The sequence below is a fragment of the Equus przewalskii genome, chromosome 21, assembly GCF_037783145.1.
Source record: "Equus przewalskii isolate Varuska chromosome 21, EquPr2, whole genome shotgun sequence".
Classification (NCBI taxonomy): Eukaryota; Metazoa; Chordata; class Mammalia; order Perissodactyla; family Equidae; genus Equus; species Equus przewalskii.
In genome coordinates, this window is record NC_091851.1 from 2,142,360 (window position 1) to 2,213,196 (window position 70,837).

The 70,837-nt window shown below is 50.5% G+C and overlaps 3 long non-coding RNA genes across 6 annotated transcripts; all 3 read left to right on the plus strand.

Annotated features, from left to right (window-relative positions):
* The first annotated feature begins 3,317 nt into the window (after positions 1 to 3,317).
* On the plus strand, positions 3,318 to 36,115 carry LOC139078099 (uncharacterized). 4 transcript variants are annotated; one of them, XR_011530858.1, is made up of 5 exons: positions 3,326 to 3,456; positions 16,204 to 17,267; positions 19,365 to 19,513; positions 25,269 to 26,386; positions 35,648 to 36,115. It is a non-coding gene; the product is annotated as an uncharacterized lncRNA (long non-coding RNA). The 4 variants fall into 4 exon arrangements; XR_011530856.1 differs by lacking the exon at positions 35,648 to 36,115 and having other exon boundaries at positions 3,318 to 3,456; positions 19,362 to 19,513; positions 25,272 to 25,525; XR_011530857.1 differs by lacking the exon at positions 35,648 to 36,115 and having other exon boundaries at positions 3,318 to 3,456; positions 25,272 to 25,525.
* A 21,328-nt stretch (positions 36,116 to 57,443) lies between these two features.
* LOC139078039 (uncharacterized) lies at positions 57,444 to 61,244 on the plus strand. Its single transcript, XR_011530755.1, has 2 exons — positions 57,444 to 58,685; positions 60,187 to 61,244. It is a non-coding gene; the product is annotated as an uncharacterized lncRNA (long non-coding RNA).
* A 3,082-nt stretch (positions 61,245 to 64,326) lies between these two features.
* Positions 64,327 to 69,960, plus strand: LOC139078101 (uncharacterized). The gene is made up of 2 exons (XR_011530860.1): positions 64,327 to 65,262; positions 68,349 to 69,960. It is a non-coding gene; the product is annotated as an uncharacterized lncRNA (long non-coding RNA).
* The last annotated feature ends 877 nt before the right edge of the window (positions 69,961 to 70,837 follow it).

Sequence of the window (70,837 nt, forward strand, 5' to 3'; positions counted from 1 at the left end):
AGCCACTCTACAAATTAATCGAATCCAAGGAGCGGGTCGTGGGAACCTTCGACCTATAGCCAGTTAGTGAGAAGCTCACATGACAATGTGGACTTGTGATTGGCATCTAAAGTGGGGGCAGTCTTGTGTTACTGAGCCCTTAACCTGTGGTGTCTGACACTATCTCCTGGTTGATGGTGTCAGAGTTGAGTTGAATTCTAGGACACCCCGCTGGAATCAGAGAATTGATTGGATGTGTTCGAAATAACCCACACATTGGAACTGGGCACAGGATATTAGTCCCCCTCCACCAGGGACTCCAGGGGCTGCTGGTCTAAGGCTTCTGAACAAAGGAAAGGAGTCTGGGAAGGAAGAGTGTGGAGGGGCCAGGGAGATCATGGAAGGCTCCATGTTAACCTCAGGAACCTGTGCTTAAGCCTGAAAATTTTTCAGAGGCCTTTAAAAGTGCTTCCAAGGAATATAGGAATGGTCCATAAGCACATAAAGAGGTGCCCCCAAATTAAGCTCTTCTAAGAGATTAGGAAAAGGTGTTCATCAACCACAGACATTGTGAGTCAGCATGCTGTGCTCTAGTGACACGTGTCCCTTCTCCTTGGAATCCTCTCATCTCGTGGGCCTTTCATCCTTTTGAGAGTTTTCCTCTGGGATTCTCTGTCATTAGATTAGCAAACATGTCATTAATGCTCAGCCAAATCAAACAGAAGCGAAACACAAATGATGTTGCAGGATGGAACAAGGAGCGATGGTCTCTCGGGAGCAGTGGTCTCTCAGGGCTGGTGGTCTCTCAGGGGCGGTGGTCTCTCGGGAGCCGTGGTCTGTCAGGAGCAGTGGTCTGTCAGGAGCCGTGGTCTCTTGGGAGCCGTGGTCTGTCAGGAACCATGGTCTCTTGGGAGCAGTGGTCTGTCAGGAGCTGTGGTCTCTTGGGAGCCATGGTCTGTCAGGAACCATGGTCTCTCGGGAGCCGTGGTCTGTCAGGAACCATGGTCTCTCGGGAGCCGTGGTCTCTGGAAGCAGGTCCTCGGACGGTTTGCTAGATGAGGCTTCCTCCTTGAGTGGCGGCATGTTCTGTTCCCCTGGGCCAGGCCTCCGCAGCCTCTCCTGCCCCAGCTGCTCTAGTTCTGTGACCACTGAGGATGCATTGTCTCCTCCTGGACGGAAGTTTTCTGCTCTGATGTTTTGCACATCCTTGGGCAAGGTCAGCCTCTAAACAGGAGCATGGGCATGGGGGAGACCCTCAGCAAAGACCACCCACCTTTCTCCTGGGGGTTGAGGAGGAGCTGAGGCTCCATGTTGTTACGGAGATAGTTGTGTTATGAAGCAAATAATGCAGCTGGAGAAACTCCATGGCGGGATGAGGTCCAGTGCCCCAGCATCCAGCGGTCACTCTGCCTGACCAGCCAGGAGCCTGGGAGGAAGTTCTTACCGAAATCCAGCTCATGGGAAGCACATGCTGGCACCAAGTGTGAAGGAACTCTCCACATTCGTTGTGACTTTATCTAAAGTTGTATACGTGGTAGGCTGGTCTGACGCCAGCCTCAGCCTTGTGAGAAATCTAGGAAGGCAATAACCCTGGTTCACCAGGAGGTGGCTCTGCTGTGCACGCTTGGTGCCAATGGCACAGCACACATGTGGGCCATTTTGTATTTTGAATCAAGTGTCACCAACACACAACAATTCCCTAGAGCATAGAATAAAAGCCTCCAGTGTGCCCTGGGGAGAACACTGAGTTGGCCGTGGCTCAGCTTGGGAGGAGCGATGGGAGACCCGGGAGGAAGCAACTGCACGTGTGGCCCAGGCCTGGTCCGTGGAGGACATTCAAGGCACTCCAGATGGGGCAGCTGGCTCCCGGTCAGGAGAAATCCAGCCTTCTGCCAGCTGTGAGCATCCTAGGGTGTTGTCTGCATGTGGGGTGGCCTGGGAGGTGGGTCCGGAGGGTGTTTGTTAGTTGATTTAACATTCTTTGAGCACCCCCTGTGCTGACACATATCAAGTGCTGTCACTGCTGTGGTGGGCTCTCATCCCCGCCCACGAAGCTCTCAGGGTCTGGGCACAGAGGTAGGAGTGGCTCAAGATAGACACTCGAGATGGCACTTCAGGACAGGAGGACAGGTGCTGGGGTAGAGGCAAGCCACGGCTGCAACAGGCACAGAAGATGCCACCCAATGCAGCCTAGGGCATCAGTGAAGGCCGCCTGGAGGAAGGGAGGTCTAAACAGCCCCAAAGATAAATGGGAGTTATCGGGAAAGGATGGGACAAGAGCGTTCCCACGTAGGGAGCAGCAGAGCCTCCTCTCCAGAGGAGAGTGAGAGCAGAATGCATCTGAGCTCTGAGGGTGGTCAAGTAGTAAGAAATGATGCTTTCATTGCTGGTTGACCACTCCCAAGGTATGGACAACTGTGTGTGTGGTACATGGGCTATGTACGGAGTTACTATTTCCGAGAAAAAGCTAGCCACTTGTAATCATGTTTACATTTTGTCTTTGAATTTTGGGAAATTCATGTTTCTCTCCATTCTGCTGGTTAATTATGCTGGAAGATGGCAGTGGGAAGCGACGGCTCTTGGCCATCGCATTTCTTGAGAGAAGCTGTGGGGGTGAAAGTGAAGGATCAGCAGATCAGGGGTCACCCTGTGGGTGCAGGTTTGCTGCATTTAAGGCACTCTCTGGGCCTCTGCCTATGCGACCTCTCTGATCTTACCTTGTCAAAGGAGACGAAGCGCGGTCTGAGGCTGGCACTCTGCCTCTTCACCTGTCAGGACTGAGGAGCAGCTGGTGCCTGGCTGACACGGGTGAGCCTGAAGCGTGAGCACCGTACAGGCTCCCTATGAAGAGGCTTAACTGTGTGTTTTCATTTTTACTGATTAAATACCTTGGTTACAGCTGACTGTGTACATTCCCTGGGTTCCTACAGTCATCCTATCCACCCTGGCACACACACACACACACACACACATTCATGCACATGTGTCACTTCAGCAAAAGGTCTGGTTTGCTTTAAATGCCCAAGTATCTACAAAGAAATCCCAAGAGTGTGGGAAAGTCACATCTGTGCCTAAATCCATCATGAAGGGAAAGGAGAGCTATTTGCAGAGGTAGTCTTTCCTTCTCGGAAGGCAGTAAGGCCAGAAGCTGGGGTGCGGTCGGGTGTGACGGGGAGTGGCTGTCTCGGGACAGTGGTTCTCAGACTCCGTGCCCATTGGAACCACCCTGAAGCTTGAAAAGCGCTGCTGCCCAGGCCACACCCCAAACCAGTAAAATCGCACTCTTCCGAGGGTGGGGCCCAGGCCTTTTCAAGTCCTCCGGGTGAGTCTGGTATCCCGTCAGCACAGAGAACTAGTGTCTTAGGAGGAGCAAAGAGGCAGAAGTGTGGCGGGCCTTCGAGCCCCACTGGCCCCGTGGCCTGGCACTGCGACTGTCCTCCATGACAACCCCATGACTTTCTGGTGTGTGGGCTCCAGGTAGGTGTTTCCCTCTGATGTGGGCAGTTGCTGCCATGGCTCATGTCCCACCTATTGCTGCTCAGAATGTCTGCATTTTCCCTGAAAGTCGTCTGACCTTCTCCTGCTGGGTCTAAACCCCTCAGGAGAGCACTTTCCTGCTCCTGTCACTGCACACAAACACAGGTTCTTCTGCTTGCTGCACAGGAGGTCCGATAAAGGAAAACCCTGAAACACCAGGCTTGTGGCAAGGAAAGGGGTTTGCTATCGAACAGCAGCCAGATGAGGAGGTGGGAGTTAGAACTCGGATTCACATCTTTGAAGGGAGAAAGGTAGGGGTTTTTATCTGGGGTTTTAGGTAGGGGAGTGGGAGCATGTGGCCGTGTTGTTGGTGCCTTCCCACCAGCCAGTATTTGGCCTTGACGACTGAATTTCTTTTCCCTTGACTGTCTGGACTTTTCTGGTTAGTTCTCATCTTCAGCCCACGTTTGGCCTCATGAGGCTGAATCTTGACGTCTGGACCTGACTCCCTGGGAAAGAAGCTCACTCATATACTAGCGAGGGACGGAAGGACCTGGTTAGTTTTGAACAACAGTTGATTATGCTGAGGATGCACAGCCGCAGGTTAGCAAAGCTCATCTCAGAGTTTTTCTCTTCTTCTAGCCCGGGGGAGATTGTTTAACTTCTTCATGCTCAGGTTCACTCCCAGAGCCTCCTTTTCTGTGCTAGGATTACAGAACTGGGCCAGGTTACTGCACCTAGACAAACGCTGAGTTGACATACCAGAGAGACCAGCTTATGGTGGGAGACACAAGAAAATGTATTTGTTCTTCATCAAGTCACTTTCAGCTAGGCACGAGGCTTTGGTTAAAGCCAAGACTCAGGAGAGGAGACGCCGGCCAGCTTGCACCACATCCTACTGTGCTCGCCACCATCCAGAGATGCCGGCCAGCTTGCACCACGTCCTGCTGTGCTCCAAGCTCTTACAGGGAAAGTTGGTTCTGCTTCTGACATGGAGCATCTTTGTCTGGGCCACGTCAGCTCTGGCTCATGGAGGAAATACGGACACAAGGAGAGTTAATAAGGGGGGGAGGTGGGGACCCCTTCCACCTGCCGACCTGCTGGGGCTCACCTGAGGTTGGGAGTGAGGGGCTCTCTTGGCTCAGGTCTCGGTCTTGTGCTCATCTGAAATCCTAGCGGAGCTGGGATTGTACAGACAGGGAAATGGGCTGTGGCACTGCCTTCATTTTCCGCTTAAGCCGAGAAACACTCCAGAAGTGGGCTTGGGGGCTGGATCAGCATCACACCTGCTTCTTGCTTGCTTGGACAGCCCGGATGTCACATTCTCTGTGCTAGGTTGACGTCTGCCAGCCTCACGGTACGAAGACCCTAGAAGACAGCAGTGCGGACAGGGCAGCTAGTTCACATGCGCATTGATTTCTGTCTCCTCTCCCTGGTACTGCCCCTCCCAGTGCCAGTGGAAGGCCAGGTTCTGTGCCCCTCTACAGCAGGGGAGTTCACGTGGGGCTTGAAGACAACCTCCTTCCTGGCCTGAGTTCCTGGCAGGGCTTCTGCCAGGGGGGAGACAGGTAGAGGTAGCAGTGGCCAGAAAAAAGGGAATTATTACCTCTACCTGTCTGAGGATGGAGCTTGGGGGTGCTAAAGGCAGGTCTTGTAACAATCAAGGGTCTCAGAAGGGGAGGGGCTTATTCCCAGCTTTGGCTTGCCAAAGGCAGGCAGCTCCATCCCTGTCTACCACAGTAATCAGGGCAGCACTGGGGTGAGGCAAGAGGCACAGAACATTTAAGGAGGTGCCTACTCTCTGGGTCATGCAAATGCCAGCCCTGCACTTGCACTGCCTGGAGAGGGGGCGCCTCCTTAGCTTTTGTACCCTAGGCACTTTCTTGCCTCAGCCTAGTCCTGACCCAGACAGTAATTATGAATCTCACCCTTATCACTCAAAACTCTCCCAACTGGGAAGACAAATTTTATGGGCACCCTACTCAGAGAGGAATGGTGGCTCTGGTGTTCCTGGAGAGGGTAATCCTAGGCATCTGTGTGCCAGGACTGGGAAAGATGGCCGTGTTCTAAGCTGAGACAAGAGGTACATGCGTTCAAGCACCCTTGGGAGTGCGGGTGATGAGGACGTCTGGCTGTGCTGGGCTGAAGGTCAGAGGTCTTTCACGTTTCCTGGGCCACAGCGTGAGCCTCTAGGCTCTGCTGTGATCCCGGGGTGGTGGGCGAGCCCAGTACCAATGGAGGGGGCTTTGTTGCCAGCTGAGTGAGATGGAGGATTGGAGTCAGACTTACAAATATCCAAGAAAATAAAGAATATGTATTGGCTTGTATCTGAATCTGAATAGAAATACCTAGAAGGACAGACAGGAAACAGGTTACCCTGATGGCCTCTAAGGAAGGCAACCAGGTGGTTGGGGAGCTGAAGGGAGACTTAATTTGCACTATGTACCTTTTTGAATGTTCTACCATTGAAAGGCATCACCTACGAAAAGATAAAGGAAATTCAACTTAAAAAGAAAAGTTAAAAATATGGCTTTTTTTCACACCCACGTTTATGGGCCTAAGATGCAAACCAGTCCTATAAAGGCTGGTCCCTTCAGATGCCTCGCACGCTGCCGAGAGGGGCCGCCAGACACACTGGGAGCTCCTGCTTCCTGATTCGTATTTGCAGACACGACACCATGCCTCAAACACAGCAAGCAGTATTCAGTCAATAGTTTAGGATGTGCTTAAATTCTATATTTAAGCTTAGATTGGGAGCTCCAATCTAAGATGAGGCAACTTTTTGTTTGTTTGAAAGAAATAACATTTAAAAAGGCAAATCATGCTACCTTTGTGGAGTCTGTGCATAAAATCTGAGTGTCTCTGCTCCTCGGTGCAGAATTCCTTAGGAGAGGGGTTGTACCTGTGGAAATCAACAAGGTGGAAACGCCTTGTTGAAAGATTCTCTCGACATCCATTCCCCAGCCCTCTGTCTGCCAGGTGCTGCCCTAGGCAGAAGGGATGCAGCGGTGAGAGAACTCAGAGGCCCTCCCCTTGGGAGCTCATGTTAGAGTGAGGCAGGGAGCAGCGGCAGACAGTAAAGATGTAAATATATTCCATGCCTTCCAAGGATTAGGGCGGGGGAGAAAGGACCGGCAGCTGGGGAAGGGTGGAGGTTCGCAGGTTTGGGCGATTACTCTTTCACATCAGGTGGTCAGAAAAGGCCTCCCGGAGGAGGAGATATTTGAGCAGGGATCTGAAGGAAGTGTTTGAGCCCGCCATGTAAATATCCGGAGAGAGCATTCCAGGTGGAGGGAAAACCCTGGGCAACGTGGTGGGATTGGTGTGGGGCACAGGGACAGGAACGGGGATGAGGATCAGATGGAACAGTCAATGGGGCCAAATTACCTACTAAGAACCATGGATTTTCCTCAGAAGGACAGCTAGCACTATTGCAAGGCTCTGAGCTAGGGAGGTTTAGGAGGAGCGTCCAGGCTGCTGGGAGGAGTCTAGGCTTCTTGGAGGCGACCAGTTTTGGGGCATTGCAGGAACCCAGGCAGATGAGGATGAGGCTGGGGCCGGGTGGTCACCATGGGTGTGGTGGGAGGTGCTCAGACATCAAGAAAGAGTGGACTGGGATAGTGCCAAGCTGCAGCAGTGATGGAGTTACTGTCAAGTGAGGTGGGGAGAGATGAGGGGAGACCAGGCCAGCGGGATGGGGAGGAGTGAGGAGTGAGTCTGAGCTGCTCAGGGCACCTATGTGAGGTTGCTGAGCAAGCAGGTAGATGCTTGTGCAGAGCTTGGGGGAGACGTGGACGGAAGTACAATTTGGGAGTTGTTTCTTACAGATGGCACTTGAAGCCATGGGCTGGAGAGCTCTCCAGGGGCGGGAAAGTGGACAGAAGAGGCCTGTGAATGGAGCCTGGGGCCCCCCAATGCTGATCCTCAGACGAGACACTGGGAGTACAGGAGGGCCACCGTGCCCAGGCTCCTGGAGGTCAGATACCAGCCAGACAATGCACGTGTTCCCACCCCTCAGCTTTTCCACCTTCGGATTGTTCTGAACTGAAGGGAAATGAGAGCAAGTCTCATGACGGGCTTGTTACGGAGCCATGTGAATCTTCTGGCCAGGACGCAGAACTGTGTCACTCTTGACCATTTCCTAGGAAAAAGAGTAGTTTTCCTAGGACAAGGGGCATTTCCATTACTTTTCAGTTTCTTTTTCTTCTGAAAGTCAGGTCATTTGTTTGTGGTTTGGAAAGCGCCCGGGTTTCCAACATGCTCAGTCATGGAGCCCCAAACTGTCATGGCCCTGGTCCCAGAGACGTAATTGGACATTAAAAACCAGCAGGGGTGCACTTCTGGGTGGGAAGTGCACTGTGCTGCCGCCAGTGCAGCAGCTCTGCCAGGGGGCCAGCGGGGGGCCAGCTGGGAGGAGGCCCCTGGGAAGCCATGGGCAAAAGGAGCTTCTAATGTCTGCCTCAAGCACAGTGTTGGGTGTCCATGGATAGACGCTTAGGCACACTGCCCAGGCTGCTTTCCTCCCGGGCCACCAGTGTGTTCCTCCTACCCCACACTCCCTGCGCATTGGCCAGAGAACATTCTCTTACTAGCTTTTTTTTTTTGTGCAAATCACAGCTCACTCTGTGGGTTGGGAACAAGTTCTAGGGGAGAAATTAGATCTCAGGATCACGCTGAGATGTCATAAAAGCTCATGACAAGCATTTCCCTCACATACTTCCGAAGGCAGGAGGTCAAGTAGCTGGGTTAACACAGTAGTGTGTTTCCAGAGAGGTCCAGATTATTTGGCTGGGCTGTGTCTTACTTTCGAAATGTGAGCACTTGCTCCCCGGAGTCGGGAACAGATGGTCTCCTCAGCTAAACATAGTGTGCAGCAGGGCTTAGCAAGCTGCACTCTTTCCTGCTAAGGGCTTTCCGGAAGAGAGTGACCTGGTCACATAAGGCCACGTGTCATTGGCTGTCCATCCCCAGCCCACACTGCATTCCTTCTCATACGGGGTGAGAGAAATGGAAGTGGGTCTTCTCTTCCTCCTTCCCTTCCCACCTGCTCTAAGTTCCTGGCAGCCCTCGCCTGGGCCCAGGTCAGCGCCGGGGCATGGACAGCGCCTGACTGCTCTCAGTCTGTGGAGACAGAAGCAACCTAGAAACGAAGCGCCTTCTGCGTGGGAGTTAGCAGTTCTTCTTGGATGGAGGTCCGTGTCTGCTCATTCCAGGGTCTCCACTGAGATGAGGGTTAGAATAAGTGAAAGCCACTCACTTTCAAAAACAGAAATTGGAAGAAGTGAGATAGTCTGTGGCCGCCCCTGGCTCAGTGCCCAGCATGCAGTAAGTACGTGCCCCGAAACATCAGCTCGCCTTCTTGTCAGTTACCAACCATGTCGTGAAAAATAAAACCAATACTCCCAAAGCTGAAAATGGAGTCTGCTCAGGGTCCTGTACTTTCTAACAGCGATAATCCATAACTGAGTTATCAATGTATTTGATAATTGTGTTATCAAGGAAACATACTTTTGAATTACTAAGGCAATTCTAAGAAAATTTTTACAAGGAGTTTTTGGTTAACTAGCATTACACATGTTGTGGCCTCCTGGATTATGGTGGATGGAGTTTTACTCTGTTCCCTAAAAGCGGCATACCCTCCCACTCCTTCACTCTGTGTAAATCTAGAACAGAGTCGGCTAACTCTATCTCAAAGAGCTGGGAGTAAATATTTTCAGCTTTGTAGGCCAGATGGTCTTGTCACTACTACTCAGGCATGCTGTCGTGGAGCGCCCATGGACGCACATCAGGGAGAGGGCACGACTGTGTTCCAAAAAGAGGCTTCCAGGGGCCAGCCCATGGCCGAGTGGTTAAAGCTCTGTGTGCTCTGCTTTGGCAGCCTGGGATTTGCGGGTTTGGATCCTGGGGAGGGGACCTACTCCTCTCGTCGGCCGTGCTATGGCAGCAACCCACATACAAAGCAGAGGAGGACTGGCACAGATGTCAGCTCGGGGACAATCTTCCTCACAAAAACAAAAGCATAAAACAAAAAAGAGGCTTCCAGGGTGGACCCTGGTTTGCTGACTCCTGCTTTTAGGGAGGTGCTATCCAGCAGAAATATGAGCCACATATGTGATACCCTTTTTAGTAGCCACATTTAAGAAAAGGCAAAAAGAAAGAGGTAAAATTAATTTTAATAATATATTTTATTTAACCCAACACATCTCAAGTATTACCATTTCAACATGTAGTCAATAAAAATGAGCCATTTTAGATTCTTTTTCCACACGGTCTTCAACATCCGGTGTGTGTTCCACACGGACAGCACATGGCACCTTGTAAGAGCTTCGTGGATAGAACACGTGTCCGGCAGCCCCGTCCTGGACAGCGTAGCTCTAGAGAGCGTATTTCACAAACCGTGTGAAGGTCGTCCTTGCTGGCTGGGTCAGTCTCCAATCAGCTCTCTGTTCCTTTCCTCTTTTGGAAACACATTGCTCAGGTCTTCTCCACGTGAAGGGCCAGAGAGTATGATGGGGTAGCGTTGCATGTGTGTGTGTGCATGTGAATGTATGCATGTGGCTGCATGCGTGCATTTATGTGTGTGTATGTATATATGTGTGTGAGTGTGTGCATGTATATATGTGTGTGAGTGTGTGCATGCCTGTGTGTGACTGTATTTAGCAACCTCATCCTCTGTGGGAGGCAAGATTATGAGGATGCAATCCCTGTGCCCAGGGAGCCACCAGGGCCCAGAAAGTATAGTCGGAGGCACGGTGCCCGCAGGCAGAGGCGGCCACAGTGTGGCCCACAGAAGTGAGGGAGCTCGGAAGGATGGCGGGTTTTCATCATGCAGTGCGGAAAGGCTGGCAGCCACCTCAGGGCAAGGGCAAGGGCAAGGGCAAGGGCAAGGGCAAGGGCAAGGGCAAGGTACTGACGCCTCTGTGAAGGCCAGAAGATTCTGGATGCAGCCAGGGAGGCGTGAGGACTCTGTCTGGGACCCAGTGGGAGGTTTGAGAAGGGGAGCGAGGCTTCGCTGGAGGAGTTCCGTGGAAAAGCAGATCGGGCAGCAGCCGCTGGAAGAAAGTGAGGCTGGAGCTGGGACACCTCCCGAGAGGCTCCTGCCTGTAGTAGGCGCAGAGACGATGGGGACGGGGACAGTGTGGGTCAAATGGGCAGGGCGCTGTGGCCAGTGGGCTGAGGAGAAGCAGGCAGAGAGGCTGGGAGAGACAGGTGCCTGGGGAACTGTAGTGGTTTTTCCTGGAAGCTGGGCAGTTCTGAGGAAAGGGGGTGGGTGTGGGTTTGGTCCCGTGGAGAGACCGGTCTGCACAGATGTCTGGCTTCCCCTGATGTGCACCCCGTTCTTAGCCGGAGAAGGGACGAAGGGAGCAGGGAGTCATCAGCAAAGGAGTGAGGGTGGAAGCTGGGGTGGGAGGCAACTTCATAAGCAGCTCCTTTTCTTCAATGATATGGCTTCGATTTAATTTAAAGGTCACGTCAGCATCCTATTAATGAATGGAGATTAATTCCTGTCTCTTTACTTAACATCCTGACCCTTGTTATCAGGCATTTCCTCTGACATTTTCTAACATCAGGAGAATTTCTAAACTTTCTTGGGTACTCAGGAGGACTTCAAAGGCTTTTCAAGATACGGAAGTACTGAATATCCCCTTTCCTCATCCTGCAGCATGATTTAAATAGAATTGTGTCAACACATTGCATGGTGTTTTGTTTGAAGTCTGTGATGGAGACAATTTCATTCAATCTGTTGTGCTTTAGAAATGCTATAGGTCGGTCCTAGAGCACAGAAGTCATTTGGGACGTTTCCAGGCCTGCGGCTGCCAGCGAGAGGTCTTGTGATGGCCGGGAGGCCCCAGCTTTGCTGGTCTTTTCTGAATGTGTCAAATGGGGGTGAGATGTGGACCCTGTCCCTGGATTGGCACCTCTGTTCCACAGAGACAGAGGGTTGAGGCTGGTCCTTCAAGGCGGGGGTGGGAAGAGGACCTGCGAGAGGACTTTTCCTCCCTGTCCCTTAAAACAGTGAAGCATCCAGTTTTGGGTTCTATGTAAAGTGTAGTTTTGGGGAAAACAACTGACCCACAGTGTGAGATCTGATCCTCTTTTTCTTCCTGGGGAGGACACGTGATGTGGGTGGACATTATCCCAGGTGGTTGAGCCCTGCTTGACTCTCTGTTTCACCAGCCACGTCACCTGCAGGGGAGGCCACAGGTGGAGATGGCAGAGCCTCTGAAATGCTCCCCTGAATGGTTGGGTCACTGCATGAAGGACAGCGCCTGGCAGAACCATCCAGATGAGCGGCGGCCTCTGAGGGAGCAGGAGATCAACGTTCTCTGTGTTAAGTTCCTGGTATCTTGGGCTTCTTCGTTTCTGCAGCCTGGCTTCCCCTAGTCCTGCCATTAACTCTGTTAAAAATGGCTTTGCCTGGCCAAAGTCCTTTCCAGCTCCGTGAGCCCGGGGCATTCTAAATTTCTTTTCCACGTAGAGAGTTTTTATTATTCTTTGGCTACAAATTGAGAGGCATCTCCATGCTGCGCAAGCAACAGAATGGTACTGATGAGAGGGAGCAGAACCAAGGAACTGGAGGGACTTGCAAGGCCTGGTGGGTCAGTGCTAGCTGAAGGCAACCGAGTGTGAGGGTGGCTAGAGGGTCTTTGAGGGAGGAGCCTGCGGAGGTCTGGGCCTTACAGGGAAGCCTGGAGGCAGGCGGCAGGGGTCCGAGCATGAAGACCAGTACGCAGCAGCTCTGTGCTAGGATCCAGAAGAACGTCTCCTGGAGGGGCAGGTGTGTTCTATACATCAGAGATCCAGTGTTCCAGGCCTGGCTGCTGCTTCTCTCTCAGGACAAGAGAATGAGGGTAAAGACTAAAAGGCATCGCGGTGTTTCCACTGGGCTAGATGCTTTACGTGTGTTCTCTCCACTTGTTACCACCTCCCTGCCAAGCAGGGAGATGATCTCTATTTCGCTCACTAGAGAAATGCAGCTTCGAGAGATTAAATGTTTAATGCAAGTGTGATGCCAAGACCTCTACCCTTTCCTCCACACCAAGCTGCTTGGCCAAGGAGAGACTCCTGAACAAGGCTGGAGGTGGAGCTATGCTGTCAACAAGGTGGATTTGAGGGAGCATCAGCGCGGTGTCCTGCCCAGGGGTCTTAAACTCTGGCGCACTAGACCAGAAGACTTTTCCCTCCTGGGATTGTCTGGCCGGGGACTTTGGGGATGGGTCTGATACTGGGGCTGCCTTCTTCTTTATCAGTCTCCTACTGACCAGTGGCTTCAGTGCAGCAATGGGGAGCAGGCCCAGTTCACTTGTCTTCTGATCTCAGTGAAACTTCTCCTTTGCAGCAAGGGTGTAAACTACATTGATGAGTTCCAGTTGTGAGCAGTGCTGGGCTCACCAGACACCCTCTGGTGCCTCCACCCATCCTGGACTCCCTGTCTTCAGTCGCTCTAGAAGCAGCGCCTACAGGGCACAGCTCCTCTTCAGAGGGCTGCTTCCAGGGTCCTGGCGCTGCTCTGCCTGCCAGCACAGAGCTGGAGGCTGAGCACTTCCCTTGCTTCCAGGCCACCTATAGCCCCCAGGAAAAGCCTGACTGTGGGAATAGGACAGGCCACCTGTGCCTGGAGTCCTGACTCTGAGCTGGACTCACACCCTAGGGCGCCTTCGGGAGTGGCCTATGGCGGGGTCTGGGTGACTTCCCCTGAGTCTCTCCAGTGTTTGACTCCTCCTCCTTCCTTGTCCCATTTCTCCTCTCCTTTGCTTGTTCCCCCTGGGAGCCCTTCCTTTAATAATCATTGCCCACTGATCTTCGTCTCAGGGGCATCTTCTGGGGAACTGACGTAAGCCACACACCTCTTTAAACCATACCATGGTTTTTGACATAAAACCTGTTGTTCTGATGGAAGGATGAGATGTGTGTGGGTCCAAGGGGAGGGAGGCTAATAATTTGTATCCTTTTAACTTGAGATTCTTTAAATGTTTGACATTCATTTCATGGGAGTGGGGTGGGAAGAAATGACTCTCTTACTAATAAAAGCTGCAGCCAGAATCAGATTCACTGGAGCGGAGTCAACATTCTGAAATATCCAGCAGGGCATTCCCCTTTTTCTGTACTTCCTGTTCTCTCTTCAGTTGTCTTCAGAATTTTCTAAGCAAAATAGCCTCTCAGGAGGCTGTTTAAGGGATCAAATATAGTTGCGAAAATGAATCACTATTTTCTGATACACAGCATTGGCCACGCTTTATCTGCTGTCAGAAATTCTGAGATGATGACAGCTGCTTTCTCCAGTGACTGCGGCTCTAAAGAGAAAGATGTGGGAGAGAAATAAAATTTCTTCATATAATGATCAGGCATAACAATCTCCCAATGGCCTCATTTTAAATACATTTGAGAAAAGTACAATTTCTGAGAAAAATCTAAAGTCTTTCCCTTACCTGCCAGCAGGGTGGGCAGCTGGGGGGACCCCAGGGCATCATAGAGCAGGGCTGGGTCAGACTCTCGCTCCACCTGGAGAGTCTTCGAAAGGAGCCAGAGAGCTTGGGCGCTTGTCCTTTCCCTACACTCCGTGACCTGGAGGAGAGAGAAGAGACACTGCTGGCACCAGGGGTAGAGTGCCAGGCGGGTCATTGTGGTGGGGGAGCTGACACCCTTCACTCTTGCCCTCTGCTGGGCATATGTATTAGCTCACTGCATCCTCACAGCTGCCCTATGAGGGAGGGGCTACTATTGTGCTCACATCACAGGGAGGTTAAACGTCCTGCCCAAGATCACACAGCTAATGAATGACAGAGCTGGGATTTGAAGCCAGGCAGCCTGGCTCTGAGTCTGTGCTCTGAATAGCAACCCTGTGTGTGTGATCTGGCAAAGGGGCAGAGAGGCAAGAGCTGCCCATAGGAATGGAGGTCGCCAACCCCTTAATCATTGGTGAATTTGCTGGTTCTTCCTCCAGCTGCTGTGACCCACACAATGCTGGACACAGTGTTTTCACTTGACAGCCAAACCACGAGCGTGCCAGACTCTGTCCTGGCCCGCAGGTAGGCCGCTGCCATGCAGGAGCCACCAAGGAGCTGGGGTTCACATCGGGGTGGATCTGGCAAAAGGAGGAAAGGTCACGTCTAGTAGGAACTGCAGATGACAGGCTCGGGGTGCCTTAGAGATACTCCTGACGAGGGGAAGGTTTGGGAGTGTTATGAACTGAATGTCGGTGTCCCCCCCAGATTCCTGTGTTGAAGCCCCAATCCCCAGTGTGACTGCACTTGGAGGCAGGGCCTTTATACAGGTAAGTGGGGTTCCACAAGGTCGTAAGAGTAGGGCCTTGATCCAATAGAGTTGGTGACTTTATGAGGAGAGATCAGAGCTTGCTCTCTCTGTGCCCATGAGGATACGGCGAGAAGTGCTGTCTGCAGGCCAGGAAGGAGCTCTCGCCGGGAAATGGACGAGCTGGCGCCTTGTCTCGGACTGCTGGCTTCCAGAACTGTGAGAAATAAACTTCTGTTGTTGAAGCCCCCAGTCTGTGGTATGTTGTTATGGCTGCCCAAGCAGACTAAGACAGATTTCGGTACCAAGATGTGGGGAGCTGCTGTAACAAATACCTAAATATGTGGAAGTGGCTTTGCACTGGGTAATGGTAGAGGCTGGAGGAGTTTTGAGGTGCATGCTAGAAAAAGCTTAGATTGCTGTGAAGAAACTGTGGGTAGAAATATGGATGTTAAAGGCAATTCTGGTAAGGTCTCAGAAAGAAAAGAAGAGAGCTGGAGAGAAAGACTCCATCTTCTTAGAGAACACGTAAATAATCAGGAACAGAGTGTTCGTGGAAATGTGGACATTAAGGTCATTGTGGTGAGGTCTCCAATGGAAACCAGCAGCAATGTGTAACTGGAGACCAGAGGAGAGGGGATGTCTGTTATAAAGCAGCAAAGAACTTGGCTGGAGTGTGTTCTAGTGTTTGTGGAAGACAGAACCATGATCGATGAAGCTGGATACTGAGCTGAGGAGATTTCTAAGCTAGAAGTTGGAGGTGCGGTCTGGATCCTCCTGACTGCTTGTAGTGAAATGCAAGAGAAGAGAGAGAAATGGAAAGAGTTGTTAAGCAAAAAGGAACGAGAATTTCACAATTTGAAAAATTCTCAGCCTATCCATATTGGTAAGGCAATTAGTGTGGATGTGAACCGCAAGTGTAACCAGCCACTTCAGCAAAAGCTGGGGACAGAGTTGGGATTATCCTGGCAGGGACACTGCCAGTTTGAACTAAAGGGGACAGAAAAATGGGAGGAATGAAGGAAGGCCATTGGATTTCTTTGATTCCACAGGACTGGACAATGGAGCATTTAGTCGTGAAAATGCTTCATCCTTCAAGAAAATGGCAGAATGACCCCAGAGGCAATTCAGAGATCGTCAGGACTGCCACTCTCACCACAGACCCAGGGGCAGGGCTGTTTCCTCCCTGGTTTCTGAGGGCAGGGGGCTTGCAGAGAGCTATAGGGGGTGGGGGTTGTGCCCCACTGAGCTGAAGTGGCCAAACTACCCCGCCCCAAGCCCCACAGAGCTGTGATGCTGTCACCCAGGTGGGCCTGGCAGGCAGGGCATCGAGCCAGAGAGGATTGTTCTCCAGGCTTAAGATCTGATGGAATTGCCAACCAAGTTTTGGACTTGTATGGGACCTGTCCTTCTTTCCTATTTCTCCTTTTTGAAATGCAGTCTGTCCTGTCATCGCATATTGGAAGCACATAACTTGTTTTGTTCATTTGTTAGGTTCACAGCTGGAGAGGAATTTTGCCTCAGGAAGAATTATACCCTGGATCACACCATCATCTGATTTAGACGATATTTAGGCGAGACTTTGGACTTTAGAGTTGATATTGGAAAAAGATAAGGCTCATTAACTCATTGGGGTTAATAGGCCTGTTGGGATGAAATGAATGTATTTTTCATGCAAGAGGAGCACAAATTTTGGTGGTTGCTCTTGCTGCAGTTTCCCAGGGAGGCTAGGCTGTCCTCCTGGCCTGCTGGTTATGGTGCTCAGCTCTGTGTGGCTGCTATGGACCCTTCAGTAAGTTTATTTGGCATGGGGAGCCCCAGCACAGTTGGCTGCAGGTTCTAATAACACATTCCTGTTGCAGCTTTTCTGTTAAGTGAGTAGGCTCCCAGCATGGCTGGTTGTTAAGTTCAGGGGCTTACAATTGCTGTAGGCCTCCAGCCTTCAAGGCTGTTGTCAGCTCAGGATTACAGCTGAGTGGGGCCAGCCCTTAACATGGGAGCACTCAATTGTTTCAGGCTTTGGAAGGAGGGGTCAGTCCCCTATGTGGCTGTTTGAGAAGCAAAAGTCTTCTGCAGCTGACAAACCCAATGGCCCACAGGTCCACATACACTGTCAATACAGTCCTGCCCCATGCGTGTACCCTGACCCCCTGAAGTAGACCCAGTTGCCCCGCTGCAGAGGCCCCCACACACTCCACCAATGCACCATACACTCCACCGGCTCCTTATGCAGGCCCTGCCTTGCAGAGGTGGACCCACTCACCTGTCTGCAAAGGTTCCAGGCACCTTGCCTATGTGGACCCACTAGCTGCTCAAGGGCTTACTGTTGGGTGGGGCCAGTCCCTAGGGAAGGCTGCCTGCCCTGGCTGAGCTGGATTAAATTGGTGCTCTAATGAGTAGGGCAGATCCTGGGCTAATAGGCCAGAGGAAGAACTCCAAAGGCATCTGCCAGTGTCTATGTCAGCATGCTTGGACTAGGTCACAACAGTGGCTGCCGCCAATGTTTCAGTCCCTGGAGAGGTCTCACCTCTCACCGAGATGCAACCATAGCCTATCAGGTGAGTCTCTTTTCATCAAAAGACTGTGCACTTTTCTTTCTGGTGATTTCAGATTGCTTTCTGAAATGGGTGAATTTGTGAATGGGCCCTTTAAGAGCCAGCTTTCTTTCCCTTATGTCTGATAACTTTTCTGGGAGTATTCCCTGTTGTTGTTAATAGCCAGCAATGCCAGATATTGTGACACTTGTCTCAGTCGTGCTGAGTCTAAAAGCTGCTTGTAGCGGTAATTCTCCCCTGCTCAGGTCCCCTGCTCCTCCAGGGAAGGCTGAGTACTTAGGATTGCACCCAGCCAGCCAGGAAGCACCGCAGCTTGTGAAGGTGGCTTTTTTTTTTTTTTCTCTCCAGAAAGGCATTTCTTCCTCTTCCACCTCAGTCAGGACTGTCTCTTGTAGCAGGGGTTCCTTTTATACAATTTTCAATTCTCTCTCAGGGTTAATTCTTCCAAGAGTAGTTGTAAATTAGTTATGTCCATGCGAGGAGGGGAGTTCAGAGTCCACCTACACTGCCATCTTGACACTTGCAATTCTTCTTGTTTTCAACAGCATTTAAGAATATTTTCATGCAAGTTCACGTACTTTCTAGTCCTGAATAACATTAAAGAATATTTTTCTGCAAATTATGGGTAGGAAAACCCCTTCTTGAACCAAGGCAAGAGTTGGAAAGACTGTGTGTGGGTATGCATGTTTGTGTGTGTGAGTGTGTAAGGCAACTGAGCATAAAAGAGAGCACTGAGAACCCTGACCCTGAGGAGTGAAGCTGCATTTGCAGTCTGGGCTCTCAGGCCTCATGGAGGACCTGGATTGATGGGGCGTCTAAGGAAAGAGGGCTGAAGGGCTACAGTAGAGGCAGAACCTGATCAAGGCCAGGTGGGTGTGCTGGGCTCAAGGCCTGCAGATTGTGCAGGCTTGCCAGGGAGCCAGGAACAGGACTCTGGCCTTTGGCACAAGCTGCTGGGTCTACACAGAAGGCAACAGGGCTTGAGTGGTGAGCTTTGTCGAATGTTGCATCTCTTCCAGTGAGGGCAGCCAAGAGCTAGTGTTTTATATGAGGCCAAGAATCTCAGTGAACAAGTCTACAGGTAGCCCACATGGACCCTCTGCAGGCCCTGGAATTGGGGCAGGAGCAGCTTGAAGGTTTTAAAGACTGTACAGGGAAATGGTCACTTTGGGGAAAAACTCAGTTATATCACTGCCAGGGTGGCTGCTGAGGTCCCAGAAAGCCCATCCTGGGTTTTCTTCTTCTAGATTTAGGGGCCCCAAAGTGGGGACCTTGGGCTGTGAATCTGAACCAACGCTCTCAAAGGACACGGTATTGTCCCCATGGTCCTGAGAGGGCCTGCTCAGAAATTTCCCCATAGAGACCATTTCAGGCACCAACCACAGGAGGAGAAACATGAGGAGACATGCCCTGAGAACTGGAGTAGCCGGGCTGCCTGGCGACCTCCAAGCCGCTCACTCCTCAGAGTTTAATTATTGTTTTCTTTAACTTCTGAAGGGTTTGGTGTAGTCTACAAATGCAGCCACTGAGAAAGGCTCACAGAGTCCCCCAAGCCCTTGCTCTGATCACGGTTCACCATGCCCTCGAAAGTTCACCCTGTTTCCTCTCCCCAAGACCTTCTTACTCCCAAGGGTTTCTAAACCCTCTCAAAGGCAGGCTCCACACCATCTCACCTCTTTTCCTCAGCTCAGAAGTACCAGGCAATGCTACCTTTGCTGTTTCTTCCCCTGTGGCCAGTGGAGGGAGAGGTTGGGCCAGAGTTGTCTGGGAGAGGATGGAGGGTGGCAAGGAGCATGGAAAGAGTGGGAAGAGGCACCATTCTTTTCCAGAAGACCCTGGGGTCTTTTCCCAATCTACTTCCAGCACTGATCTGCTGGAGGCCCAAGCATGTGATGTGGGAGAGGAAGAGGGAAATAATCATCCTCAAAGACCCTGGATGCCAGGCAGGATGCCAATTCAGTTGGAGCACATTATCAGCTTTTCTGAGAAATCTTGTGGGGCTGATACCTGCTCTGTGAAAACAGAATTCCAGGGGAAAACAGGGTTGCCAATAGGGAACCTCAGGTTCATATGCAATAACAGAATTATTTTTTGTAGCAGATGCTATCAGTGCCCCCATGGCCCACCCTGGTGGTTTCCAACATGCTGATGGATTCTTGTGACTTTCAGCCTGAGGGCGGATGCGGAGTGGAGTCCACACCCCCTCTTCCCTCCCATACAGCAGCGAGGGATGGTGGGTCATCAAGCAGGTACCTGTGTCCTTGCCCCTTGGTGGGAGGAGTCTGCAGTGGTTGGCCAGGAAGATCCTGGTGGGACCGGCCCCCTTGCCCACAGCGTTAACCCCACACTGAAGCATCTTTTGTTGCTTGTCCTCTCTGCCCTGGCTCGCCTCCCCCTCCCACTGCTGCTTCCTGAAATGGCTCCAAAATAACCTACTTGTCCCCAAATCCCTGTTTCAGCATCTGTCCTGGGAGAACCCAGCCTAAGACATTTTTTTTTCAAGAATCTCAGCAAAAGTTTTCTGTTATTATAGTTTTCCTAGCATACCGCTGTCTCCATAAGTAAAGAAAAACTTGTTTGAGTTCTTGGGCTGACACAATCTGAATAATTAGAATATTTAAATCTAAGGGAATCCACTAAATTTTCCTTATTTAATTTTTCAATTTGAATCATCAGACATAAAGTAAGAGAGAAATCAAAGGCTGTCTTTTTCCTTCCTTCCTTCCGTCTCTCTCTCTCACCCTTCCTTACTTTCTGCCTGTGAAGCTGCTTTCTAATGCTTTCTTCAGATCAATTTCAGTTTAGAACTGGTGGAAACAGACTAGGGTCTAAAAGTATGAGTGTGTTTCTCTCCTGAGGTCCCTGCGGACCCATAAATCCTGATTTTTTAAAAAAAGATAAGAAATTGCACAGGCCACCCTTCTAAATGGGCCATCCAGTCCAAGAAACCACGAAATTCATTACTGACCTGAACCCTCACCCCTTTGGGGAAAGACAAGGTTCCAGCTGCTGAGCATGGTGCCCGAGGGGCTGGCAAGGAGGGCACTTCCTTGGTAACCCCACTTTCTAACTAAACCAAGGTTCTCATGATCAGTTCAAATGAAAGGGCAATCTTTCTTTATCAGAAAATTGGAAAATATCACTTAGGAAACTATTTTATTTCCATTTTGGGCATATAATTATTTGAACAATTTTGGTGTTCACCTAGCAGTTAGACCTAATTTGGTGCTCTGGCAAATGTTGGAGGTTTTGTCAAATTTTGGAAAATTCCCTTTTAGTCAATGGCTGATTATTGTAAGAGATAATGCAAGCAGAATGGGAGGCATTGGCAAAACTATGTTTGAATTGTCACAGCTCAATTTTTGTTTTAAATTTAATTTCATCTTTCAGATTTTTTTGCTTTGTGAAGTTTTGGCACCTGCTTTTGAGATTTGGCTCAACTCTGACAAAAAAAAAAGTAAAACAAAACAAAACAAGACGCTGTGTGACTTAAACATGGGTTGAATCTGAGAGAAAGGCCGTTCATCTAATTAATTACCTCAACGACATTTCTTGAGTTCATGCCACTACGCCAGCACTAGACATGTAGAGTCACAAAAATTGCAAGTGGGGAGATAAAATGCACATTAGCTTCCTTCAGAGAGTTAGGATTTCAATATAAATAAATTAAAGATCAAAAATGCCATTAATCTTTCATATGTGTTTTTCCATTTAATTTAATACAATATTAGGACTGTTTTTCTATTTAGAGACTAATATTACATTGGCTATCCCTTCAAACAAAAGTAGAAAAGACGTGTCAAGTGCTCGCTTAAATATCAGAAGAAATAATCACGGAGGCACTGTTCAGCCCCAGGTCACTCACATGGGAAGCTTCAGTATCCTGACCAAGACCGAGACCTAAGAAGTAAGTAAAAAGGTCTCTCTGTTACCAAAATAGGTGCCCCAATGTCCATGAACGGACGTATTCCACTCTGGAAGAGCCTGTTAGGCTGTCCCTCAGACCCTCGTGCCTCCTGCTTCACACACAGAGGTGACACACCCAATGCTGTGGTTTCCTGGTCCTCAGAGACTTCCTATGGCAGCCGAATAGAAGCAGGGAGGCGCAGAGAGGTCTGAAAGTCAGAGAGAAGACGAAAACTGTGAAAATCAGGAAAGACTATAGCAATCTGCAGCCAGTTCCGTTGTCCATTGTCCATTGTCTTGCCTGGGTCTGGAGCTGGGGAGCTGGGAGCAGGCTTGCCGGTGGGTTCAGGCATGTCTGAAGGTGGGACGGTGGCTCTGAGTGGGGAAATCAGGGGCCTCAGGCAGCAACAGAGACTGAACTTGGAGACAACCCAGATATAGATGGGTGTCAATAACAGGGTGACATCAGCAGCGAGAGGCTGGAGCCAACTGGCCCAAGCTGAGATACAGCATTTGGTAGAGCCAGAACTGGGACAGAAAGACCCAAATGAGTTTTGCCATAGGAGCACCTACAAGTGCAGGACCCAGGCAGGCCCAGTCGGAATTCTGCTGGAAACCGAGAGCCCCCTAATTGGCTTCTCGTCCTGCTCATTCCACGTGCTAAGCTTTCCTTCTCTGGGCTGAGTCTTAGAGCATCAGCATTTCGGGACATTTCACCTGAGTAGGTGATAGTCTATATTTTACGAAAGGTTTTCTAGGTTTTCCCAGAGACCCTACAAAATAGATGGCCCTAACAGCCACTTATTATTGCTCTGGTACAGGCATTGGTCTAGATACTCAACACATAGCAGGAAGCAAAACAGATATATTCTCTATCCTCCTGCGTTTAATGAAGGGATGGAATCAATACACAGCTGAACTACTTTATACTTATTTTGGAACTTGGTTATAAGTACTTAAATAATTAGCAAATATTACTGATGCTTATAGTGAGAACAGGAAAAATTACGACAAATAGCAAAGTTTGCCTGTGAGGCCTTTCTTTCTCAACCTCCCCCAAAGTCATCTCAAGGAGCAAGGTGTTCTGTGTCCCGCCTGGAGGGACCTCCCTCCTGGAGACATTTCTCAGTGTTCCAGGGTTTTCTTCCCTCGTATTCCTGGTGTCCTTCCTTCCTCTTAAAAACCTCTTCTCCTCTGTCTCATTCATCAGCATTTTTCTAAAACACTAAGTGCCCTGGTGATTCAAATTTTCCAAAAATATGGCGGGCAATGAGACGTTCCAACACGGTAAAATGAGCCGGACAGAACTGAGTTCTAATTTCAGCTCTTCCATTTACTGGTTATGTGAAGCTGGTGTGCAACTCAACCTGCCTGAGTCTCGGCCTGCTCCTCTGGAAGGTGGGGATAATAGTGGTAACTTTGGTGGGCTGTATGAGGATTAAGTACCTGGCACGTGGACGGAAAGTGGAGTAAATTCCATTCTCCATTCCTCTCATTCATTGTCCTGCCATTTGGCTGAGGGTATTGATCTTCTTCTTTAACCTACAAAAGGGACTCTAGTGGTGGAAATATCCGGTGGAGTGAGAGGCTGATGGGAGAGATGTGGGGTACATCAGAACTGTGGGACGCCCTCACATCACAGCCTATAGCCAAGTCATCTTCCGGTTACATGCAGGGCTGGCCTTCAATGCTGAAACATGTGGGATGTGGCTCAGGCAACATCAACTGGATGAGTTTGGACCCGGGTGAAGAACCAACACCTTAGCTTAAGTGAGAGTAGAGTCGGCTGAGCTGCCGTTGGCTCTTCAGTGAGTGGGCCAGCGAGGGAACATGTGAGTGGTGCATGTCCACTGGGGCTTCCAGGGCTGTCTTTCTCAAATTTAGATATTGTACAAATCCCTTTCAAAGCGAAAAATATCTTTGTCCCTGAAAGCATGGCGGTTGCGTTACCACTGTCATTGAACTTAGTGAGAGCACTTCCACTGCTGTGTAGAGTGACAAGACCAAGGAAAAGGTTTCAGGCGTCCAAGGGCGGCAGACGGTAGGAGGGTAGGGATCTGGGGAAACTAATGGAGCGAGGTTTGTTTGTGCAGGTCCATCTCAGGGCCAACTTTCTGTCTTCTTCACAACTGTGAAACCTCCCGGGGAGAGGGGATCGATGGCTGTGCTCATTTCTCAGAAATTCCGCCTTTATTCAGATAAGGAAAGCTCCAGGAAGGGTGCCTTCTGCATCTGTGGAATCTCAAAATAATCGTGCCAAAGTGGCAGGTTTTGAGGTGGCATATGCTGAACCCCTTCATTTCCCCATTTGAAACTTTAAGAAGTTATATATATATTTACATTATATAGTTTATATATTATATATAGTTTATATATATATGCATTAGCTGGGGAGAGAGATTCAGGTTAGATGTTGCGAGATGAGATCTGTAAAGGGGGAGAAACACGAAGATTGGAACAAGCAGAAAAGAACAAATTGAAGCACGTTGTCCTCCGGCTCCTGGAATCAGTCTCTCGGTCCTGGGACTAGATCAGTGCAGTTGAACAGCTGTGTCTCACGGTGGTGGCATGCTCTCACCCTTCGTGACACCCCTGCGGCAGTGTGGCCTGAAACGTTATCCTTGTGGTGGCTGGAGGGCAGCACCTCAGGTCTTCAGAATGAAGACAGATGTCACTCCACCATGCTGTTATGGCAGCAATGTTTTCTGCTGATGGCAGTGGTACTCTGTCCTGACAGCAGAAGAGCACACGATGCTTCACAGCAAACCCACGAATGAGCCCCAGGGGCGTCTCCATCTCCACGCCGCTGAGGCCCCCAGGCCGAAAGCTGTTTCTCTCTGGGCTTATGGGGCTCTGTCTCCCACCTGCTTTGGAGCTGGTGTGTCTTGTTTTCCTAAACATCTTGACTGTATTGGCACAAGGTTTGCAGGCTGGGAAATGGTGCAGAGCTGCGTAGAATAAACAGAAACCCCAATTCCCACCTCCTCTCAACCGAAACGCAAGTCCCAGCTGGAGACTGGGGAAATATGTTCTCAAAGCCCCTTAGGAAGAAAAAGAAAATCAAAAAAGAAAAGACAAAAAGTTTTCCTTACACCAAAACTCCTCCTCTTAGGGGGCCTCCTGAGGCCTGTGGTTACCGCCACACAAGGCCTTACCCTCCAGCCCCGTCACCATCACCCACGCCTTCTCCTGGTCCTGTCCCCCGCTCTCTGATTCCCAGAGCTTCAGGCCCCTCTGGTTCCGTCCCCCAGGCTCCGGCCCCTCCTTCTGCCTGAATGCTTTCCTGGCTCCTCCGAAAGGATTTCCTTTCCTGAAGCAGGTTCCCCGACTTGTTTTCACACACACCACTTTCTGAAAAGGCCTCTGCCCCATTCGCTCATAAACATTTGAGACCAGACTTGGAGCAAAGCTCATTTGAAACGCAATCACGCTGTGGCCTCTTCATGGCCGTTGTGCTCCTGCTTGTGGTGTCAGGGACACGGGGAGCCCTGAGGGGAACAGGTCGGGAGTTGCACCAGAGTGGCCTGCAGGTGTGCTTGGGGGACCTTTGCCAAGGAGGCCCTGTGGTTAGGGTTCCCCAGAGAGACCAGCGTTAGCGCTGGTTACGTAGTGGGGCCTCTGGGGAACTTACCCAGCTCTAGCACAGTGCACGGCAGAGCTGACCTCCCATCTCCCGCCCGCCTCCCTGCTGAGCCGAATGGGCCTCCAGAGCACTGGGACTTTCCTCATCTTCACTACGAGGCCTGCAGGGGTGGCTGCTCTGAGAGGTCCTAAGTGAACAGGACGGGGAGGGCCCTGGTTCGGGCAGCACCTGGCTCTCCCTCACCAGGAGTGGCTGTTCTGAGAGGCGTGCAGTTGTCACTACTCTCATTCAGAAGGACCTTCCTGTTGAGAAGACACTTTCCCCTGACAGCCTCCAGTGACCACAGCCCCTATCACCAACCCCATGTAAATTTTCTGTTATTCATCTCTCACTCTTGGATGCTTTTCTAGTTTGTTTATTCCTCACTGACCAATTGCCCCAAGGAACTCAAGCTTGGGTTTGGAAGCATTTACCTGTTTTTCCAAATTGTTTTTTGTCCCTTTTTTTGTGTTTAGCAGATGCCATTACCAACCACCTGGAATGGACGAGGCCTCACCACAAGAGCAGACCTATGACCTTTGCTTTATTTTTAATGCGAAGATCTCTCCAGGAGAGCTTAGGCCTTATTGCCATCACCTGCAGTGCGTGTGGAAGCACGATTTCAAACTGAACTTGTGCAAGAGGATTCCCACCTCTCCCTTTGGAATACTCATTCCCCATCCCAAATAAAAGGTCCCTGCTTCCCGTGGTTCGGGGACGCCATGACTCTGGAGAGGATTCCCCTGGGTCTCCTCTTTGCTGCAAACATACTTCACTTTGTGGGACAGCTGCTTCTGGTGGGGAGTCTGATGTGACTCGCCAGGAGGGGACCTGCTTTGGTTTCAGTAACATAGATGCTTGTAGGTTGTCTCCTCACACAAGAATCTGAGTGCCGTGGAAGCAGGGACCTTGTGTAGTCCCTGCTGTCTCCCAGAACAGCACCTGCACAGGGGAGGTGCCGGTCGTCATTTCTGAGTGGGTGAATGCGTGGATGGCTGCTGGCTGGGGGAGCTGGGCTGGAGAACGGCTGGAAGTGAGGTTTCAGTGCTGTTGTTTCAGGGCAGATGTCTGTGCTTCTCGGCACAAGCAAGCTGCTGCTGCCTCCTGAGTGTCCACAGCTGTGCTGGGCCACCTTGCACCCTCAAAAACACTACCTCAGTTCAAGTGAGTTTCGGGGCCCAAGTTTCTAGGAAAGTCACAGTCCCTCTCAGAGAGGGCTCAGTCCTGCTCTAGCAAGAGGCCTGCTGGGGCTGATGATGTGTGACATGTTCCCCTCCACCGAAAGGAAGTCATCGAGGGCAGAGCAGCGATCATCGATGCTGTCACTGGACAACACTGGCTGCCTGGTTAGAACCACATGTGCCCCGACCTCAGGGACACCAGCTTCCTGCTGGACAGCTCCTGCTGTCAAAACGCGAAGGACAACAGAGCTTTTTTCTACCTGACGTTCTTGGTTTAATGGTAATGGAAGCACACGTCTTGTCCGGTGCCTGGCGTTGAACGAGCGTGCCACTTTAAATTTCTCCAGTGAGCACTCTGACTCATGGCATGGACCGAGGGCAGGGCTGCCCTGGGCTCGGCTGCTGCCAGGGAGGTGAGTCCAGAGGGAGAGCATGGGAGGTACTGTTGACTGTTTCTGGGATGGGGGCTGACATGGCTTGGGGACACCTCTGGACGTCCAGAGGGCTGGTCTGCATCTGGGCAGGATGCCTCCCTGCTGTCATGGAGTGAGCTGCCTTGAGTGGTAAAGGCAGCTGGAACCTCTGGGTAAGAATCGCTTCCCCAGACTAGGGAGACTGGATGCTTGAAACGGGAGGAAGGATGGACAAGGAGGAAGTGGGGCCCTGGTCTCAGCCCCTCAACTGGGCATGGCCACAGGCGAGTTCCTCTGGAGCCACAGTGCACTCATTTTCAGAGGAGAGGTATTCTGAGCATTCCTGGTGCCACTGCTGGCGCCCCAGGTGCAGGCCACCAGGTTCCCCTCTTCAGCAGGACACCTGCCTCGATGGCTGATAGCCAGGCTAGGTTACTGACCTTCTTGAGGTTTTGGCAGGCTGCCCTGTGGCAGGAATGCTCTCCAGAAGTGGAAACCACCTAGCAACCCCAGTGCTGGGCAGCAATGAACCCACATGGAGCATTGCTTATGTTGTGTTAGAGGTAAACCCCATAAATGCAGACACTTCATAAAACAAAAAAACCAAACCGTGCCACAGCCTGGGAAATGCACAGGTAATGGAAGTGGAATCTCCTTCATATGAACAGAGTCCAAAGGGAGATGTTGGACTTTAGAAAATAGGGTGTCTGTGATTTCACCGACGGGAACAAACGGTGGTAGGGATGAGGGTGGGGCTGGATAGCGTGGCTCAGGGGAACCTAAGCCAGCTGTCAGGTCTGTACTGACAGGGATCAAGGAGTCAGAAGAGCGGGATTTACATCCAGGCTTCATCCCTGCCAGGCCGGAGGGTTTGTGAGTCACTTACCATCTTAAGAGTCAGGAGTGGGACTCCTTACCTACCTGTTACCTGCTCAGTCTACTCCCTGCCCTACCTGCCACCTGCCCTACCTACCACCGTCCTACCTACCACTGTCCTACCTACCACCGTCCTACCTACCACTGTCCTACCTACTTCCGGCCCTACCTACCACCATCCTACCTACCACTGTCCTACCTACTTCCGGCCCTACCTACCACCATCCTACCTACCCACCAGTCCTACCTACTTCCTGCCCTACCTACCACTGTCCTACCTACCACCGTCTTACCTACTACCGTCCTACCTACCACTGTCCTACCTACTTCCGGCCCAACCTACCACCATCCTACCTACCACCATCCTACCTACCACCATCTTACCTACCACTGTCCTACCTACCACTGTCTTACCTACCACCATCCTACCTACCACCATCCTACCTACCACCATTTTACCTACTTCCGGCCCTACCTACCACCATCCTACCTACCACCATCCTACCTACCACCATCCTACCTACCACCATCTTACCTACCACCATCATACCTACCACTGTCCTACCTACTTCCTGCCCTACCTACCACCATCCTACCTACCACCGTCCTCACACCCTCCTACCTACCACCGTCTTACCTACTTCTGGCCCTACCTACTACCATCCTACCTACCACCGTCTTACCTACTTTCGGCCCTACCTACCACCATCCTAGCTACCACCATCCTACCTACCACCGTCCTACCTACCACTGTCCTACCTACTTCCTGCCCTACCTACCACCATCCTACCTACCACCGTCCTACCTACCACCGTCTTACCTATTTCCGGCCCTACCTACCACCATCCTACCTACCACCATCCTACCTACCACCTTCCTACCTACCACCATCTTACCTACCACTGTCCTACCTATTTCCGGCCCTACCTACCACTGTCCTACCTACCACCATCTTACCTACTTCCAGCCCTACCTACCACCATCCTACCTACCACCATCCTACCTACCACCGTCTTACCTACTTCCGGCCCTACCTACCACCATCCTACCTACCACCGTCCTACCTACCACTGTCCTACCTACTTCCTGCCCTACCTACCACCATCCTACCTACCACCGTCCTACCTACCACTGTCCTACCTACTTCCGGCCCTACCTACGACCATCCTACCTACCACCATCCTACCTACCACCGTCTTACCTACCACTGTCCTACCTACTTCTGGCCCTACCTACCACCGTCCTACCTACCACTGTCCTACCTGCCACTGTCCTACCTACCACTGTCCTACCTACTTCCGGCCCTACTTAACTCAAAGGTGAGAGGCCCGTGTTCCGTCTGTGTGGGGCCTGTGTCTTGTCTGTGTGGAGGCCTGTGTCCTGTCTGTGTGGGGTCTGTGTCCTGTCTGTGTGGGGCCTGTGTCCTGTCTGTGTGGAGAGCCTTGGCCCGTCTGTGTGGAGGTCTGTGTCCCGTCTGTGTGGAGGCCCGTGTCCCATCAGTGTGGAGGCCCATGGCCTGTCAGTGTGGAGGCCCGTGTCCCGTCTGTGTGGAGGCCCGTGTCCTGTCTGTGTGGGGCCTGTGTCCTGTCTGTGTGGAAGCCTGTGTCCCCTCTGTGTGGGGCCAGTGGCTGGCCTCCTGCTCTCTGCTGTCAGACGAGGCACCTCTTTGGGCCTCAAATGTCTCATTGTAAAACGAGGGTAATAAAGGCACCTTCTCAAAAGGCTGTCCCTGGAATTTGCATAAGATACTTCCAGTCAAGAATTCAGCACGGTGCCTGGCATGGAACACAGATGCAGTAGGAGTTGGCTATTATTCAGTTTTTCCTAATAATAATTACGATGATATTCAATAAGGAACAGTCATGTTAGAAATTTGCGTCAGCACACGCACAACTAAATTTGTGCTTAGAAAGATAAATCCAGCTATGAAGAAGCTTTGAAATTTGTTTAGAACATTTGCCTTCAAGGAAGTCCGCAAAGGCTGACCTCCATTTTTCTCTCCAATCCTGCAAACAGATTTGTTTTGTTCCTCATCTTATAGTGACAAATGTTTGTTAGGACATGTGAAACAACCCCCGAAAATTAGAAGAGATAAAAACCTGCCTGAAGCTCACGAACCTAGGCTGTAATAGGTTATATATTTCTTTCCTATCTTTCAAAAAACTTTTTAAAGGCACTATTTATCTTTATCAAATGTATACATGTACATAGTTTAAAAAGTTGAATCACGCTATGAGGCCCGGCCTCTGGGCCAGCCCACGCCTATTTCTCACTCATCTCCTTCAACTGACTCTTCGGGTTCACTTCCTATCTCTAAATCACGTTTATCTCACTACATCTTGATTTTCAGACTTAGACATCATCTACTGACTGTCTTTATGAAGCTGGGGATTTACCTCCCCTGGTGCAGCAGCAGAACAGCAGTGCTTTCGAATAGGCGCTCAACTCACCAGATGCAACAGACTTTAGTCTCTGACCACTCTGTCCCGGGACGCAGGACATGAAGGCTCGTGTGCCTAGCATCTTCAATGGCAGGAGCCCAGCAGCCGCTTCTTTTGCCTCATGCATTTGGGATGTGGGTGGCTGTCACAGAGAAGAGCCTCATCGAGTGGGGTGACCTGGACACAGACAGGCCACAGCCCTGGTTTCCCCTCAATCTCTTACACTGTCCTGGTTACGTGGGCCCAAGGCCAGCATGCCAGCTCACAGCTTCCCGCTTCAGGGCTGCTCTAGAGATCAGGGCTCCAGGGCAGAGCAGGTGGGCGCTGCCTTCCTCTGCAGTCTTCAAGGCAGCTGTAGTGTAAGAAGGCAGACTCGGGGCTTCTTCTTGGGCAGGCCTCAGGCGGCCCAGGCGGGATACGAACCTTTCGCTCCCACATACATCCTCCTTGCCTGCAGCACACACCGGGGCACGCATGCCCACACTGCCTCCTCGTTTCAGCTTAGCTATATTGCAGTTTCAGTGCAGTTCCTATTCAGTGTTTATATTTTGTGTTTACGTCACTATCATTGGAAGATGAGCCCTGTAGTATACCATGATTCCTTTTTTTCCCCTATGTGACTTTTTGTTTTCCCTGAAGTTCATAATTGTTTCATTTTTTATTTGTACTTTTCAAATAAGAATCACTAATTTATTGTCAAACTCTTCTCCAGTTATTTAAATTAAGATATTTATGTCAGATGCTCTTTTCTTCCTTAAAAAAAGACTTTATTTTTTACAGCAGTTTTAGGTTCACAGCAAAATTGAGCAGAAAGTACAGAAAGTTCCCATACTCCCCTTTCCCCACACTTGCATGATCTCCCCCGCTATCGACATCCTCCACCAGTGGCACAGTTGTTAATAGTTAATGAACCCACATCAACATAATATTATCACCCCAGATCCACAGTTTGCATTAGCATTCATTCTTGATGTTGTAAATTGTATGGGTTTGGACGAATGTAAAATGACATGTATCCATACAGAATATTTTCACTAAAAATCCTCTGTGCTCCACTTGTTCACCCCCCCTCCTCCCTAACCACTGCAACCACTGACCTTTTTATTGTCCCCATAGTTTTGCCTTCTCCAGAATGTCACAGAGTTGGAATCATACAGTCTGTAGCCTTTTCAGATTGGCTTCTTTCACTTAGTAATATGCATTTAAGTTTCCTCCATGTCCTTTTGAGGCTTGATAGCTCTTTTCTTTTTATTGTTGAGTAATATTCCATTGTCTAAATGTGCCACAGATTATCTATCCATTTTAGATGCTCTGTAATTTCTTTCTCTTGGAGAAATGTCTCCTAGAGCCCCCGACCCCTCTCTCTAGACTGAGGTCCATGCCTGGTGCACAGTTGCTACCCAGCACCTTCATCTGGCACTTGTCTTGGGATGCCCTCTCCTCGCCTGTGTTTTTCTGCTTCTTCTCCAAGCTCTTTGATTCATTAGCTCAATGTTGTGGAGCACAAACTCTGGTAGCTTCCTGAGAAAGAGAGAAAGGAAGGTAAATTTCTGAGATCTTGCACACTTGAAAATGTCCATATTTTACCCTCTTACTTCATTGGTCAGCTAGGTAGAGAATTCTAGGTTGGAAATTGTTTATTTTCAGATTTGAGAAGGCATTGATTTACGTCTTCTGGTTTCCAGAGTGGCTGTGGACAAGTCGATGCCATATGACCTTTGGTTTTTATATAAACCTTTATGGTTTCTTTCCAGGATGCGTAGGGAGCTGTAGTGTGGGTCTAGTTTCATACATTGTGTTGGACTCCTGAAGCCCTTCTTCAGTCTGGAAGTTCCTGTCCTGTAGCCATTTCTCAGCCAGATTAGCAGTCTATGTTCCATGATTATGATGCCGCTGGCTGGATCTCTGCTCCTGGCAAATTGAGTTGTTCCTTTTCCGCTGTGACCGCCTGGGTCCTGGAGGAAGTTGAGTCACTTCCTAGTGCAAATCACAAGCTGTCAAAAATGCTGTGCTTGCAAGTGAATTTTCCACATATCTAAAGTAATGCTGGCTTAACAGGAGCTAAAAAAACACCCAGGCTCTGTTGATGCTAAGTTCTTGTGCTCTGAAAGACAGGTCCAGCCCATTGTCAGCTACTGAAAGATGAATGGGCTATTCAGGGTTCTGCCCTGGGCTCGCCCAGGTCAGTTTCCTCTTGCTTAGCTTAAGCGAGTGGCTCAGGAGTGAGGAGCGGTGTTGGAAACAGGAGGCTGGCTGAGCAGGAATCTGTCACGCTGCATTTTAGATTCATCGGTCATCAGGCAATGAGGCTTCTCGCTAATGGAGAGTTTGCTTACATTCAAGCCAACGTCTGTCTCATTGATGATGTGGTCCTCTCTCCTCTCAAGAAAGCCTTTTGAGTGTTTGATGGGGTAATAATGGCTGCTGTTGACAGAGAGGTCTAGCCTGATCTCTATAAATGTTGCATTTATGCCTCTGCACCCCGATGCTGGGCAGGCATTATTATCCCCCCATGACAACAAATGAACCAATGTTGCCAAACCCAGTGGAGATCAGATTGACATCCGTCTTTTTCCACCCAAGTCTCCAGCTCTCTCCACTGGACACCACTGCCCATGGCTCCTCAGATGCAAATATGTGTGCTGATATACAAGAAAAGTTACCAGAACCTGTGGGGTGACCCCTGTGGGCTAAAGATGATGGTGGGGTCTTCTTGCAGGGAAGGGGGGCTGTGTCTACTTCAGACCAATTCACAAAGGACAGAAACTGCTCCCCAGGTAGCACGGGACAGTTAAAGGGATGCTGAGCCTGGTCAGAGTCCGGCCTCTGACCCTTGGCTGGGCCTCCTCGGGCAGCTGCTGCAAGCCTCAGGTTTGCATCTGTAGGTCGGGATGGGAATGTGGCCTAGTTAGGGTCATGGGGCTCTGTGAGGACCGGGATGGAGCACAGTGTCTGTCAAGCACTTTTAGGAACAGTGAAGCACGATGTGATTGCAATCCTTGGTGTTGGCCATGGGGCAGCAGGGGTAGCTGTCCACGCGGGAATGCTGCTCTCTTACGTAGCTGGATGGGTTTTCCGCCTACATAAGTGACCGGGATTTCGTTTTCGCTATCAGAAAGGAGTGAGCAGTATTTCCCTGCGCTGACACTGGGACCCTTGCTTCGTGGGGGAATGAGAACAGGTGTGTCTGGGAGCCTGGTGTGGAAATGAGCTGCTTCCTCCTGGGCGGGCCTGCTGCCCCTTGCGCTCCCGTTGGGAGGAGGGCAGCCTCCGGAGGGCCGGGAGGGGCCGGGCTCTTCTCCTCTTCGACCTTTGTCTGGTTTCACTGGTGATTATTATCTGTTTCTGTGTCCATTAAGTCTGTGCTCCCAGGGTCAGCAATGCTGTCCAGGTCTTATCAGTGATGAGGGACACTGGTGGACCGGCTGTGACCAGGGAGGGAGAGCTGTTTGAAAGAGCAGGATGGAAATGTTTGGAATAAGCAGGGCTGAGCTCTCAAATTGGTTTTCCCAGGTTGTTCTTGTTATTGGTGGCGGGTGCAGAATGCCCAGCAGGAGGACGTGTGCTCCTGGGTGGTTTCATGTCCAGGCCTTCCCTTTGCTCACCCTGGAAGGGGTGGTCAGCGTCACCAGAAACTGAGCACTAAAAGATCCCCACCTTCTGTGCAGTGTAAATGGCAGCTCTATTTTAAGATGAGGAAGCTGGGGTTGACAGGGATTAAGCAGTGCTGATGAAGTCAGGTAGTTGCTGAGTTGCGGGACTGGGCTTGGAGCCTGGGAGTCAGGACCCGGGTTTGGCTGCTGTTTCACTTTGACTGGGGTGTCTCCACCACCTCCTGTTAACAGCAACTGCTCCTTGAGTGGACTCCTGCTTACACCTCAAATGTGGGCTCCATCCTGACCTGGGTTGAATAGCGTCTCCCCCAAGTTCATGTTCCCCTGGAATCTCAGACCCTTAGAATGGGAGCACAGAAGGTCACACCTCCTGAGTCATTGCAAATGCGATTAGTTAAGATGGGGTCTCACTGGAGTAGGATAGGCCCCTGATCCAACATGACTGGTGTCCCCGTGGTGTGAGAAGAGACACAGAGAGGGGCGCATGCAGACGGAAGAAGGCCCTGTGATGATGGAGCAGAGACTGGAGGGAGGCAGCCACGAGCCAAGGGATGCCTGGGGCCACCGGAAGCTGTAAATGGCGAGGAAGGATCCTCCCCTGGGGCCTCCGGAGGGAGTGTGACACCTTCATTTTGAACTTGTTGCCTCCAGGACTCTGAGAGAATAAATTTCTGTTGCTTTAGGCTGTCTACACTAGTGGTACTTTCCCACGGCTGCGTGGGAAGTGAACACGCATGCTCAGCACTGTGCCGACGTGACCCATCAGAGTGCAGGCCTGCTGGGTCTTATCAGCCGAAATCCTGCCTTCCCTGCGACACCTGCTAGGGGCCGGCCCAGAGCTGACACTGCGCAGTTGCCCATCCCTGGCTGCCTTTCCCACTTAGCTGGGGAGGTCGTGAGTCCCACCTAAAGTGCTCCTTCCTCCCCTTCCTCAGAAGGGAGGGAATTTCCTGGACCTGGGTTGTCAGAGGCACAGAGCACCACCCTGGGTTCCCGCGTGTGACCCTGGAGAGGCAGGTCTGTGGAGGAGCCCAGCCAAGCGCTTCTCCCAGCAGGGCCATGGGCAGCCCCCAGCAGAGAAACGGGAGGGCAGTTCTGGCAAAGGAAAGAAGCTTCCATCTGAGCCTGTGAGCTGTTCTCTGAGGGGCCCAGGCCCGTTGGAGTCTCACGCACCTATCCTGGGCTGGCATGGGACTAGGTCACCAGCATCTACAATTTAAAGTCTGAGTGCAATGCACCACATAGAAGGGTTTACAACTGAGCCAGCTAGAGACCCCGATTCCATTCTGAATTCTGTAGAATGGCCCCAATCTGGCTTCTCTGATGTTTTCTTGTGACTGTGGGCTTGGGGAGAACTCCACAGAGCTGCAGCGGCTTCTCATCACAGCACACGGGGGCACGGATCACCCTCCCGACTTTGTTGCCGAAGGTGGCATTGCCAGGTTTCTCCAATGTAAAGTTCCCACGTTTCCCTTCCATCCTCTGTTTTTGGAAACAAGTCCCTAAGTCCAGCTCACCCTCCAAAGGGAGAAGGGAGTTAAGGTCCCCTTCTTGGAGGGGGAATATCTGCGTGTATGACTCTGTCCTCCTATTTTAAATTGCGCCACCCTGCTCCCATCTCTGTTCCACCGTTTATCTTGCCCTCAGCACCTAGCATCCAGGGACACGCTGCATAGTTGGGTTTTTCGCTGTCTCTCCTCAGTGGGACATCAGCTCCTGGGGGGGAGGGGTGGGCGCTGGGAGTCAGGGGAGAGGAGGAGCAGAGGGAGGCTGGGGGTGGGGAGCTACTTATCTGAAGTCCATCTGCCAGTTGTGGCTGTGTGTGTGACCTGGGGCAACCTGGGAGGTGTTCCTGGGTCCACTGAAAACCGGGGCTGAGGCGACTGGCAGTTAAGGATGCTGTGAGTGATAAACAAGAACGTAAAGAGAGTGCTTAGAACCAAGCGGGTGTCTGATCGTTTTTTTCAAAGGTGCTTTTATTTGTTTAGGACAAAGCTGATCTAGTATTATTTCTCATAATAGATGGAATCCTCTCAAAGGAATTATTTCCTTCCTTCCTTCCATCCTTTCTTCTTTCCTCCCATCCTTTCTTCCTTCCTCCCTCGCTCCCTCCCTCCTGCCGGCTCTGCAGTCTCTCTCTCTTTCATCCATTCAGTGTTCACTGCTCACCCGTCACGTGGGGACTCTAGCCTCCGAACTGGGGCCAGGATCCCTGCCCTCCTGTAACCTTCATCCTGGTGATCTGCTCCAAGACCCCAGCTTTCCTTTTAGTTTTCTCTCATTGCCCCCATGAAATTAAAGTTACTCCTTCGGCGTATGGTTGTTTTCAGATTCTCCGCTGCTTGAGGCCTTGTAGCACCCCAGACAGACAGGAAAGCTACCAGAGACCAAGTGAAGAAAGGGCTCCTTGGAGAGGCGCCTGGTTACATCCCTGACCTGACCTGCAGGGGCTGGAAGCTCCCACACGGCCGTGGGAAGAGGTGACTCGCCACTTGGTCCAGAGTGGCCTCTTGTCCAGTGCTGTGGAACACGGGAGCCGCGCAGGCTCAGAGCAGAAAGGGCTTGTGGAACTCTTCCAGACTCAGCGTCGGAACATGGTGTAGGGCACGTTCAAGGCCTGAGGCTGGCCCTCCCCAGGATGCTGGAGCCCACTTGGACCTGCTCGTGAGAGCTGATTGTTAAACTTCCAGGATTTTTGAGAGCCAGTTGTTAAATACAGCCATTATTAAAGCGTAAATTATGTAAACTCCAATGAAACAAACCATGTTAAAACAAAGTTAATAATTACCCAAAACACATCACTTTCTTGCTATTTTACAGTTTCCCATAATTGATGCTCTGGAGGTTCGTTTCACTGATTGAGTCCCTCTGGTGTGCGTGCTCTGTAACCGCTGGCTCCTGCACACCTCTTCCCTGCTCCACGTTCGCCGGGAAATTAGCCGCAGTGGGAGCGTTTACACCACGGAAATCAGCAAACACTACAAATCAGGATGTTTTCTGTTTTCTGGAGAGCCAGTTTTTAACATTTACCAGTATAGCTGGCTCCAGCTCAAAACTGTGCATCAGAATTTCTGTGACACCTGGACCTCTGTCACTTTGAAAAGTTTCTCAGGGGGGTGCTGGTGTGGCCAGCCAGGCAGAGCCTGCAGAATGGGTTTCGAAAAGGCTGACGATTCACCTTTGCAGAGCTGTGATTTCTGCCAACCCATGCCCAATTGGTACTTTAATACCTCCAAAGACAGGGCTCTCACTACTGCCAAGCAACCACTGGAGGACACTGACCAGCTCATCACCTCACGAAGTGACAGAATCTTCTTGATGGAGTCTCTGCTTAATACCTCCACAGACAGAGAGCTCCCTGCCCCTAAGTGAGTCCTCCTGTCCTGGACAGCTCGAACTCTTCCAGTTCTTCATTAGAGTGAATGGGACGTCGTTCCCTACAGGCCCCTTGTCTCTCCCGATTGTCCCCATTCGATGGGATATTAACATAGGTCTCATCTCTCACTGGAGAAGAGCCTCCTGAGTCCTCCCCTGCTTCTCCCCCACACACATGTTCTCTTCTCCAAGCTACAGGTTCCTGCTACTTCGTGCCATCCTCCCGCGCACTGCCGCGTTCCTGGTCAATACCACCTGATGGGTTTGGCCAGTCTCTCTAGTTCATTGAGACCTTTTTGGTACTGATTCTGTCAATCAGCCTATTACCTTTTATTCTAGTTATAGGTCGACTACCTCATCGACACCCTTATAAAAGCGTTTTATGGGGTGAGACCTTTAAGTAGCAAGCTTTCTTGAGACATTCAAAACAGAATTTGATTGGCAAATTTTCAGATACATATTCATTGTGGAAAGCAAAGCTCGTCTGCTTTTGCAGAGAAAAGAATTTAGCAAGAAACAAATAGACCAGTTAAAATTTTCCCAACTGGCTAACAATTTGGAATTGGATCTTAAGGAATAATTCCTTAATGAAGATTTTTAATCATCCCAGGTTATGTGTTACATTTCTCTCCCTTTAATTTCTCTAAAGACACCTGATTTGTGTTTCTGAGATACCCTTTGCCATGCATCTTGACAAAGTTAGACTTTAGGCTTCATAGTTCTTCCCAAGTAAAAAATTTCCCTTCCCTTTCATCGATAGCTATTCCACTTGGAACGTCCCACTACTACACAGCAACTGTCAGAAATCCAAACAAACCACTGGAGAAGTGAAACTGGTGGTTCTACAACGTCCAAAAACCCTTCACAGACTATGAGGATGCACTGAAGTGACATTTGTGGATGTCCACCAAGTCCTCTGCAGGTGGGGCTCATTCCCTGACCAGGTGACCAAGGTGTGGCCAGAACAAGCTAGACGTAGTACCTTTATGTCTTTCCCCAAGTCCTTTTGAATGTCTTTGGTGGGCTAGAAGGACATCCCAGGTTACAAAAAGTAGCCCTCTAGGCTCACTAGGTCAGAAAATACCATGTGAGTGTAGTGCTGGCTCTGTCTGGCCCACAGTCACAAGCAGAAGCTTTGAGCTTTGCAAAGCGTCACTCACCTCTCAGGCCTGCTGTGGCTGGCGGCCCTCTGAAGGTGGCTTGCATGCTTGTCTGTCCCCTGCCTTCCGTGAGACACATTCAGTTCAGACCCTCCAGGACAGGGCAGGAGGGGGCGGCTGGGCAGTGGGTGGTGTGGCGATAGCAGGGCAGTTTTCACTTGCTCGGTGCTGGTGTGGGCAGGGCTGAGCCCTCTCTGGTCTTGGCAGGGCTTCACAGCTGACTCTCCTGGTGGCTCCTCCATGCTCCCTGGAGCCTCTCATCTCCGCTCCCTGGTTGGGGTCATCTACTCGCAGGCCCTTGTTATTAATGGTCACCTGCTTCCATGCAGACTCCCTGGGCTCTTACATCCCTGGAGTCCCCATGGTTTACGCCCCACCCTTAGAAGTGCCTGTGCCAAGCTCATCCACTGCCAAACCCAAAGGAATTGCAAAATCTTCCTCACTAGGGCTAGGAGGAAAGAGTCTTTTTGACCTTAATTCATAGACTGAACAGACCTTGAGTTACTAGGAAGTGGGCCGGAGGCACAGTCATCACGGGAGGATAGGCCAGTGGTGGCTGTTCCATTGAAATGCTTCTTGGAATAAACGCACACGCTCTTCGTTTGGTTCTATTCATCTTTTTCCACCTTGTGAGCTAACAGATTCAACTAAGCATTTGTTCATTCACTAAAACTTACTTTTGGGCCGCCAATATGTGTTTTGGGCTCTGGGAACCCACCATGAAACACGCCATTTAACGATTCCCATCTTTGTAGTAATGTTCACGATGGTTTTCCTCAGAGTTGATGCTTGAAGCAGGGGTGGTCAGCTCTGAGGTGGAGTCTGACATCATCAGAATTGATCACGTCCCTTTGATCACGGGAGGTGTTGGTGCTTGAAGACTGGGAGAAGGTGGGCTGCTGGCACAAGTTGAGCAATTTCCATGGTGGTTCAGGCTGTGCTGGTAGCCGGACTTGAGTGTAAATCCTGGATTTGCTCCAGGCAAGTTACTTAACTTCTCAAAAACATGATTTTCTCACACTCAGAGCGAAGATGCTTTATGGAGGAGTTTGGAATTTTAGTGAGAAACTGAAGGGGACCAGATGATGGCGGAGTCATGACTCACAGTGGGCACTGAACCCATGCAGGGCTGGCAGAGGGCAGACAGGCCCCCAGCAGGCTGGTCCCTCCTGGGTTCCCTAGTCTGCAAGTCTGACAGGGACAGGACATGGGTTTCATGGTGGGGACCAGAAACAGGAGCTCAGCAACGGATGTTTAGGTATAGTTGTCACTTCAGAGCCTATTTCACGACAACCAAGTCTTGGTAAGTTTATCAAAGTCAGCTGCAAAGCCATGGGACAAATTCCAGATAAGAGCCTAGAGGTCCTTAATTTGATTTCAAAGTCAAACCCATTAGGTAGAAAAAAATCAAGTGGAGAAGTTGATTTAACTGGGTGGTGAAGGAGGGAGAAACGAGTCCTCTCTACAGATGGTGGAACATAAGCAGATGTAACTCGTCTGGGTGACGAGTTGGTAATACTACGGTCATATGCCATACAGATGGTCATATAGTTTGACTCCTTGGATCTCCTTCTAAGAATTATCATAAGAGGGGCTGGCTGGTAGCCCAGTGGTTAAGTTCGAACGTTCCGCTTCTGTGGCCCAGAGTTCGGAAGTTTGGATCCTGGGTGTGGACCTACACACTGCTTGTCAGGCTGTGCTGTGGCAGCGTCCCACATAGAAGGATTAGAGTGACTTACAAATAGGATATATGACTATGTACTGAGGCTTTGGGGAGGAAAAAAAAGAGGAAGGTTGGCAACAGATGTTAGCTCGGAGCCAGTTTAAACCAAAAAGCATAAATAAAGAAAAGAATTTATCATAAGAAATAACAAATGATCCAGGATATGTGTATAATGGCGTTCATGGTGATTATTTATAATATTAAAAATCAGAAAGGATACGAGCCCCACGCTGTTTAACATGCGCAGGTGGGATTCAGGTAAAATGATGATGTACTCTCAAGAAGGGCGATGAGAAGGTCAGATCATCCAAAATCCAGTAAAACGGCAGATAAGAATAAACCTTCCTCCCTACATGTGGCAAAACCTCTGTGGGTCAGCCATGCCGAAGCATTTCTGAGAGAGAGAAAGCAGAGAGGGACAGACCCGTGGAGCAGCAGAGGCAGAGGTGCCCCCAGCACTCCAAGGAGGCAGCCCCAGAGGTAGGAGCTGTTGGGGGCCCGGAGTCCAGGGCTGTGAGAAGCGGGTGGAGGCACCCAACGTCCTTCAAGGTGGTTTATTTGGGAAACTGAGTCTGGAAGTCCCAGGCTGGTCATTCCCTTCCTCAGCGGCATGGCATCAGTGGGGCCGGTGAGGCCGGGCAGAGCACCAGCCCCCCGACACCGCGGAGGGAGGCGAGGGAGGAAGGCCGTCTCCTCGGCTCAGCCACGGCCGCATCTGCAGCGCTAGCCCAGCTCTGGGCAGAGGAAAAGAACAGGCAGAGGGAGGGGACTCCGGCACGCGGATGAGCGCTCAGCTCCACGAGAGACGGCCTCAGACGCGGCACTCCTGGAAACCGGGCGAACAGAAGTTGATTTTAGCGCGGTCACGTAATGCAAAGTGATGACCGCACGTGGCGAGAGCGGTTTCGGGGGCGTTTTGGCGCGCTCTATACTGACGTTCGGATTCAGTCCGATCCTCCGACAAACCTTTGGAAAAAATTAGATCCCTCTTTTATATCACTGATATTGGTGGAATGTATTTTTGAGAAAGAGGTGATTATAAAAACCAATCTGTGGTTGGTATGCCATGACGCTGATGTAAATAGGGTAAAACCCACAAAAGTTACGGTGGAAAAAATTGAAAGTTTGGATTACATAAAAATAATTTAAAAAATCTTCTCTATGATAAAAGGCATCATAAGTGAAGTTATAAGACATGTAACAAGCTGGGAGAAAAATGTTATAAATCTATCATATGAAGATTTAATACCAGACCGTAGCAAGAAGTTCTAAAATCATTTTAAAAGACTAACAACACAGGGGCCGGGATATGTGCCATTGTTCACGGTAAAGGCGACTCAGCAGCCAATGTAAACATCACCGGTGTTCAGGGAAATTTAACCCAAAACCACCGCCAGATAACACTTTCACCTAGGCGGCTGGCAAACGTTAAAATGAGGATGTGGGAAAACAGCTGCTCCAGTTTGGGGAGAACAAGTCAATATAGCTATTTTGAGAACAATTTGGCACTTGTATTGACATAAAGCGTATACACATACTCTGACTGAGCACTGCTACCTCTTTGTGTCCACACCAGAGAAACGAGTGCCCCCGGAGCCGCCGGAAGGTGTTCGTCGGTCGCTGCGCTCTGTGCCAGAGTGAGGGCTCCCAGCCGGGGGTGCCACTGAGTGTGAGGGCTGAGCGGCAGGGGCCCCTGTTTATTCCCAGAGTGCTTGACCCTTTTGCAATGTATTCAAATAGTGATTAAAAAAACAAGTTGCTAGGAGAAAAACAGATTACAGAATGAACTTATTTTTCTAAAATATATGTATGTGCCTATGTATAATACACACTGGAAAGAAAAACAGCAGATCTTTAGGGGTGTGGACATGGGATCATAGCTAATTTTAACCTTTTTGGTTTTGCTTCTCTTCATTTTCTAATTTTTCTACAAAAGCAGATTATCTGTGTAATGCATATTTTAAAGGATGTCATTGCGCAAGGCCTGCCCGGGTGCCCGGGGCTGGTTCAGAGCTCGTGGCCCAGGTGGTGCAGAGTTCTGGGCAGACTCACGGCCTGGGCTGTGAGGGGAGGCAGGGGTTGGGTTGGGCACGAGAGAGGGGCGCTCACGGGTTCTGGGGCCTGAGGGAGATCAGACCCAGCCCGCTGCTCGGAGATGCCGTTTCCTCTGGCGTCCTCTTCCTTCCTTCATCTGGGGTCTGGGCGGGGACCGCATTACACTACACAGACCCCCTTCAGATTCTGCCAAAGTCCATTTGCTCAAACTTTCCATGTGGCTCAGAGGGAAAAACACAGCGAAGCCAAAATGGGTTACCCCAGGGTGGATCTTCCTGAGATCAGCAAGGACCAGGCAAATGCAGCAGCACCCTGGACCTCGGAACAACCATCCACGTCTGGCGGCTCCCTGCGGCGGGTTTGAACGAGGGTCATTGTTGTGCACCTCGCTCACTCCCTCCTGCTGCCTGCTTGAGTTGTTGTGGGGGCCTGGAGGGCTCTGTGTGTGGAAGCCTCTCAGACAGGGACCGAACAAGGAGAAGCAGACAAGTGTGTAAAAGTCACTCGATGATTCACAGCCGCGGCGAGAAGGAAAGGTTTCCCAAGATGAACATGTCATTTGCTGAAAGTCGGGTCAAAGTTGGAAGAGGAGCTTTAGCAGCCCAGAGGACACTCAGGGCCCGAGGCCCGGGGGAGGCCCCTGGCCCCGGCTGTCCATCACAAGCACCTCCACTTCTCTGAGATTTGCACCCTCCCCGAGCGTCCACGGCTCACCAGCCAGGTGTCCCATTCATCCTCCCTGAGAGGCAGGACGGCCAGGCCCGGGAACCCTCTGCTCTTGCCTTACTGGCCAAGGCTGGCTGAAGCCCGGGCCTCCCAGAGCCCACCTTTCCCAGAGATCAGAAATGACCACTAAGTCCCTAATAAAAGGACACATTCGTTTTTAGGTCTTGAACTAAACTATAAGAAGTATTATGACTTCAGAAAACAGCTTGAGACCCCTGAGTCCTCTGGGGGTTCCACACAGACAGGCTGTGCTGGAAATGTCGGGCTAGGACAAGCCCTCTGCTGTTGTTCCCAGGATCAAGGAGATTTGCTGAGAACCAGAACCACATTCTCGGTGTCTGCTCAGAACAGGGGCTGGTAGTCCCATTGAGCAGGTCGCCGTGCATCATTCTGCACTATCAGAAAGTGCTCACCGTCAGTGGAAATCTGAGTGATTTCAGCAGCTAAGAAAATAAAACCTTTTGAAGTACAAACTATAGAGAGAAAAATTTTCTCATTAGCGTTAGAGCAAGTTGGGGGAAAATGCTGTGGCTAGATTAATGGTGTATATGGGTCAGCAAATGAGACCGATTGTGCTGCGTTGCTGATGCACACCCAGCCCAGGAGACAGGGATTGCAGAATCAGCACATCCTTCTGAAAAACACAGCTTCGGAGGCAGAGTGTCCTGTAGGGTGGACCAAAGGCCACTTCCGTGGTCCTTTGCCAAAAGGTGGAGCCCAAAAATTCCAGGCCAAATTTAGGGTCTTGGCCCTGGGACTGATTTTGCAAACCACAACCAAAGCTTCCTAAGAGTGGAAGGTGAGGCAGAAAGGGGAGGTGTGGAGGTGAAGAAGGCAACGTGCTCCCACCGGGTACAAGCGATGAGTGATGATTTAAAGGACCAGGCCCTTCCTGTAATCCTTAGTGAAAAGTCCGTCCAGCCTCAAGCCATGATGCAGCCGCACCGAGAGGTCCAGCTCCACTGCCTTTGGGCTCTTGGCTACTGTGCTGAGCCTGCCCCACTGCCGAGTGCTCTGGACACCGTGACGATTCTGTCATTCAGGGAGCACCTCTCCAGCCTGTTCGTTCTCCTTGGTGTGTAAGCAATGGAGAGGCTACGATGTACCTTCATTCTTATGTTAATCTTTTAGAAAACATTATATCCTCCAATTCTTAGTGAGCAGTGACCCAAAAAACAATAGCATAAGGACATGGTATTAGGGACATGGGCCAGAAACTTGTGATGGATCCAGGCAGGTGCCTCTGCCCCCGAGACCTTTCTCTAGACTGTAAAGTGGGGAGAAGCCCCCATCTCTGAGGATGCCCGTGGCAACTGGTGGTGATGACACACGCCAACCTTACAGAACTGTGCTATTGTTAATATCGCTTATTTTAGAATTCCCCTTTGCACAACTGTTGTACAAATTTCATTGTCCTTCGTTTGATTAATTTAACAGCTGTTAGGATTCGGGCAGTAATGCTGGGACTCCTTAAACACAAGGCAGCTCATGGTCCATTAGCAGACGGTTTGAGTCTGTTTATTTATTTATGACCAGGACAGAGGGCAAGGGGCCCTCAGAGAGAGGAAGATGGAGAGAGATGTCTGAGAGAACAGGGACCTGTGGGCGTCTCCCCAGGACCGAAGCCCGGCCACTGAGGGCAGCTGGCGAGAAGGGGTGTCCTGCCAGCTCTCGGGCAGAGGTGCTCAGACGCTCAGAGCACTCCATTGCCCACCGCCTTCCATGGGGCTGGACACCACGGGGCGGGGGAAGCCGGGCAGGCACCTAGTTTGCCCTCTGAGTGGGCGAGTTTGGGTTAGAGCAGGTGGTTTATCTGAGAGGTGATGCCAGGAAGCACAGGGAAGGGATGACGAGGTGAGGAGGGCAGAGGGCAGAGGGCAGAGTCAGGGCTGCCTCGTCCTGCAGGTGCTTGTGCAGCAGCTGAAGGAGACGCCTGGACTGGTGCACACACACACACAGACACACAGATATATGCATACATAGACACACGTGCATACAGACACACATACAGAGACATATATGCAAACACACAAATACACAGACACAAATACACACAGACACACACAGATGCACAAAGACACATATACACACATAGATATAGACACACAGAGACACATATACAGATACATAGTCACATATAGACACACAGATATACGCAGAGGCACAAGTACACACACAGACACACAAACACACACACGCACATAAACACAGATACAATTACACACGCAGACCCCCACATGGAGCGTCCCTGGGGTGTGGTGGCCCAGTGGAGACCCGAGGGTGGGGAGCTGCTGGCCGGGCCAGGGTGGGTCCTTGGCAGGGAACAGCAGTTGCAAAGGCCTTGAGAGAGGACGAGGACATTTCTGTGGTCCCTGAGTTTGAAGAAGGGGGTCATAGCCCAGCCAGGTTGTGAGATTTCTGGACCCGGAGCGGTGCCCGGAGGCGGAGGGGAGGTGCAGAGTCTCGGAGGAGGCCGTGCCAGGGGTCTGGGCTGGAGCTGGTCTGTGCCGGCTGGAGGGGCAGGGGGAACAAGGGTGGGTTTGGGTCACACCTGGGAGCAAGACTCGGCCTCCGTGCTGCTCTGAGGAGGGTGAGGGGGCAACTTGGTGTGGTGGCCCGGCTCCCTCCTACCCCTCCCGGCTCCACCCAGCTGTTGTCAATGCGGCCTCCTCCCCCACTGCCCCAGCCTCTGGCGCTCCAGGGGTGGCCAGTTTGTGCCTTCTCTGGGCCCCGCCGTGGCCGTCCCAAGCTGGCTGAGGCCTCTGGGCGCCAGCTCTGACGGGCTGCCCGTTTACTACCTCGCTCTGAACAATTCGATGAAACTTAAGTCTTATTTGTGAAAGCTTAAACAATAACGCGTTGTCTGAATAGTCAATGACAAGTTCGGCAAAATAAAGACTCAAAGAGATGGGCATTCTAATTTCTGTGGAAGCGCATTCTAAGAGGAAGACAGTCACTGTGCTCCGGGCCATTCTTTTCAGTCCTCAGGAGGGAGCCTCGAGTCTTGGAGTCCTGCCTGTGTTTTCGCTGTTGACTCTGGTCATCTAGTTCTGTATAAATTCAACATGAAGTTCCTTGGTCACGTGGCTCCTCCTCCCGCTGTAGCTCTGCTGCTGCGCACATGGTGCTTCGTTTTCACAAAGTATTACAGTGCTGCAGGGGAGAACATGGAGGCCAGGCCACTCCTAGGAGGGGTCTGTGGTCCTTTGGGGGAGAGAAATTCTGTCTTCTTCTGGGTGGGGTCATAAGGCTCAGGCTAGAAGTGACATGTGAAGGGGGAACTGAGGCTGAGAGGGAGGTGCTATGTGGACATCTGAGGAAAATCTCTCAGGCACTGAGAACAGCAGGCGCAAAGGCCCTGAGGCAGAGAGAACACCTGGATGGGGCCTCTCTGGACCACTCAGTTGAGAGTACAGCCAGAATGCAAATTAAAACAATGAGATACAATTTCACTCCTGGAAAAGTGACAAAAATTAAATTTTCAAGAATCCAAGTCCTGGAGACCAGGTGGGGAAGTGGGAATTCTCAGACATTACTGATGGGGGTAGAAATGTGCGTGACTGAAAGGCAGCCGCAAGGGGAGCCAGCAGCAGGAGACAGGGCTGTGCAGGTGAGGACCAGGGCCATGGTGGCAGACGTGGTGAACGGGGGTGTTCTGGGGGCTCTACCATCAGCCCTGCCTGTTGCTCCCCACTGCTGCCCCCATGGGGCCAGAGGCTCCCCTGGACCCCACACACTGCTGCTCACCCTCTGCAGACAGCCACTCCACCCAAGCCCTGCCTACTGACCCAGTCCTAACTACCTCCTACAATGGACTCAGTGCAGCCTAGAGCAGGTGAGAGGGGTGGGGAGGCATGTGTGTGACTGAGAGGTCACTCAGGGACAGTGGGCCAGAGCAGCAGCTTCCACTGTGTTCCAGCCTGGGCATAGATGCCCACGTGTCCTGCTGGGCCTGTACACATGGAGAAGGGGAGGAGAAAGGCATTGGAAACAAGCAATAAGACAGACCTTCCAGGACCCTGGGTGGAGGCAGGGCGGCACCAACACATTCCTAAATCAGCATCCTTGGAATTGTCCCCTTGGAAACGGGGCTGGCACGGAGGCGGAGACCAGACCGCCTGTGCCCAGTGCTGAATCTACCCCATGCTACCTGCGTGGCCTTGGGCAGGCTCCTCATCATGTCCGTGCCTCAGTTTGCTCCCCTGAACGATGGGAATGCTAGCAGCACCTGCCGCATCGGCTGTGGGAAGGATCAGGATCCAGGAGGGCGCCGTGAGGGCCCCAGGGCAGGCGTCCGTGCGCGTGGTGGTCGCTGTCGGAGTTCTGTGTTTCAGCTTCAGCTGCGTAGCCGAGTGGAGAGCAGACGATCAGCCTGACCACAGAGGGTTAGGCGGTCCTAATGGGAGGGTCTAGATTTCCTCCTTCTCCGCATTCTTCTCTCCTCTTACAGAGCTGCCGTCAGAGATCGTGGTTTCGGCTTCAATAGTCTTTTTGGGCGTAGAGCAGGGGATAGCAAACTAGGACCCTTGGAATAAATCTGTCCGGCCGCCTGGTTTTGCATGGCCCATGGTTGTTACATTTTTAGATGGTTGGGAGAAAAATCAAAAGAAGATTAATATTGCATGACGTGAAAATTATATGAGATTCAAAGTTCAACATCCATAAATAGATTTACTGGGACACAGTGACATCCATTTGTTGATATTTTGCTTAGATCTGCTTTCAAGCCACAACAGCAGGGTTGACTAGTTGCAACAGAGGCGGAATGGCTCGCAAAGCCTGACATATTTACCACCCGCTCTTTGCAGCAGAGGTTTGCTGACCCGGATCTAGAGTGAGAACTGCCCCGCACGGACTCAGGTCAACCCTGAGGGTCAAGAAGGGTGCAGGGTGGGCCCCGCGTGCCTAGCTCTCCAGTGGGGAACTTCTGCTTGGGCGATCGCCCCGACATTTCCTTTCCACAGCCAGTGTGAAAGCATGTCTCAGAGCGAGGCGTGCACGGCACTGAGAAGCTCGGGGGATGCGTGAGGGCAGGTGCCTGGACTCATGTCGGCAGCTCTCTGCCAGGAGATTCTGGTTCTGGTGGCCGGTGGCAATGGCACCGCCCCTCGCCCTCTCCAGCCCGTGGCAGACACTCGCCGGGTGGCTCCAAGGAGCGGTTTGGGCAAAGCTCAAGTCAGGGGGTCTCCCAACAAGCAGGATGGCCGAGTGCATCTGAATTCATCATGGTTCCAATTTTAGACACTTTCCTCACTACCTTGATGAAAGCCCCAGAGTCAAGAACAGTCACACTGTCCTTCGGTGGTCAGTGAACTCAGCTGGTGTCTGATGGCTCCAAGTTACACGAGCCCCAGCAGTGAAGGAGGACGTGCCAGTTGTCCCCCAGCTCTGCCCCTTAGGCCCGGCCAGGTACCCGGGGGAGTCAGGCTGTGTGGGCTCACCCACTCCTCCTCCACTGGTCCTCAGACTTCCCTCAGATACCTGGTCAACCAGCAATTCGTGCCACCTGCCCTCTCTGAGCAATGCCTCATGACCCAACTTCCGTCATCCACTTCCTACCACCCATGGCTCCTTTCCAGGTGGGTGGCAGCAATGTGGTAGGGAGCTAATGTACATGAGTGCGACATGCTGCAAGCTCTCCAAACATCTGGATTTTAGAAGATGCTTTTTTTCTTGAGGAAGATTGGCCCTGAGCTAACATGTGTCGCCAATCTTCCTCTTCTTTTTCTTTTTCTCCTCGAAGCCCCAGTACATAGTTGTATATTTTAGTTGTAAGTCCTTCTAGTTCTTCTATGTGAGCTATTCCCAAAGCACGGCCTGATGAGCAGTGTGTAGGTCTGCACCCGGGATCTGAGCTGGGGAACCTTGGGCCACCGAAGTGGTGTGTGCGAATTTAACCACTATGCCACTGGGCCTGCCCTGAAGATACTTGTTTACCTAAAGGATTTTTTAGGGTAAGCTGGAGTCAGCAGTGTTCATGTCTATTTGTTTATTTATCTATGTATGTATTTATATTATGAGATATTTTAAACATACAGAAAAGTACATCAAATTATTTAACAAATGAGATTTTGTGTTTTTTCCCTTTGTGGTAAAATACATATAATGTAAAATTTAGCCTTTTTTTTTTTTTTTTGGCTGAGGAAGAGTCGCCCTGACTTAACATCTGTTGCCAATCTTCCTCTTTTTGTATGTGAGCTGCCGCCACAGCATGGTCACTGACAGGCGAGCGGTGTAGGTCCACACTGGGGAACCAAGCCCAGGCTGCCAAAGTGGAGCTCCCCAAACTTAAACACGAGGCGACCAGGGCTGGCCCAGCCACTTTTAAGTTACAGTTGATCGACATTAAGTTCGTTCCCACTGTTGTGCAACCATTACCATCTATCTTCAGAACTTGCGTATCTTCCCAGACTGAAATTCTGTCCCCATTGTATATAACTACACGTTCTCCCCTCCCCTTAGCACCATTTGTTTTTAAAGATTGATCTTCATTGAGAATACACATCTAGCACGTTGATTTTAACCACCACAGTGTGTCTGCTGTATGAATAGATCACAATTTACCTGTTTGATGCTGGTAGATATTTAGATCATTTCAGCTTTTACCTGTTGCAAACAGTGCTTAAAAAAAAACCCATGTCATATACATACCTTCTTATGCATACATTTCAGGGATCTATGTCCATATTATGTAGAATTTAAGTTGCTGAGTCATGAGGAAGCCCAATTTTCAACACTGCCAGATATTGCCAGTTTCCCCTTCAAAGTCTCCCTTCACATTTCTACTCCCATCAGTGGTGTGTGAGAATTCGTAATTCCCTACCACATCTGCAACACTTGTTAGTCTCTCTTAAGTCTTAAAATATCATATTAACTATTTGTGGAGGGAAATCCCGGTCTTCCCCTGCTGTGCATCTCTCTCCAGTGTGTTCCTTCACTCGCACACCCCTCCCACACTCACAGAGCACTTGACCCCCAACCCTCTGGTCACCAGATGTGTGTGGGTGCTTCCCCACACCAAGCAACTCTCCAGGACACCTGCTGGGTGGCCTACACTGTAGCTGCGTTCCAACACTGCCCAGCTGGAGACAGCGACAGAACCCCACAGGTTAAGGGCTCAGTCCCACAAGACTGCCCCTGCCCCATGCGGATGCCAAGTGTAAGCAGCAGATGCCCAGGTTACACACAAGTTCAGCCCAACTTGGCTACCAATCAGAGCGTCCCGTGACTCCCTCCTCAGTTTCAATTAATTTGCTTGGGTGGCTCACAGAACTCAGAGAAGCACTTACCCACATTTACCAGTTTATTAAAGGATATGATATTATATGATAAGGGATACTGATGAGCAGCCAGATGAAGAGATACACAGGGCAAGTTTGGGGAGGGCCCGAGTGCAGGAGCTTCTGTCCCTGTGGAGCTTGGGTGTGTCACCCTTCTGGAAGCTCCCTGAACCCCATACTTTTGGGATTTCATGGCGGCTTCCTCATGTAGGCATGGCCAATTATTAACTCCATTTCCAGCCCCTCTCCCCTCTCTGAAGAAAAGTGGGGGTGGGGAGGGGCTGAAAATGCCAAGCTCTAATCATGGCTTGGTCTGTCTGGTGACCAGCCCCCTCCAGGAGCCACCCAGAGTCTCCTCATTAGAACAAAAGATGCTTCAGTCCCTTATCAGGGATTTAGAAGCTCTGGTCAGGGACAGAGTCGAAGACCAAATGTTAGAACCAGAGACGCTCCTAGTGCTCTTGTCACTTAGGAAATGACAAGGGTTTTTAGGAGCTGTGTGCCAGGAAGCGGGGCAGAGACCAATATATACGTTTTCTACTAGCTAATTAATTTCACACTAATTAATAGAGCGACTACGAATTCTTAGAGGCCAGCATAACTGTGTTTCCATTGTTCTGATTGTCTGCTCTTTGCCTGTGTGCCAGGAAGGAGAAGCTGATTTGACTTGTGTATATTTCACCATTTTGATGTGTGTGTGTATGTTTTAATGCGAACTGTCACAAACCCTTTGAAGGATGAGGTGGGGGTATGAAGAATAAAGGGGAGAGAGAAAACGTTCTAGATGATAGATGAGAGGAAGGTTGGGCTTATGTGTCAGGACCATGTCCAAGAGAATCAGAATCAGAAAATGAGCAGAAGCACCATGATATGACTTAAACATTTTTACCTTTTAATTGCATTAATAAAATTGGGTTTGCTGTATAAATATTTGGTTCTCACCTGATTTGGGGCATTCCTTCATTTCCTTTCTCAAAAATCAGGGGTGAAGCAGGGGCAGGAGTTGTGGTTTGATAAAGGAACGATCACGTTTTCACCCCTCTGGATGCTAGAGGTCCTGGGCAATACGCCAAATTGGGAGAAAACGAGAGGATGGGGGGATGCACAGCAGGGGGAATGTAACAGGCAGCGAAGAAACCCTGGGCTCCGAGGGGCTTCAGTAACAGGCTGGCGTCCTTCCGGCAGCTCTGAGCGTGGGCTGTGCTGGCCCAGGCTCTGGATCCCCGGCCCAGGGCGCCCACGTAAACAGGTGTAACGAAGGCTTGACTCGCGAGCACACGGAGCTCCTGTTTACACCCACAGGGCCTATCTCCTCACGACAAACACCTCTGATTTAGGGCATAAACAAGGTTTGTTGCTGGAAGAAAGGAACTGAAACACAGCTTGGCTTTTGCCCACAGCAGCCCGAGGTGAGAATTCAGCCTGCTGCGCGTTGTGCTCGTGTCTTCTGAGCCACCTTGGACTCCTGGCTTCCTGAGAGGGGCAGGGATCCAGAGGCACCGCCACTGGGCCTCCTTAGCGACGGGCTCCCAGCGGCACGTATCTTGCAGGTCACTTAACTGACTCACATTTATTTGTGCATTTTCTCCCCCGTTCCAGGCAGTGTTCCGGGCAGGGCGCGCACTGAGGCGTGGGGGAGGCAGGATGGCGTAACCTTGGGCTGCTTTCCTTGCAGGCAGTGATGGGTTGGAATTCCAGACTCACCAGCACAGCTGGGTGTCTATGAGCAGGGAACCACGTTCTGGGGTATTGATAACACCCACCTCACAGGATTTGTTTTATGGGATAAAGAAGATGACATTGAGAAGAGAAAATGGGCAGCATCCGTCACGGTGCCCGCCCAATAAATAGTCGTGGGAATAATAGTAAAAATAAGAGTGCCCGTGACAGAGAGCTCCTTGTTTCCCTCGTCTAAATGTGTCAAGTCCTTGTGCTCCCTCCTTCCTCCTGGGCAGGGCCGGGGGCTCTCTTGGTGGGACACGGGTAGGCAGCCCCTCCAGGCATTGTCCCAGCAGCTCCCGCAGATGCCGCCTGGCCCGGCCTTCAGAATGTGGTCATCTTTTGCCCAGTGTTCTGAAGTACATTTCTGAGCTGGTGACCCCACAGCTCTTCAGCTTCCTTTCTCTGGGGGGGCTAGTCATGCTTGTGGGAACGTCTGGAAGATGCTCGCGCGAGGCAGCGCTGACCTACAAGCTCAGAAACACCACATCCTGCTCTTGTCTACACTGACCCTTTTTGGCACAGGCTGGCTCAGCAGGTGTTCTAGCCAACGGGAATCTCTGTTAACTGGCGCAGAAGCCCCTGGAGCCTGACCGGGTTAATAATGAATACTCGAGACCTCCTGAGACCTTCTGAGTTGATGAGCAATGTTAGGCAGTTTGAATTTCCTCCAAATACAGGTTTTAAATCCACCTCTTATAGGGAACTCCATCTGATAACTTCAGTTGGTATTGCTTTTTCATTCTCTACCTTCTCAGGTACTTTTCTACTTGGCACATCATTAGCAACTTGCTGTGTGAGCCACATTTGATTGGGCTCCGTGACTCCACGTTACCTTGGATCAGGTAAATGTCACTGTAGCAGGGGCGGCTGCTGCTCTGCTGGTATCCCCTCCCTGTTAACATTCCAGGGCTCATCAGTCTTCTGGCTACCTGCAAGGGCATGTCTTTGCTTTCAGAGGGCTTTCTCTGCCGCCTGATGCAGCAGCTTTGTGGCCCACAGGCAGACTGAAGATGCCAGGGAATTCACAGGCCCAGGAGCAGCTCTCAGCCAATGGCTGGTGGACTGGGTGTGAGCACCCCAGCTCTTCGGTCTCAGGGTTGACAAGTGTGTGCCCTCCCCTGACCCCCAGGGCTTCCCCACACAGGCGCCTGCACTTGCTGCCTTCCCTTCTTCGGATCAAGTTCCCAGCCCCTGCCTGGGCTCCTGGCCTCACCTTCCAAAGAAACTTGCCCTTGGATCTTTAATCTAGAGTCGGCTTCTGGAGGGGCTCGCCTAAGATGCCTTTTGAATTTCTTCTCAAGACTAGTCCAAGTTCTGCCTCTCACAGGAGACCTACCCTGGTGACTCAGGTTCAAGTCGCTTTCTCATGTCACTAACGTTCTCTGCATTCATTGACCTGTCACATGCTGAGCAATTTACTGTGTGGGATCCGGTTTAATTGTATGGCATGATTTAGCCCTAAATGGGCCCACAAATGATGCTATTTTCTCCCAAATCTACTAAAGTTTGACCAAAAGTTCCATGCACGGTCCACTGCTTGTCGCAATCCGTGCTCCAGATCTTACAAAAGGCAGCTTAATACGTGGGGATTGTGATTAGAATGTCTTGGCTAGGGAGCTTTCAGGAAGGAAGAGGGCAATAAGACATTGTCTTGAACAACAGAGATTCCCAGGACCTGACAGCTTTTCCCATTGAATCGGTGTGATTTCAGCCTGGACTCTCTCTACGTGCAACCGTTGGTGGATACATTTTGTGTAGGGGTCTCCCTCTGTACTCAGTGGAATGTCATGGGAGAAGTTACATAACCTGATATCAGCGCCATCCCGGCCAAGTGTGGCCCTCCCCCATCCCCTTTTTTATTTTGAATGACGACTTCATGTTCAGAAGGCAAATAGTAAGATTTGCTGTAGGCGGCGAAGCTAAAGAAAGCATGTTGTTTCCTGGACTGAGTGGGAAACCCGCTCTTGCGCCCCTGAGGTGCTCTGGAGCACAGCCCGGCCAATCCTTCACCCCCACCTCAGCCGCGTCCTCGTCACAGAAGCAGACAGGGATGGAAACTGATTTTTGCATTGAAGCAAACATTGGCAGTGGTACACGAGGGCGCTGCTCCTGGCGTGGTGTGTCTCTGTCTCTATTTGCTCACGCCCTGTCGTTGCCATGGCCAGGGGTGATTTTTCTGGAGCAGTGTCTGTCGTGAGTTTACTAGAGCCCTCCTCCTGCCTGGAGACTGGCGGGAGGGGCCTTCGGCCTTGCAGGAAAGTATGCGCTGCAAACACGGTTCACCGTCTTTCCCTCTGACTCATACCAGGTCCGCTCCCCGGGAATCACTGAGCGCTCCTGCCTCTTTCAACTGACCACACAGCTCGACTGGATCTGTGCTACCCTGCACCGCTGGGTGCAAAATGTGGACAGATTTGACTTGTTATTCAATCCCTTATAATATTCTGTCAACCAAACTTACGTATTTAGTCATTAATGATGTGGAATAAGGCTGCCCCAGCTAGAGAAGCCCAAGGTGACCTGGCCTACATGCCAAACTATACGACCCAGTGGACTTTATTTTATGGTATGAATTAGGACCGCCCCAGGGAGAGAAGCCCAGGGCATCCTCACCTACATGCCGATCTATATGGCCAGATTCGTATCTAAAGTTATATGACCGCACAATAACCAGACCCCATCTGCACTGAAATCATTTAATGACTTTTTACATCATCTTTTCTTTTCTCCAGTAAAAATAAGTCACGTACCCATGCCTTATAAAATTAGCCCTAACCCTCAACTCGGGGCAGCAGCAGGAGCTCTGACTGCCTGTGGGTCTTGTCCCCACACACTAGCTCTGCCTGCCCATGGGACCTGTCCCCATGCCAGCGGGGGCAGCAGCAGGAGCTCTGACTGCCTGTGGGTCCTGTCCCCACGAACCAGCTCTGCCTGCCCATGGGTCCTGTCCCCATGCCAGCGGGGGCAGCAGCAGCGGCAGCAGCAGGAGCTCTGACTGCCTGTGGGTCTTGTCCCCACACACTAGCTCTGCCTGCCCATGGGACCTGTCCCCATGCCAGCGGGGGCAGCAGCAGGAGCTCTGACTGCCCATGGGTCCTGTCCCCATGCTATTCCACACTATTCTCTAAATAAAAGAGCACTACTGCCAGATCTTGAGAGTCTAAGAAATCTTTCTTTCGACTCCTCGGCTCACCGATCCCCCATCAATTAAGGATTTAAAAAGGTATGTTGATTGGAAAAAATATTGCTGTAAAGGACATTATAGGGACATTTGATGGAATTTAAATATGGGCTATGCGTTAGACAATGGAATTGCATCAATGTAAAATTTTCTGATGTTGATAATAAAACTATAGATATGCAAGGGATTGTCCCTGTTCTTACGAATCACACACCGAAATTAGTGGTAAATTGGAAGACAGTTTCTCCTACTTTCAACCAGTTCAGGAAAACAATCCACATATATATATATGTGGATTTTATACATATATAAAGAGAGAGAGAATGATAAAGCAAATGGAACAATATGTACTTAATTGGTAAATCCAGGTGAAAAGTAAAGAGGAGTTCCTTGTACTATGCTTGCAACTTTTCTTTATGTTTGAGATTATATCAAAGTAAAAAGTTACAAAAACAAAACGTGCCGCTGAGAAAGCAGCTCTAAGTTTCATGTGTAACCAGGCTGGCCTGCTCCAACAAGTGGGGGCAAGTATGGTCTGGCCACTTGTTTTTCAGCCGCTACGTATTCATCATCCCTGTTTGCCTTAGTGTCTCAAAGGCAGGAAGGCCGGGATGTCTTCCTGGAGCGGCCTTGAGCCCTATGGACGGAGAGGGAGGGTCGGTCTTCACTCCACAGCCAAGTGGGCGAAGACCCACACCTGCTCAGACCACACTGCCATCGCTTCCTCCTGCCACACGGTGTCGCTGTTGAGAACAGAGCTTACCTGTTCAGCTGTGCGGTGCTGGCCCAGCTCTGCCTCCCAGCTGGAACCTGGCCAGCTGCCTTGGACTAGGAGAGACAGCTCACACCTTAACACAGAGGGCTGTAGGGAGGGGGTGGATGACGCCCTTGGGGGATGCCGCAAGGCTTCCTGATGTCGGCTTAGTTTCGGCCTTGACAGGGGGTGCGTCTGGTGAGGAGGAGAGGAACGGGGAAGGACATGCAGATGGATATACCTGCCATGTGCAGAGTGGTGGGAATAGAACAAGTTGGAACATGCGATGGTCGGGAGCAGAGAATTCTTACAGGGAGGACAAAGGGTGGCTTTCGGGGTCTCTGATTTTTGGGGTTCCTGGGGCTGTTGCCTGTTTGTGAGCAGAGCCCATGGTAGGTGCTCAATAAATATGCAGTGAATTCAAGATTTTGCAGTGGTTAAACATTCACTGTGGTATATTGCAAGAAGGGCTGCCATCCTCCACGGCCCTGCACCCATGACCTTTGCAATATGAATTTGTGGCTCCACCTGTTTGCTCTCTCCTGGAATCTGAGATGACCTCGTGACTTGCTATGGTCAACAGCACTGGCAGAAGTGACACTGGACCAGTTGAGACGGAGTCTCAAGAGGCCTTGCGTGCCTTCACCCTCTCTTGGAATGCTGGCCAGCCGCCATGTAGACAAGCTTGTCCTGGCCTGCTGAAGGGTAAGAGACCACTACAGCAGAGATGAGCCATCCCAGCTCCGGCCAGCCAGGCCCCAGCTGGCCCAGCAGCTGATTGCAGACACATGAGCAAGCCTAGCTGGGATCAGAAACATGTCCAGCCGAGCTTGGCCCAGATAGTAGGGAGAACACATCGCTGTTGTTCCAAGCCACTGCGGCAGGATGAATAATATACTACCCTCCTCCTCCGCCAAAACCCGATGGCCTGTCCTAATCCTCAGAACTTGTGAGGATGTGCCTTCTACAGTCAAAGGGACTCTGCAATCCGATCAAGTCAAGGACCTTGAGATGAGGAGACTATCCAGGTGGGCACAATGGAATTACAAAGGTCCTTAGGAGGGGGACACGGGAGGGTCAGACAGAAAGGAAAGAGATGTGAAAACAGAAACAGAGATTGGAGTGATGCAGCCACAAGCCGAGGAATGCTAGAAGCCTCTGGAAGCTGGAGGAGGCAAGGGATAGATTTTTCCCTGGAGCCTCCAGAAGGAACCAGCCCAGCTGACACCTTGATTTTAGCTCTTAAGACTCATTTGCACTTCTGACTTCCAGGATTGTAAGAGAATAACTCTGTAGTGCTGTAGGTCACTAAATTTGTGGTAATTTGTTACAGCGGCAAAAGGGAACTTACGCAGCCACTAAGCTTTGGGGTGGTTTGCTCTGCGGCAGAAGCTGATACGTATACACTCCTATAGCCTTGAGGAAGCTTTAGGACAAGAAAGAGAGAAAAGGGCTGGTGCTGACATGGTGGGGAAGGGTGTGTATTTAGAGGACCGAAGAGGAATATTTTACCAGCCATTTTGATGAAAACGCTTTACAAGACACTTGTTTTTTAAAAAATTTATCTGAATGACTATCTTGAAGTCATTCATTTACTTGTGAGTTTATTAATTAATAAGCATTTACGTACCATGTGTTGGGAGTGAGGCAGTGGATTCTGGGATACATGCAACATTCCCTCTGCCCTCGTGAAGATCGTGATTTCCCCGAGCAGAGAGACTCCTTTCAGAAGCTGTGCTGACTGAGCCACGTGCTGGGCCTTCTCAGGAGAGCGCCTTCACCAGCCCCCTCAGATCCGGCCTCTCCTCTCTGCCCTGGCCTCTGGCTGCACACTTCCGGCCGCCCGGCACACCACCCTCTCTGGCTCTCTGCAGCTGAGGCACTTCTCTCCCTCGTTTCTGTCTGACAAACTATCCAGTCTCGAGGTTTTCAGCCACATCTTCCTCCACGCTGAGGCTTCATCCTTCCTCTTGGGTTGGCTCAAATGGAGAGAACTCCTGGGAAAATGACTTTTTACTTTCAAGGCCAGCCTGCCTCTCTTCCTCAGGAAAGGCCTGGGGGTCTAGTGTTGGGGATGGACCTAGAACCCTTCATATTGTCTGAGGAATTCTCTAGTAGCATTATGAGCAAAGTGCTATGGGAACAAGGGTGTGAAGGTTAATCTTAGGCGTCGGCTTGACTGGGCGATGAGACACCCACTTACCTGGTTAAATGTTATTTCTGCAGGTGTCTGCAAGGACATTTCTGGAGCAGGTCAGCACTTGAACTGGTGAACTGAGTAATGCAGATGGCCCTGCCCAGTGTGGGTGGGCATCATCCAATCTGTTGAGGGCCTTATAGAACAAAAAAGCAGAGAAAGGTTAGATTTGCTCTCTGACTGTCTGACTGAGCGAGGACATCGATCTTCTCCTGTTTTCGGTGCTCCTGGATCTTGGGCCTTCAGACCAGGACTGAATCCTACACCGTTGGCCCTCTGGCTCTTAGGCCTTTGGACCACACCACCGGCATTCCTGGATCACCAGCTTGCATACAGCTGATAACGGACTTCTCTACCTCCATAGTCACATGAACCAGTACCTTGTAATAAATCTCTCTCAACTGATCCATGGATATAGATATAGATCGCTCAATCTGTCTATCCACACGCTATTGGTTCTGTCTCTCTGGAGAGCCCTAAGACAATGGAGAAGGGAGAAACGGCTTCCTCCTTGGAGCTCAGAGAAAGCTTCCTCAGAGAAGGGACATAGAAGTGGGTCTTGTAGGACAAGTGGCTCTCGAACAGGGAAGGGTTTCTGGTCTCCAGATCCAGCAGGAACAAAACACAGAGGCATGAAAGTACACGATGTTGAAGCGTGATTCTAAAATGTTAAAACGCGATTCTCTCACAAATATTTTGGTGTCAAATATTTATTTAGCTCATTAATGAGGGAATCACCAAAATGATAAAGCTGGTTCAAAAGATCTGAAATACTGATAGAGATAGTCTAAAAAGGGATGATGGAACAAGATGGTAAAATTACATACAAAACTGGTTAATGTCCTACAGGACAATAAAGTCCTTATCTTTGGGGTTATCTACTCTGCCAGAAGAAACCGTTTGCAATTTATCAACATTCCCCAAGTTAACACACGACTTTATGGAGTCTTGCCCTCAATCAACAGAAGATGTTAAGCAAATCAGTCATCTAGTGCTATGTGACAAAGCACCCCAAAACTCAGCAGCTAAAACAGCAAACGTGTCTTATCTCATAGGGTTTCTGAGTGCCGGGAATTTGGAGGCAGGTTGTCTCGGTGGCCCTGGCTCACGGTCTCTGATCAGGCTGCAGTCAAGTTGTAAGCCGGAGCAGCAGTCTTTGGAAGATGCCAGAGGATCCGTTTCCAAGCTTGCTCAGGTGGCTGTTGGCAGAAGGTTCCAGTTCCTTGTCATGGGGCCTCTCTGCAGGGCCGTTCACAAGACAGGGCAGCTGGCCTCCCCGGGGGGGAGTGATGAGAGAGAAGGTTGAGGAGGGACAGGGAGTCGGAGAGGAGGGAGGGGGGAGGAGAAGGGAGAGAGGGGGGAGAGAGAGACACCAGACCAAGAGGAATGGAGAGAGAGAGGGAGGGAAGGGAGGACCCAAGATGGAGGCATAGTCTTCTTAGAAACTGATGTCAGAGTGATGCCCCCGCTCGGCTGTGTTCTGTTTTCCAGGAGCGAGGCGGCCAGCACAGTCCACTCGAGGGGAGGGAAATTAAGCTCCACCTTTGGGAGGCAAGGATTATCAAAGAACTTGTGGGCATTTCTTTAAAACCAGCGCACTACCCGCCCCCGCCCCCTGGGATCCGATGCTCCTCAGGCAGGCCTGGTAGACAGTGCCTCAGCATGACATTCAGAAGGGAACATGGTGATCTCTGGACTTGTCTTTGCATCTCCATGTTTTGGATACTTTTTGTAACAGCGGCTTGTTTGGGTGGTCCAGTGGGGCTGGGCTGGAGGACAAAAGAGGAAGGCTAGGCTGGGCCAGGCTCAAACATGCCCTGTTTGGGAGCAGAGACCTGTCCTGTGGCTGCTCACAGTGCAGCTTCGTGACTTGAGCAGGTCCCGCAACCAGCCCATCAGATCAGTCCTTTAGGAGGATGAGCAGACCGGGTGCCACACAAGGGGAGGCAGGGAGGCCAGAGCGAGACTTTGGCACAGAGCTGGAAGGTTCTAACTTGCATGTCATTTCCACATGGGCCCTTTGGCCAAAGTACAGCCTCCACGTGTTTTGAGGCCAGGCAGGGCCAGGTAAGGAACAGACAGGCCAGAGCTCAGGGGAGATGAAGCCTGGTGAGCACAGGCTTTGCCGGGCTGAGGACTGGGTGGGTCTGGACAGCCCGGAGGCTGGTATCACATGTAGCTCTTTGGAACTACCACCCAGTGGAAACATCTGGGCCACTGTAATTCTGGAAAATCTAAAAACTCATCCCCAATATATCAATACATTATTTGTGTACATATATATATATGTACACACGCATATATTCTATACTCATGACTCTGAAGTAGTATATTATCTGGATAATAGAACATACATTAAAATAAAAAAAATAAAAAAATTAAAAAAAAATAAGAACAGGGTCTAGCCCAGTGGCCTTGTGGTTAAGTTTGGCACACTCTGTTTTGGCAGCCTGGGTCTGGTTCCTGGGTGTGGACATACACCACTCAGTCTGTCAGTGGCTATGCTGTGACAGCCACTCACATACAAAATATAGGAAGATTGGCAGCAGAAGTTAGCTTAGGGTGAAACTTCCTCAGCAAAAAAAAAATAATAATAATAAATAAAAAATAAATAAAACAGATGAAATAAACAATATTTAAGATAACTTTTACCTTTTTCATTATGGACCCAATCTCCTTTGTCTTGACTAAAGCAGCACCGGCAGCATTACTACCGTGACGGAGTGGACTCCACTGGCTTTGTGAATCTGGGACCACACTTTCTGATGCAACAACCTGGGCTTCTCAGTGTGGGGCTCTCTGGGTCTGGTTCTACTGGCTGCTCCGTCTAGGGACACAGGAAACTCCAAAGGGGTCCAGCACACCACCTGATGCCCGGCCACGTTGCTTCAACGCTGTTCACCAAGAACACAAAGGCTTGTGGGGAAATGTGGCTACTAAATGCCATGCATTTTTGATGTCCAACAGTTTTTCTTACAAGGTATTGCATTTTTATACTTTTTAAACAAACAGCTTCAAAATCTACCAAAACACTTTGGACGATTTTTAAATAGGTTGGAAAATTTCATTTGCAAGTTTTTTTCAGGGCACAGATATGAAAGTTTCTATAAGTGGTGTGCTCACGTTATTTCTGGAAACAAAAACAAGGATGGAAAAGTTCCCCATTTCACTCTCCCCATAGGATGAGTTTCTTGAAAAGCAGCTGTTTCTCATGCAGTGTTAAAACATCCCCTCACGTTGAAGACAGCTTTCGCGTGTTTCTGTTTGCAGAAACCCTGTCAGTTGCTTTTGATGACTGGCCTTTGCACACAGAGTTCAGCCAAAGAAGTACCCGCCTTTTTAAAAAGAAACTCGCCCACTTCATCTCCAGAAAGGCTTGTCTGAGCACGTCAGATGCACAGGGACTCACATGGATGATCACTCTTTATATCATGCCAAAGAATTGCAAAGATTCTTCCATGTACGTAAACCCACACACCAGGCGCAGGTAAGCTGCCCAGTACTCAGAAGGAGGGTGCTCGGCCTGCCTCTCCCTGCTGGGGAGTTCCCACCCTTCCCTCAGGAGCACTCTCGGACTTCTGTGACTGCGGTACTCCACGAGGCAGCCAGTCCTTACACTAAGAATTAGGAGATATGCTTTATCACATCCAGGCGAAATAAATATGAAGCATGTCTTGTGCGTCTTGCGCTCTCTTGGGGTCCCACACCTCACTTTGGAGAGCGCTGACACAAGTGAAGTGCTGACAGGAATGAACTTCAGTTCTCCTTATTGCCTGAGCCCACACCTGCACAGGCATCCTCTGAAAACTGACCCAGAAACTCCACAGCACACTGGCTTAGGGCAAGTGTGGCCCCCACTGGTGCCTTCCAGACTCTCCTGTATTGTCTGCTAAGGGTATCCATTGCTGATCACCAGGTACTGTGCTGGGAATTTTAGATGGGTGTTTCTGATCCTCAAATCTTATAAGATAGGCGCATTATTCCCATTTTACAGATGATGAGACTGAGCCTCGCAGGGTTTCGGAGCTCAAGGTAGAGAAAAGCAGAGGCGGAAGGTCAAATACAGGTCCACCTCCGTTTGCCACTCTCTCCACTAGTCCCAGGCCGCCATCCTGCCGCCTCTCGCCTGCCCTGTGCCACTTCTATTTGGCAGTGGGAGGGGGCATCTTGCCAAGGCACCAAAGCACCTTGGCCCTTCCTCACCAGCGTCCATGTAACTGTCATTGGCATAAAGCACAGGCCACTGCTTCATGGAGCTTGTCTCTGGTTGAATCAACCCACGCTTGTCAACCAGGTGCAAGATGATCAGTGCACCCCCGGGAATCTGAAAAGCCCTCTGATCTCATCAGGGTTGCCAATTCCCAAGCCGCCCAAACCCATGGAGCCAAGTTCGTAGTTACTCGCCAACAAGGACTTCCTGTTTTTAAGTTCGGGGAGTTTCTTTAAAAACATAAACAAATGGAAGTTGCTTTGGACCTTGAGTAAATATTCCCTAGGAGCATTTGTGTGAAACGTAAATAAGCAACATATGGGCCCTGTTTCCTTCAAAATACACGTATTTCAGAGCCAAGGAGCTTAGGAAAAAAACATCCTGGACTTTTAGTTAAGTGGAAAAATATCTGGAAAAATTACTGGGCCCGATTTTCATATTTTATTTTTTTGAGTGGTTAATTATAGCACCTAAACCCAGTTTCTGAGGCCGGCATTTGTGGATGTCCACATTGAAATCCTCTCTCCCTCCTCTCCTCCTTGCCCGCAGGATTGTTTGCTGCTGGCAAAACTTGGCATTAGTCCTGGAATCCAGGTGTGCTGGGGCCGGTGGAGGGAGAGATCCACCTCCTGAGTGAAGAGAGGGAAGTCCAGAGGGCGTCTCTGGTTCGTTCGTTCGTCTTGGGGAAGCCTCAGCTGAACGGCCACCACGGTTTCTGCTGCACATTAGCTGGTGCAGACAGAAAGGGAAGCGCTCAAAAATATTTGAGAACTTAGGAATTTGCCTCAGGTTCATTTCTTGTTTCTGCAGGCAAAAGAAACCAATTTGAGCCAGTTGAAAGGGAAAAGGGAATTCACTGCAAAGATGCTGGGGTTTCTCAAGGAATTCAAGGAGGAGTTGAGCAGGCAGGTTTGGGGACCTCTCTTCTGGGCAGCTGTCACTGACAAGGCTCGGCTCCCAAGGCGAGGTCATATTCCCAGTTCCAGGGTGCGATGCCTCCTCAGTGCCAAGGTCCCCACTCCTCCTTCCTGCCCCCTCGGCAGGCAGGCCTTTGTGTTCCAGGGTGTGACAGCCCATCCCAGCCCTGGGAAGCAACTTGCCTTCTGCATTGTCAGCCTTAAACCACTGGGCATGTTCACCAAATGTCCCTCACCAGACTCTCATGGCTATATGGTGTCCACAGCTTTATTTATGTGCATCTAAAATATAGGACTCCCTCCCTCCCTTCTTTCTTTGGGGAAATATGCATTTATTTTGATTAACAAAAGCTAATCCAGCAGTAGCTAGTCATTCACTCTATGCCTGGCACTGGTCTAAGGACTTTCCATGTATTATCTCATTTAATTCAGACAAACTGAGGTACTGCTATTGTATTCTGTTATCATCACCACTTACAACAAGGAAAGTGACTCAGTAAGCATTCCGTCCGGAGGAGACTCAGCCAGGCAGTTCAGCTCCACGCCTGCTGCCCACTTGCCTCCTCCCTGCGAGCTTCATGGGGCCAGGGTCATGGCCCAGTCCCCCTGGTCCCCCACACGCCCCGCACAGAGCCTTGGCCAGTGAGAGGCTGCAGCCCATTGTTGAATTGCACAGACTGGCCTGCCTGCTCCCTGGGAGAGCCTGGCAGGGAGGAGAAAAGGCAGAGTCTGGTGAGCACTGAGCTGGTTCAAAACAAAGCCCCCCGTTGGCCGTGTTTCATCAGGTGCTAAGGACGACGGACCCTTTCCAGCAAGCCCTAAGGCACCCTTGCTGCCACGCCCCTTTTTGGCACACTCAGCCTGTGCCTGGAGTATAACCTCCCACCTACTAGAGCTGGGTCTTTGCCTCATCAGGGGCTGAGGGGGTGCCCAGGGCAGGGACCTGCCTGCACAGAGATTGTGCAACCAGGAAATCAGTGTCACGCACGGCCCCCGTGATTTATTAGCTCATCAGGCACGTTGGGCAAGCAGCTCATTTCACCATCTCGCAGTGACCAGGGAGGAGACCACGCAGAGCAGCCACAGGAGGCTGCAGGCTTGGGGTACCGGATCTTTGTGACAAACCAAAATGAGTCCCTGTGTCCCTTTGGGTTCAGAATGTACTAGAGGTTTGTTCTGAGGGGTGACAAGACATATGAGGGCCACTCTAATGATTACATTCTTCCATAATGTGGTCCCTCTTTCAGTTCAAAATGACTGGACTTGCCTACATTTGTGGCTGGGCAGGGAGCAGCAAGGATGGAGAGGAGGAAGGCAGCCAAGCTCTTCCTTCCCTCCTTCCATCTTCCTTCCCTTCCGCTCTTCTTCTTTCCTTCCTTCCCTCCCTCTCTCCTTCCATCCTCCCTTCCCTCCTTCCTTCCTTCCTCTTTCCTTCCTCGAAACAGAATGCTATTCTAAGGGCACTCACACAGCTTGGAGGACCAGACAGCCACTGGGCATGGAGGAGCAGGCAGTTCTCTCCCAGGGCAGCCTCTGCTCCCTTCTCCCCTCTCCTCAACCACACGTGCACCAATTCAAGCTGCTTGGCACCATCAGGGCTGCCCTCACCACCCCCAAGTTTACCTGGAGCCCTTTCAGCTCTGGCATGCCCTCCCTGGCCCAGACTGCCACTTTCCCAGTCTAGGTCAACAGAAGAGGGGTTCCTGATGACTGACACATGGTCTGAGCAAGGCTCAGAAGCCAGAGGCCCTCGCTGATCTAGGATCGGCTGTGCACCCTGTGCTCAGTCCATTGTGGCCAGGGAGGGGTGAGGCCACGTGAACCACTCGGGGGTGTGAAGCCAGGCCCACGCTGGAATTCTCTGTTCCCTCAGCTGTCGAAGTTCACAAGACCCCTCCTTGTCTTGGAGTGAAGATTAAAAAAACAACACTGAACACAGTGCTTGGTCCATAAGGGCAGTAAGATTGAGCTGTGTTAGGTCTGAAGAGGCCACCACAAGAAAATGCAAAGATGTGAGGAGAAGCTCATCAGGGGCAGTGGGCCACCGAGGGGAGCCCGGCCATCTCCTTGGCCAGCTGTGCTGGACGCCTGCTCTTCAAACCCCGCATCATCCCGTGTACCCCGATGCCACCGGCTCTGCTCTCTTATCCCACGTTTGGAGCTTCTGGAGTTTCACTGAAACTCGATCAAAACCAGTCAATTAAAATGATCTCTCTGATCTTCATCTTTTAAAACTAAGAAATTTCACTGGACTCTGCTCCTTTGGCCAAAGCAGAAGCCCGGATGACACCTATTGATGACCAGGAGTTACGAAGCCGCTGGCAGTGGCCATCCTCACCGCACCACGAGGAGTCCCTTTGCTCACCCAAGTCTAGGCGGGGGGCTCGGAGCAGTTTAAGGATGAAGAGGCTTTGACCCAGCTTGTGCGACGTCCACACAGCGAGAGGGTGCAGCTGGGACATCTGGGGACTAGGAGCTGGTCCGCAGTGGGCCTGGGAAGCCTTGAGACCCTGAGCGTGTGGAAGTTCTCCAGGCCAAGACCAGCACCGCAGGTTCGATTGACAGGCTCATACGGGTCATCTTCAGGGCAGCCGAGTGCCAGGTGGAGTCCTGAAGTGCAGAGACGGAGCAACTCAGACAAAAAGGTGTGTCTGCATGTAGTTTACATACAACTAACCCCAAATCAGCTCTCGTGACTTAAAAGATATTCACTGTTTACCCCATAAGAAATTCTGTAAGTGGTCAGCCCAAGGTAAGGTGCGGGTCAAGATCCAGGTCGTCCTCATCCTAGTGGCCCTTTCCTTAACACGCAGGCTCTGTCTTCAGGCTCACACTGCAGGTCTGCAATACGACCAACAACTGCCCCTGCCCAGAGGCCTCATTGCCAATGGCAGGCAGACCGAGAGAGAGCTCTCTGGAAGAAAAAGACCTTCCCAGGAAGTCCCGCAGAACTCCCCCACCTCCTGGACACCCCCAGCTGCAAGGCTGGCTGGGGAGCCACTGCTCGGTATTTTAGCCTGTGGAGTTGCAGGGGAAGTTGAGAACAGAGGCTGCAGGTCAATCAAGAGGGTGTGCCACATAGGGAAAGTGGGCATTCCGCGAGGTTCAGTTTCCGGGAGAGGGGAGTCTGATTTGCGGTAGCAGGAAAAGACACTGGACACACGGGTTGGGGTCAGTGCAGCCGACAGTACCAGTCATCCAAGATGGATGCATGTCTGTCCTTCAGTACAGGCCTGGCATCCGCCCTGGTCTGCCCGTGCCAGTGAGGCATTTCCTGAGCATCAGCTTAGTTCCAGGATGAGCACGGATTGTGTGGGGGTTTCAAAACAAGCGGAGCTCTTGCATCCATGAATCATCAGAGGTCAGGGCTCACCCACACATCTTTGGGGCTTCCTCTAACGTGAGCTTTGGTCTGATGGAGGTCAGTGTTCTGCCCACCAGGAGCACTTAGCAAAGCCCTTCTGACCTGAAACAAGGTGATGCAATTGTTTGAAATCATGAGTCAGGCTTAGTCTTCCTACTTTCTGCCAAAAGAGGGGCCAGTTGTGAGATAAAAGAGTTCTAGACGAATTGGGCCAACTTAAGTCACAGCCAGCCCAGACCAGTAACAGCCCTTATCCTCATCCCCACCCCCACCCCAGGGGAATGCCATGATTGGTCAAAACCTAGGTTCATGAACCAATCATGGCAAGAAGAGGTGGGATGCCCTTGACTGGCCTTGGCTGAGCAGAAGCTGGGGGGTGGAATGGGTGGAGCCCTGAACACATTGGGTTGCATGGAGAGGGAGCAGAAGTGGAACCTGCTGCATCAGTGTCTGCTTCAGTGCCTCATTTTGACCTTTTGCAAAATAACTATGCCAGCAATTAGAGAATGATGGAGATGATGGCCGATCATTCCAAAATGGCTGATCAACTCGCAAACAGCTATCAAGCCTACACTGCTTTCAAGAAAATGCTGCATAGGAAGGTGAAGCAAGGGTCTGAGTCAGGATTCTTGATCTCTAGGAGCTTGCACTGAAGATGAGAATACAGGATACGGCAATGTGGATGTGAGGCATGGGGAATGCGTGCAGAGCAGCCCTATGCAGGCGCCCGCTCAGGGCTCGCCGGGGAGCACCACAGGGTGACTCCAACCCACAGTAGGCGCAGTTTCACTCAATTGAAGAAAACGCTTCATAAGCATTGGCACCATCCATGTGTTTGTTTTTCAATTGTATAAAGCGGAAAATAAAGTGGCATACCTGACATATAAACATGTGGGTTAAATTTGGAAAGTGAAATTGGTCTAGTTGCTGTTGGTAAGTACATAGGAATGTGAGGAAGTTTGTAAATCAGTACTGCAATGCTTAACACGACATTGATTTTCTACAGTTCCAAGTTTGATTTATTAGATTTAAAAGGACTGTTTAAGTGCTGTCAGTTTTCCATCACTGCTGTAACAAATTACCACAAATTTAGTGGTTTAAAACAACAGAAATACGTCCTCTTCCAATTCTGTAGTTTGGGTCTCACTGGGCTAAAACCAAGGTGTTAGCAGGACCACGTGCCCTTCTGCAGGCTCCGGGACAGAATCTGTTTCCTGGCCTTCTCTGCTGCTAGAGCTGCCCACATTCCTTGTTTGGTGGCCCCGTCCTGCCATCTTAAAGCCAGTACATAGTGGCTCTGAGCCTGCTTCCATTGTCCATGTCTTCCTCTGACTCTTCTGCATCCATCTTCCACTTCTAAGGACCCTTGTGATTCTACCGGGCCCACCCGGCTCATACAGGGTACTCTCCCTATTTTACGGTCAGCTGCTTAGCGACCTTAATCTCATTTGCCATCTTCATCCCCTTTTTCCATGTAACCTAACACACAGCTTCTGGGGATTAAGATGTGCACATCATTGGGGGAACCATTATTCTGTCTATCACAGGCACTTAGAAAAACGTGCCTGGGAGATTTATAGTGCTGCTCGGACAGGCACGGGGAGTATATTCCATTTTAAAATACAGTTTAAAAAGTTGAAGAAAAGTAATTAGTTAATGTGGTATTTGTATAATAATGTGTCCCCGCCTGTCAGAGGCTCTTTGCAGTGCAGCACTGCTGCGCCTCCACGCAGAGAGGAAGACGATCTCTCCGCCTCTCTGGATTTGGGCCCGTCTCCTGGCGGGCTCTCACTGAGAGAAGGAGGCTGGAGTCTGGCCCAAGGCACCTGGAAGCACCCATCTCCTCTCTTGGCAGCCTGAGAGCTCCCTCCATGTTGTGAAGAAACGTGGGCCAGCCACCTGGAGAGGCCACGAGGAGGAGAACTGAGGTGCCGGCCACGTGAGAGGGGCCATCGTGGACTGACTGATCCCCATCAAGCCTTCAGTGATGCAGCTGTACATATGAGGCCAGGGGAGACCAGCGATAGAACTTCCCAGATTGCCAACCCACGGAATTCTGGGAAGTAATGACTAGCCACTGAGTTTGGGATAGTTTGCTTTACGGAAATAGGCTATTGAAGCAATTAAGCTTATAAAGAGGGTTGCTTATTGAAGGATTTTAGCAGTTAATCTGGAATTACCCAAACACTAAGCAAAGAGGAAATGTCTACTTGTCTGTACACAAATTTTACCAGAAATACAAATAGAATAATAATTTTTGTCAAACTTGAAGTTCGAGGGGCAAAGTGAGGCTTTTAAAGTTTTGCATCTTAGTAAGTTGTGTATTAATTTTAAATACAATCAGGCATCTTCTCCTTTGACTTGTAGGAGATGCTGATGGAGCACCCCACTCCCAAGCCCCTCACTCCAGATCCACCAGCTGCTGGGAGTGCCAGCGACTAACTGCTCACAGCTGCCCCGCCCATGTATCCCAGAGAATTGCCCTCAGCCCACAGGGGCCCTTTTCCCAGAGACCCCCTGGGTGTGGGGCCAGCCCACAGTCACGCTGGGCTGTACCGATTACAAAAGCCGGTCCGCTGGCCTCCAGGTGGAGCAGACGGTGGTGCTCTTCCCGCTTCAGATCCCCCTGTGGGACAGACCAAAGCTGGACTCCAAGGGAGCCTCCTGTCCACCCAGCATCTCCCTGCCGCTCCTGCCTCCGATTCTGACTGTGTCCCAGGAGCTCCCATGATGGAGCACCTGCGTGAGAACCCTCATCTCAGACTCTGCCTCCGGGAACGCCGGAGTGAGACTCACAGGAAGTGGATGAATGCCCATTGTTCCTAACGCGGACCCAGCTTGCATTTCATTTCTTAAACATATTCCTGGGTCTACTTGTTATATTCCACTAGGATATTTCCACCAGTGATCATAGGAAATTAGTTTATTGTTTATTATTTATTCCTGTTTTTTCAGGATTTGGTATCTCTTGTACTGAATAAAGACAGACATGAAGCTTTCTCTTTTCATTCACCTAGAACATTTTAAATGGCGCTGGAATTACCTGTTACTTGAATTTGAAGGTTTCATCAAATTTCATAAGACTGATATGGACTTTGGTGGCAGACTTCAGACCTTTAGTGACACCTTCAACTGTTCCATGCTAACTTGTCTGGTTAGATATTCTATTTACTTTTTTTGAGGTCAGAAGTACTTTTTTCTAGATAAGGAAAAGTACAGATCCTGTATATATTTCTATAGTGACATTCACTCTATTTTATTTGCATGGAGTTAAAATGTTCTCTCAAAATTTTTTCTTTTCCTCTGTTTCTGTTGTTAGTTCTTCATTCTCATTTCTAATTTTGGGTTTTTCTCTTCTCCTATTATTCTCCTGCTATGAAAATAGTTTTATTGCTTTTTAATATGTAAAAAGTATAAGCAATATAAAAAGTAAACTAAAAATCACCCAAACCTGATCACTCTGAGATGAAATCGTTAAAAATTAGTGGCCTTGTCTCTTCATAATCTGTTCACGCTGATGTTACACACTCGTACACACACATACTTTCTAATGTTAAACCACCTTTAAATTCCTGGAATATAACAATTTGACATGATCTTTTCCATTTTTATGTGTATTGAGTGAATTCAGTTTGCCAATATTTTGCTTGGAGTTTTTTGCATCTATGTTGATAAGCGATTGGTCTGTTATTACTCTTCTCTTATTGGCCTTGTACAGTTTTGACTTCAAAGCTTTTTGTAAGTGTTTCCTCCTTTTCTGCTATCTAGAACTGTGTGCTGGCCGCTGCAGTAGCCATCAGCCATGTGTGGCCATGATGCACGTGAAGAGGAGCTAGTGAGTCCTGAGACATGGGCAGTACACGCTGGCTTTTAAAGATGACATCAAACATGAGATTACATCTCAATAGTTTCATAATGGACTCAATGTTCAAAGGATAATGTTTTAGACATAGCGGATGAAATAAAATTTGTTATTGAATGAAAATGTATGCATAATCAACTGAAAACAGCTTGTTCTGGGCATTTAGAAAACTTCCCCGGAGCCAAAAAAGGAACGGTGATGGGGAGAAGTAAAAGCAGATGTGGGTGACAGCTGAGGGGCTTCGAGCAAGAAAGCCCAGGGGAGACCCATGCCGACGGAGCTTCTAGAGCCTCCTGCTCCCTCTGTGAACTGGCTCACGACACCACATGTGGCTGGGCTTTGGGTCTGAACAAGAAGATGAGGTCTCCACCCTCACAGAAAGCTCGCACCGTGGGCCCTATCCTTGGCTTTCAAAGCTGCCAGTGGAGGAGGTTGTAGGTCACTGACCAAAAGGAAGACGGGAGAGGTCAATGCAGTGCATAGCAAACAAGCCCGCTCTCCCTGAGGCTCCGTCCCCGGGGCGTGCACTGCTCTGATTCTGCCGGCTCAGCACAAAAGGGGGCAGGAGAGTGCAGCCAGCAGCCTGCAGTGATTGTATGACTGTGTCAAGCTAATTAGCCATCTTTATTTATCTATTTTTCTGTTTTTTTCTCCCCAAATCCCCCCAGTATATGGTTGTATATTTTAGCTGTGGGTCCTTCTAGTTGTGGCATGTGGGACGCCGCCTCACTGTGGCCTGATGAGCGGTGCCACGTCCATGCCCAGGATCCGAACCGGTGAAACCCTGGGCCGCTGAAGTTGAGCGTGCGAACTTAACCACTTGGCCATGGGGCCAGCCCCTAATTAGTCATCTTGAAACCGGCTCAACACAAGGTTGACGTAAGGGAAGCCATATTGTAGAAAAGAGCCCATGTTGTAACTTTGGATGACCTCTGACTAACTAACCCAACTGGATTTGCACCCTCCAGGAGATCCACCTGCTCTGTAGATTTTG